This window comes from Arachis hypogaea, chromosome 7 (assembly GCF_003086295.3).
Source record: "Arachis hypogaea cultivar Tifrunner chromosome 7, arahy.Tifrunner.gnm2.J5K5, whole genome shotgun sequence".
NCBI lineage: Eukaryota > Viridiplantae > Streptophyta > Magnoliopsida > Fabales > Fabaceae > Arachis > Arachis hypogaea.
Genome location: NC_092042.1, coordinates 50067658 through 50139746, shown reverse-complemented (window position 1 = coordinate 50139746; position 72089 = coordinate 50067658). Strand labels below are relative to the sequence as shown.

General features: G+C 36.2%; 1 protein-coding gene across 1 annotated transcript; it reads left to right on the top strand.

The window, feature by feature from the left end:
* Positions 1-34203: 34203 nt before the first annotated feature.
* Positions 34204-45415, top strand: LOC112703035 (ABC transporter D family member 2, chloroplastic). The gene is made up of 10 exons (XM_025754334.3): positions 34204-34712; positions 34915-35146; positions 36310-36377; positions 36984-37310; positions 37434-37598; positions 38603-38831; positions 41498-41736; positions 42120-42441; positions 43321-43589; positions 45041-45415. The coding sequence occupies exons 1-10, from the start codon at positions 34461-34463 to the stop codon at positions 45224-45226; spliced, it is 2289 nt and encodes a 762-aa protein (XP_025610119.1). The 5' UTR covers positions 34204-34460; the 3' UTR covers positions 45227-45415.
* The last annotated feature ends 26674 nt before the right edge of the window (positions 45416-72089 follow it).

Here is a 72089-nt window from a genome sequence, read left to right as displayed (position 1 = left end):
AGCTTATGGTTCAATACTATCCTTTCAAGGACTCGCAAGAACCCATGTGAATAGGGATAACGGTCAAGTTACACTCCCAATTCATTAGGATGAAGAACGAAGATACATCTTAGAATAGAATCAAGCATATATTGAAATAGAATAGTGATATTATTAATCCATAAGAATCAGCAGAGCTCCTAACCTTAACCTAGGAGGTTTAGTTGCTCACAGCTTACAGAAAAGTAATGTAAAATGTGTAGAGTGGCCAAGAGCTCTCTAACAAGGGTGAACTTTTGCCTATATATACTAACCTAAAAACTAAGAAGTACAAAAATATGATAGAATAGTCTTGTAGTATGAAAATCCAATTCTGGGACCCACTTGGTGAGTGTTTAGGCTGAGCTTGAGTGAAGTCATGAGTTGATACTCCCTGTGAGGTGTTAGACACCAGCTTTGGACTCCCTTTTGGGCATCCAACGCCAGGAATAGGTTAGGTAGCTGGCATTGGATACCAGTTTTGGACCTTCATTTCCCGAGCAAAGTATGAATTATTATATATTTCTGGAAAGCCCTAGATGTAAGATTTTCATAGCCATTGAGAGCATGCCATTTGGACTTCTATAGCTCCAAAATTGCACCTTCGAGTGCATGGAGGTCAGAATCTGACAGCATCTGCATTCCTTTCTCTGTCTCTGACTCAGTCTTTCTCCAAAGCTCCTTAAATTTAGTCAGAAAATACCTGAAATCATATGAAAACACAAAAACTCAAAGTAGAATCCAAAAATATGAATTTTGCACTAAAACCTATGAAAATATAATAAAACTCAAACAAAACATAATAAAAACTATATGAAAATGATGCCAAAAAGCATATAAAATATCCGCTCATCAGAACGCCAAACATAAACTGTTGCTTGTCCCTAAGCAACCAAAAACAAAGTAGGATTAAAAAAAAAAGAGAAGGATACAATAAATCTCAGAGTTCTTAATGAAGCTTAGTTTCAATTAGATGAGCGGGACTGGTAGCTTTTTGCTTCTGAATAGTTTTGACATCTCACATTCCTTTGAAACTCAGAATAATTGGCATCTTTAGGAACTCAAAATCTGGATGATACTATTAATTCTCCTAGTTTAGTTCTTCTTGATTCTTTAACACAGCTTCTTTTGAGTCTTGGCCATGACCCTAAGCGCTTTGTTTTCCAGTATTACCACCGGATACATAAACGCCACAGACACTTAACTGGGTGAACCCCTTAGGATTATGATTCAGCTTTGCTAGAATCCCCAGCCAGTGGTGTCCAGAGTTCTTAAGCACACTCTTTTACTTTGGATCACGACTTTAACTGCTCTGTCTTAAGCTTTTCACTTGACACCTTCACACCACAAGCATATAGTTAGGGGGAGGAGCTCGTTTGAACTTTTAGGCCAATATTTTGTTTCTTTTAGGCCCTTCTAATAATTGATTCTCAAAGCCTTGGATCCTTGTCTTGCCTTTTGGTTTAAAGAGCTGTTGGCTTTTTGCTCTTGCCTTTTGGTCTAAAGAGCTATTGGCTTTTTCTTTTTTTTCTATTTTTTTCGCTTCTTTTTCTCTTTTTTTGCTGCTTTTTCTTGCTGCAAGAATCAAATTTTTGGATTTTTCATATCACCAATGATACTTCTCCTTTTTCATCATTCTTTCAAGAGCCAACATTCTTAACTTCAACATCAAATATGCACTGTTCATTCATGCATTCAGAAAATAAAACCAATGCCACCACATCAAATAATTGAACTACTCTTAATATATAACTCGAAATTCATGCATCTCACTTTTCTTTTTCAAATAAATTTTTTTAAGCATGGTGAAAGATTCATGGAATAATTCATAGCTTTATGATCATGCACTAGAAACAGACAATAAGATATAACACCTAATGGAAAATAGAAAAAAATTAACTTAGGCAAGGTGATTAAGGGAACGAGAACACCTTAGTGACGACGGCTACTACTCCCTCTAATGAATCCAATAGAGCATTTAAGCTCCTCTATGTCTCTTCTTTGCCTCTGTTGTTCTTCCCTCATAACTCTTTGATATTCTCTTATTTCATGGAGAATAGTGGCTTGACCTTGATGCTCCACCCTCAATTGCTCCATATTTGAACTTAGCTCCCCTATTGAGGTGTTAAGTTGATCCAATAGTTTTGGGGAGGAAAGTACATCCCTTGAGGCATCTCAGGGATCTCTTGTTGAGGTGGCTCTACATGCTCTTGTTGAGGTGTATGTATAAGCTCTCTAACATGCTCCATCCTTCTTTTAGTGATGGGCTTGTCCTCCTCAATGGGGATGTCTCCTTCTATGACAATTTCAACTGAATTGCATAAGTGACATATGAAGTGAAGGAAGTGGAGGCAAGTGCCTTTCCCTTCCTCTTCCTTGAGGTTTCACCAGTCTTTGGTGCCATATTTAGGGATGGTAGCAGTCAAAAAGCAAAGCTTTTGCAACACCAAACTTGAGAACTTTACTCGTCCTCGAGCAAATAAGAACAAAAAGGGAAGAATATAGTAGAAGAAGAAAAAAGAGGGAGAGATAGAGGGTGAGGTAGGTGGGGTAGGTGGAGATTCTGTGGGACCCACTGGTCCTAAAAGGCTAGGGAATTCGAATTCCCTACCCCCTTTTGGGCGTTGAATGCCCATTCCTTGCTCCATGGCTGGCGTTCAACGCCAGCTTCTTGCCCCATTCAGGGCGATGAACACCCATGAGATCCTCTCTGGCGTTCAATGCCAGGTCATTGCCTCCTTTTGGGCATTGAATGCCCACTAGGGACTCCTCCCTTGGCGTTTAACGCCAGCTTGGCTACTCTTCTTGGGCGTTGAACGCCCACTCTTATCTCCTTGCTTGGCATTTAACGCCAGCAAGGTACTTGCTCCAGGGTGTTTGTTTTCTATCTCTGAATGTCTCTGTCTCTGTTCTGACCACTGCACATGATCACAAACTTATAGAAAGAATTATGAAAATAAACTTAAAGAAAAACAGTATTAAATAGTTATGGTTAGGTTGCCTCCTAATAAGCACTTTTTTAACGTCACCAGCTTGACAGTTAGCTGACTTTCTTCCGCTTCTTCTAGTTGGTTAACAGAAATGACTCCAAGGGGGAAAATGAGGAGATTAGTGCCCTCGGATTTGAATTTCTCCTAACAAGCTTTCTTTTAGTGTGATTAGCTTGATTCTCCTTACTTGTTAGTGTAGGGGTTGTATTGTTTTTCCATTCCCTATGCATCTTCTTCTTAGGACCTTCCTTCTTGGTGGGTGGTGACTGCCCAACACCAAACTTAAGTTTGATGTCTGGGGAAACTGTATTAGTTTTCACCAAGGGAGGAGGCTTCAGTATTGTACTCTGCATGGAAGTACCTCCTTTGTCAGTGGGTAGTGGAGGTTGAAGGACCTTGATAATCATGTAATCCTTCTATAACCTCATCACTAATTCGCCTCTCTCAGCATCAGAGAGGTTTCTTCCAGTAGATAGAGACCATTGCTCCCAAACCTCCGCAAAAGGAATATTGATTTGTAGCTTCTTAGAGCCTTCCAAGGATTGTGAGCAGTGCTCGTCCTTGGTCTCCTTTTGGGTCTTCTGAGGATTTGGTACTTTAGGCTTTTTGCTCATAAGAGGGGCGTGCAACCATGTGTTTTCAGCCTCTTCTTGAGCCTTTTCTTCATTTGGTTCCTCAACAGTGTGTACCACCTTAGGCCCGGCCTCCTTGGTATTAATGAGGGCCTTACACTCTTCTCTTGGATTCACTTCTGTGTTTCTAGGAAGAGTGTTAAGGGGTTTCTGAAGTTTCTGAGGAAGGTTCCTCTGAATAACTGCACTACACTCCTTAGTAAGCACCACTGTCTGTACTTCCCTCCAATTTCTCTTGTTATTCAGCATTTCCTTTATGAACTTAGCATATGAAGGCATTTATTCAAGAGCCTCTGTAAAGGAAATTTTGATCTCCAGCATCTTGAAAGATTCTAAGTATTTGGCAAATTGCCTATCCTTTTCTACTCTCTGGAGTCTTTGAGGGTATAGTAACTTGGCCTTGTACTCAAGAACCATGAATGGTGCAGAGTGAGTGTCTATGGTGCCTATAGAAGGGCTAATAACTTGCTTAGGAGAGGTGTTCTCAACACTTACACATGCCTAGCCTCCCTTGGACTGGCGTTCAACACCTAGGTTGCCCTTTTCTGGGCGTTGGACGCCTAGGCTGCCCCCTATTGGGCGTTGGATGCCCTGGATGTCCCCTTCTGGGCATTGGACGCCCTGGCTACCTTGAACTACAACTTGTTCATCTTCTGCCAGCACTTCTCTCTGCCTCTTACTATTCTGAGGCTGGGTGTTCAGGGTACTCCTTAATTGAAGAGCTTGGCGCTCTTCTCTTATCTGTTCAGACAAGTGCTCTTTAGCCTAGTTCAACTGTGCTTCCATATTCTTGCTGGAGGCTCGGGTCTTTTGCACTTCTTCTTGCAAGCTTAGCATTTGTTGTGTGATAAAGTGCAACTGCTGGGTTAATGATTTACTTTATTCTGGAGGGTTAGACTCCGTAGTCACTGTCTTAACCTCTCCTTTTGTTGGAGTCTCATTAGATGAATACAAATGCTGATTGCTGACAACTGTCTCAATGAACTCGTGAGCTTCCTCTATTGTCTTTCTCATGTGGATTGAACCACCAACAGAATGGTCTAAGGACATCTTAGCCATATCTGTGAGTCCGTAATAGAAGATGTCTAACTTTACACATTCTGAAAATAATTCAATAGGGCATTTCCATAGCATCATCCTGTATCTCACCCAAGCATCATAAAGGAATTCATTATCTCCTTACTTGAAGCCTTGAATGTCTAGTCTTAGCTGGGTTAGCTTCTTTGGGGAAAAGTATTGATTCAAAAACTTTTTCACCAGTTTATTCCATGTGTTCAAGCTAAATTTGGGTTGATTATCTAACCACCTCTTGGCCTTTCACAGCAAATGGAAAGAGCAACAACCTGTAGACATCCTGGTCTACTCTGTTAGTGTACACTGTGTCAGCATATTGTAAGAATTTAGCAAGGAATTTTGTGGGCTCCTCTTGAGGAAGTCTTTGAAACTGGCAGTTTTGCTACACTAGAGTAATTAACTGTGGGTTGAGCTCAAAATGAGCTACTCTAATAGAAGGTATACTAATGCTGCTTCCATAGAAGTCAGGAGTGAGGGTTGTATAAGACCCCAAGGTTCTTCTTGGTTGTGCCTCTCCCTCTAAATCCATAGTGCACTCTTCTTATTCCTGCTTACATAAATAAGAGACAGCGAAAAGTGGGAGTCTCTATGTCAGAGTATAGAGATCTCCCAGTGAGATACCAAAAAGAAGAAAAGAGACAAGAATTAGAATAATAAATTTTTTTCGAAAATAAATAATTAAAATAAAACTAATCCAAAAATAAAAAATTAATTAAGAAATTTCAAAATAAGAAATGAAAAAAATTAAGAAAAGATATGACAACTAATTAACTAACAAGACTAAAAATTAAAAAGAGATTTTCAAAAATTGGAGAGAAAAAGTCAAATAAAGATTTTGAAATTTTAAAATTAGAAAGAAAGAATCAAGAGAGAGAAACAAAATATGACAAGATTTAAAAATTTAAAGATTTTAAATTCAAAATTAAAAGAAGATTTAAAATTAAGATAGGAGATTTAAAATTTGAAAAAGTCAAAAGAAAGAAACAAGATAAGATAAGATTTGAAAATTAAGAAGGTAAAATAAATTCAAAATTTTGAATGAAGGTAAAATAAATATTTTTGTACTTTTCGAATTATTAAAGAAAAAGAAAAAGAAAAATAACTAAGAGATACCAAACTTAGAAATTTAAGATCTATTAACACTAATTTTCAAAAATTAAAGGAAAAACAACTAAAAGACACCAAACTTAAAATTTTTAAAATCAAACAAGAAAAATTACCAAGAACAATTCGAATATCAAGAAAGGAAAAGAAAAACAGTTTCAAAAATTTAAAGAAAAAGATGAAAATAGACTGGACACCAAATTTAAATACTGACACAAGACCCCAAACAAAAGACAAAGATTACTAAAGAAAAGAAAAGATTTTGAAAAAATTTTGAAAATTAAAACAAAAGACACAAACAAAAGAGCAAATAAACCATAAAGAATACCTAATCTAAGCAACAAGATAATCCGGTAGTTTGTCAAACTTTAACAATCTCCAGCAATGGCGCCAAAAACTTGGTGCACGAAATTGACTTTTCAAGTTTCGCACAGATAAACCGGCAAGTGCACCGGGTCGTCTAAGTAATACCTCAGGTGAGTGAGGTTCGATCCCACGGAGATTGTTGGTTTGAGCAAGCTATGGCTACCTTGTAGATCTTAGCCAGGCGGATAAAAAAGATGATTGTTGTAGTGAAAAATGCACAAACAGAATAAATAAATAAAACACTACTAGATAGATGTGGAATAAATGGTATGAGAACGATTGAGGCTTCGGAGATGCTTCTTCCATCTGGATCAACTTTTCTCACTGTCTACTCCAACGTCTGAGGATTCATTCCATGGCGGGCTATAAATGACTAATGCCAGGTTAGTGGTCATTAACCTCCTCTGCTTTAGATCAAACGCCGGGTCAGTGGTCATCTAATCTAAACGGGGGCGAAGCTCTAACAATCCATTCCCTTGGTGATCCTACTCAAAACGCCATAGACAAGGTCGGATCTTCCGGATCAGAGAAAGCTGCTTCTTGGTTCTAGCATATACCTCAAAGGCCCTAATCGCCCCGTACCTCAACTGCACTGATGTCTCCAAGTACCCAACAAAGTAGTGGATTAGCCATCTAAGAGATGTATAATCAAGCTTGTGGTTCAATACTATCCCGTCAAGGACTCACAAGAATCCATGTAAATAGGGATGACGGTCAAGTTACAATCCCAATTCATTAGGATGAAGAACGAAGATACATCTTAGAATAGAATCAAGCATATATCGAAATAGAATAGTGATATTATTAATCCGTAAGAATTAGCAGAGCTCCTAACCTTAACATAGGAGGTTTAGTTGCTCATAGCTTACAGAAAAGTAATGTAAAATGTGTAGAGTGGCCAAGAGCTCTCTAACAAGGGTGAACTCTTGTCTATATATACTAACCTAAAAACTAAGAAGTACAAAAATATGATAAAATAGTCTTGTAGTGCGAAAATCCACCTCTGCGGCATTGGACGCCAGCTTTGTACTCCCTTTTGGGCATCCAACGCCAGGAATGAGGTAGGTAGCTGGCGTTGAATGCCAGTTTTGGACCTTCATTTCTCTAGAAAAGTATAAACTATTATCTATTTCTGAAAGTCCTAGATGTTAGCTTTTCATAGTCGTTGAGAACGCGCCATTTGGACTTCTGTAGCTCCAAAAATGCTCCTTCGAGTGCACGGGGGTCAGAATATGGTAGCATCTACAGCCCTTTCCCTGTCTCTAACTCAGATTTTCTCCACAGCTCCTTAATTTCAGCTAGAAAATATCTGAAATCATATGAAAACATACAAACTCAAAGTAGAATCCAAAAATATGAATTTTACACTAAAACCTATGAAAATATAATAAAACTTAAATAAAACATAATGAAAACTATATGAAAATGATGCCAAAAAGTGTATAAAATATCCGCTCATTAGTTGACGTTACTTTTCTTGGTAGAAGTTGACGGTGGCGTAAATCCTCTTCCCCTTGAGTTCAGCTAATTAGAGTTCTAGGAGACACAGACAATTTCTAACGTTTTCTTCTTCAACAGCTCGGTTGAAAAGCTTTTTCGGATCTTCGAGTATTTGGATTTCATACAGAGATATGGTTTGGTAACTTTATAATAATTAAATATGAATTTGATAAGTGAATGTTGATTTGGTTGATTATTGTTTGAATTTGAATGAGTTTATGTTGAACTGTTGATGTTGCTTGGGATTTGATGGTTTGGCTATGAGGAACAGCTCAGCTGTGGTTGTTTTAATGGTTTTGGGACTGTTGTGATGTGGTATTTTGAGAAAATTGATGAGATTTTGTGGTTAAAAAATTAAATTAAAAGTTGAGAAAAACAGTCGGTAACCGAAATATTCGAAAAGAATTAAAATACAAGTAATATTTTGAAAAGGAAGGGTTAAGGGTTTTGGTTTTGATATAAGAGGAAGATTAATATTTAAACTTTATTTTTGAAGGGTAACATTGTATTTGTATGTAAAAATAGAAGTACAATTTGTAAATTATATAATTTGTTAGGTATTTTGGGTGATAAATAAAGTACGGGAGTAAAAATGGGTATTTTATAAATGTTCAGGGTTTAAATATAATTTTATACAACATTAAGATTAAAAAATAGAATATTATAAAATTTTTTGATTTAGAAAATAATTAATAAAAATTTGAAAATAAGATTTTATAAACTAAGTTTTAAGAAAAGATCTATATATATATATATATATATATATATATATATATATATATATATATATATATATATATATATATATATATATACTACTTATTTACCACTTAAATTATCTTATTTATATTATTGTTATCATTTTATTAAGAATGTTTAAATGAGAGAAGAGTATACAGAAGAACTCTTAAAAGCTTTTAGAGAACACAGACCTAATTAAAGTAATTTATAATTCTTTTCCATAAAACATTTAGGGAAAGGCGAGGGAATAATGTGAAGATAAATTTTATTATGAAATGATAGGAAAGAAAAGAAAAAGAAAAAAAAAGAAAAGGATGGAAAAATATTAAAGAACCTCTGCCACAGAACAGCAAAGAGCAAATATTAAAAGAATCAAAGAATCTCTGTCATAGGAGAGCAGAAAGTAGAAATAAAGAATGTATTAACTATAGGGATCTCTGCCACAGGAGAGCAGAAAACAAAGACCAAAAGAATCTAACGAACCTCTACTACAGGAGAGCAGAGCACAAGAAAGAAATGAACGTATCAACTAAAGGGATATCTACCACAGGAGAGCAGATCTCTGCTACAAAAGAGCAGAAGATAAAGATAAAAAGACTTTAAAAAACTGTCTGCCATAAGAGAGCAGGTGCGACCTTGTTTGGGCCTTAGTGCCAAATGTATAGTGGGGACGCCCACACACTGAGAACTGTTTTCCAGATGTAAGTATATTGAAATAAACTTAAAAGTCACACTGTATGCGACCTGGCCGTAAGACTTATATGCACTCTCTGTGCATCTGGAAAGCCATATCAGGGACTTGTACCCGGATAATGTCGGGAGCGGGTAGGCAACTGACATATGAGCTCATGGCCTGCGATAGGAATAAACATGCATCATACTTGTTTGTGCATATTTGTTTGTGAGTGTATTTCTTGTGAATGTGGGTGTGCTAAGTGGCTGTTTGAATTCTGTATTCTATAATTGTTGAATTGGATTGTTTCTTATTGACTATTATTACTAACCAAGTATATATAAAATGAACTAAACTTCTAACCCCAGCCTTACTAAGAACTCCCCAATTCTTACTCCCTATCTCCACCCCTTTCAGCTACAGGTGCGAAGGCTTAGTGTGGAACTACAAAAGCATAGAAGATTCTGTTTACAAGTTGAGTTGTTAAATTTTATTTTCCCTCGTCATTTGTTGTTTTAGTTTTTAGTGGGGTAGGAATTGTATTTGAAGATCTTTGAGTAAGTATATATATATATATATATAATGCTACGTGGATATATATAATTTTGTGATTAAATAATTTAAAGTACTAGCTCTTCGTTTTCTTGGTGAAAGTTTCAGTTTGTATTCGCGAAGGCTCAATATTAAATAAAAATATTATAGAATAAAAAGATTTAGAGGTAAGTAATGCATGAACTTTTAGTACGATCATGAGGTGCTAAAAGTTAGGGTGTTACATTATGGTATCAGAGCAGTTTATTCCTATTAGAGCCTTGTGACTAGACTGACTATGCTTCACTGCATACCATGAGTGTCTATCATGCAGTAGGACCTGTACTAGTGACAAGAATTTGAGTTTCAGATGCATGATTGTCTATTGATTAATACTGTTAGTCGACTGTTGCATCTCTCATAGTATTAGGTATGACCAACTTAATATTGATGATTTGTGTATACTAGAACACTAGTGGATTATCATAGACGAAATAGAAATAATAGGTTATGCGAATCACGGAGTTTGGGAACGTTAGGAGTTATTTCTCAATGGTCCATTCAATTTTGACTTACGATTCTTGACACAAGAGTTGACACAACATTTTCTGTTTTTCCATCTTTATTGAAGTTTTTTGTTTCAGATACCTTTCCTGAACTATGCTTTGATTTTCTTCTGATCATATTTCATCATTCGCATATTTCTTTGCTTGACCATGTTCTTAATTGTCTACTTGAACCTTTTGGAACATCCATCTTTGTCATAGTTTGGTGTCAGTATGACTTTGATTTTTCTCATATTTGAAAATTAAACATGTTAAATCTTTTTGTTTTTCTTTGACAGGTTTGGAAAGAGAGGCTTGAATGAATCTTTTTATCTTATATCAATTTTTTAGGGTAAAAATTTTTGTAAGATTGGTAGAATGTAACGACCAGATTTTTGAAAATATAAATATAAATAAGTTATAATTTATTTCATAAATTGAAATTCTTTATTTTTAAAAGTTATTTTAATACAAGTAATTAAATTAATTTTATAACTATTTGAATTCAATCAAATTCATATTCTTATATATATTCTTGATATGATGAAATATTTTACATAATTAAAACTATAATTTTATTAATTTAAGTAATTGATATTTTTAATTTAAAAATAAGAGTAAAGTATCGTTTTTGTCCCTAACGTTTAGGGTAAGTCCCAAAGTTGTCCCTAACGTTTCAATCATCCTACTTAAGTCTCTAACATTTTAAAATTGACTCAATGTTGTCCTGCCGTTAGGGATTCGTTAACAGAATTGACGGCGGGACAAAATTGAGACGATTTTGAAACGTTAGGGACTTAAATAGGACGAAACCATTAGGGACAAAAACGATAGATAAAAATAAATTTTAATTTAATTTTATCTTTCAATAATATTAATTTTTTACTGTACATATAATATTCAATTATTTTTTAATTACATTTAAGTAAATTACACTTAATCACATTACTTTTATTTTAAATAAATTTATTTTTTTTATAATTTTAAAGAATTTTGATACATTAGAGAGAAAAGGTATAATTATTATTGTATATATATTATTTTTTTCTTTTATACAAGTTTATATACTAATTATTCTACAAACATTTCATGATAACTAAAAATCTTTAAGAGTAAAATTATAAAAAAAATTAATTTATTTTAAAATAAAAGTAATATGATTAAGTGTAATTTACTTAGATGTGATTAAAAAATAATTGAATACTATGTATAGTAAAAAATTGATATTATTAAAGGATAAAATTAAAATTTATTTCTATGTATCATTTTTGTCTCCGACGTTTTCGTCCTATTTAAGTCCCTAACGTTTTAAAATCGTCTCAATTTTGTCCCGCCGTCAATTCTGTTAACGGATCCCTAACGGCAGGACAACATTGAGTCAGTTTTGAAACGTTAGAGACTTAAATAGGACGATTGAAACGTTAGGAACAACTTTGGGACTTATTCCAAACATTTGGGACAAAAACAATACTTTACTCTAAAAATAAAATTTAGTTAATAATATTATTATCGAGTTCGATATTCGTCGATATAAGTAAATATCGGTACTTCTTGGTAAACGTAACTTTGTTAATGCTTCACCGTATATCTTTTATTGTTATGTTGCTAATGTCATTTATATTAGTAACTCATATATATTATTACTTTTATTTTAATATATCCAATTTTTATAATTATCCATATAAAATATTTATAACTTGTAGCAGCTTGATTTCGTGCACCCAACCCCCTACGTGTCACCAAATGATTCAAAACCAACCTTATCATTTAATCAACATCATCAGCATCTTATATCCTGCGTTAATGTTAAGAATGAAAAAATAAAGAGGGAGAGGGAACGTAAGCTCCATGGAATCCGAGAGCTTCCGGCTTTGACTTCTTGAGATCTGTAACTCTAATAAAAAATCTAATCCAATAAAAGTGTTCGTATCCTCCTTCTCTATACGTTGGCGTTATTTTTGTTCGGTAGAAGTTGATGGTGATGTAGTTCCTTTTTTCTTTGAGTTCGGCCGATTGAAGTTCTATGAGGCATAGACGATTTCTGACGTTTTCTTCTTCAGCAGCTCGGTCGAAAAGTTTCTTTGGAGCTTTGAGTATTTTGATTTCGTACGGTGGTAGAATTTGGTAACTTTATAATAATTAAATATGAATTTAATAAGTGAATGTTGATTTGGTTGATTATTATTTGAGTTTAAAAGATTTTGTGTTGAATTATTGATGTTACTTGTGATTTAACGGTTTGGCTATGAGAAAAAGCTCAGCTGTGATGTTTTAATATTTTGGAACTGTTGTGATGTGATATTTTGAGAAAATTGATGATATTTGGTGTTTAAAAGATTAAATTAAAAGCTAAGAAAAAAATTGGTAACCGAAATACTCGAAAACAGATTAAAATACAAGTAATATTTTGAAAAAGAAGGGTTAAGGATTTCAGTTTTGATATAAGAGGAAGATTAATATTTAAACTTTATTTTTAAAAGGTAACATTGTATTTGTATATAAAAATTGAGGTACAATTTGTAAATTATATATTGGATATTTTGGGTAATAAATAAATTATGGGAGTAAAAATGGGTATTTTGTAAAAGTTCAGGGGTCAAATATAATAATTTCATACCATACTAAGGTTAAAAAATAGAATATTACAAAATTTTTTAATTAAAAAAATAACTAATAAAAATTTAAAAATAAAATTTTTTAAACTAAGTTTTAAGAATATATATATATATATATATATATTACTTATTTGTCATTTAATTTGTCTTATTTATATTATTGTTATCATTTTATTAAGAATGCTTAAGTTAGAGAAGAGTAAACAGAAGAACTCTTAAATGTTTTAGAAAATGCAGGCCTAATTAAAGTAATTTATAATTCTTTTTCATAAGACACTTACGGAAAGGCGAGAGAATAATGCGAAGATAAATTTTATTATGAAACGATAGGAAAGAAAAGAAGAAGAAAGAAAAGGAAAGGAAAGAATAATATTAAAGAACCTCTGCCACAGAAGAGCAGAGAGCAAATATTAAAAGAATGTAAAGAACATTTGTCACATGAGAGCAGAGAGCAGGAATGAAGAATGTATTAACTAAAGGGATCTCTGCTACAGGAGAGTAGAGAGTAAAGACTAAAAGAATCTAACGAACCTCTGTCATAGGAGAGCAGAGCACAAGAAAGAAAAGAACGTATTAACTAAAGGGATATCTGCCACAGGAGAGCATATCTCTACCATAAGAGAGTAGAGGACAAAGATAAAAAGACTTTACAAGACTGTCTGCCATAGGAAAGCAGATGCGACCTTGTTTGGGCCTTAATGTCAAATGTTTAGTGGGGACGCCCATACACTGAGAACTGTTTTCCAGATGTAAGCATATTGAGATACACTTAAAAGTCACACTGTATGCGGCCTGACCGTAAGACTTATATGCACACTGTATGCATCAGGAATGCCGTTCCCGGGTAATGTCGGGAGTGGGTAGGCCATCGATACATGAGCTCATGGCCTAAGATAGGAATAGACATGCATTATACTTATCTGTGCATATTTGTTTGTGAGTTTTTTTTTGTGATTGTGGGTGTGCTAAATGGCTGTTTGAATTCTGTGTTCTATAATTGCTGAATTGAATTGTTCTTTGCTTGACTGTTATTGCTGACCAAGTATATATAAAATGAACTAAACTTTTAACCCCGACACTACTAAGAGCTGTCCAGTTCTTACCCCCTATCTCCACCCCTTTCAGCTACAGGTGCGAAGGCTTAGTGCGGAACTACAAGAGCATAGAAGATTCTGTTTACAAGTTGAGTTGTTAGATTTTATTTTCCCCTTGTCATTTGTTGTTTTAGTTTATAGAGGGGTAGGAATTGTTTTTTAGGATCTTTGAGTAAGTCTATATATATAATGCTACGTGGATATATCTAATTTTGCGATTAAATGATTTAAAGTACCAACTCTTGGTTTTCTTGGTGAAATTTCAGTTCGTATTCGAGAAGGCTCAATATTAAATAAAAATAGTATAGAATAAAAAGGTTTAGAGGTAAGTAATGCTTGATCTTTTAATATGATCATTAGGTGCTAAAAGTTAGGGTGTTACACTTGAAGCGCTAAACGCCAATTCTGGCATTTAGCGCCAATGATGCGGATCCAACCTCACCCAAAGGAGCCTCTTTAGTTAGATTTGACTTTTAATTATTGTATTTTATTTTATTTTGGTTATCTTTATTTATATACAAACAAAATTTTTTAGGTCTAGAATTTATTATTTTATTTTATTTTCAAATCAAATTAGATTAGATATAAAAGGGAAAAGATTTATCCCTTCGGATGCTCTTTTTTCTCTGCTACCTCATTCGCACTTTACACACTTTGGAATCCTAGCTTTTCTTTGATTCATGAGCAACTAAACCCTCTTGGTTAAGGTTAAGAGCTCTATTTATTCTATAGATTGATACTATTGCTACTATATTTTAATTAATGTATTGATTTAACTTCAAGGATTACTTTCATTTTTCATCTTTTGAATTTGAGTGTATTAGAAAATAACTCTTATTCTATATGAATTCTTGTTGATTCTTGGAAAGCTATCTCACTTGAATATTAGCTTGAAATTAAACTCCTCTTAAATCGCTAATTGCCTAGACTTAACAAAATACGTGACATATAATCCTCTTATATTTGGATAATTAGGTTTTCTATGGCTAATAAACTAGAATTGAACCTAACCCTCTAATCTATATTAAGTGATCAAGGAATTGGCAATTGATTAGGTTAGAGGAGACTAAATCACTAAGGAATTAGGGTTTAGTCAATTACAGTTTACCAAGAAATGAATCTTTCATGATTAAAATAGTTGGTAAGAAATAAAAATCCGAAAAAATAAACATCTCTGAAACCATAACTGTTCTCTCACATACTTCTTACACCAAATTTACTATTTGTATTCTAAATCTCTGAACCACTATTTAATGCTTTTGGGACCTCAAAACACCATTTTCTGCTTGCCTGATTAAGTGGGTCATTCGACTATTGTTTCTTGGTCCATCAATCCTTGTGGGATCGAACCTCACTGACCTGAAGTATTACTTGGTACAACCCGGTGCACTTATCGGTTAGTTTGTGAATTTGGAATTCCGCATCAACGGCACTCACGGTCTATCTTGCCGGCGGCGACAGCAACCTCTACTAGAGGAGAAGAGTTCAACGATGGGATGATAGCTGGGTTCGTTAGGGTTGGATTTGTCGCAGTGAGAGAGAAAGGGGCGTGGGTGAGTACCAGGTAGATTTGATGCTTTATATATACCATTGAACCGAAAAAAATTCAACCGGTTTTGGCGGTTCATCGGTTAACCTTTAGTTCGGCTGGTTCTTAAGTCGATGTTTTGCAGAACGGTTCTTCATATCAACCAAACCAGACAGGTGACTAGTTCTCAGTTAATCTAGTCGAACCAATCGATCTGGTTCAGTTTTCAAAGCATTGGCTTAGACGATATTACTTCACCAAAGGAGAGAAGGAGCATCTTGCCCAAAAGGATTATGGACCTCACGTTCAAGTCCAAGTCACATTGGATTTCAGTAAGCTTCACAACATTGGCGTCATTTGTAACGCCATGTGCATATATATATATATATATATATATATATATATATATATATATATATATATATATATATGAGGAGTGCTACACATACAAGTCATTTTGGTTTACAAGTCATACAAGTTGGTACAAACCTAACAAAAAGCATGCTCACCCACATGAGTGTGTTAACACGCGCGCTACTCAACGGATTCCATAGCGTGCTTCCGTTCCTCCTTCTCCTCCTTTTTTTGCTTCTTCTTCTCATTCTTCTTCTCCTTCTTCTTTGCATTTCTCTTCCTTCTTCTTCCCGTGTTTCATCCTCATCGTCATTTTTTGTTGTTGTTATTGTTGCTGTATTTTTTCCCTCCTCCTCTTTCTATTGATTTTGCAACATTATGTATTTTTTTCTTCTTTGTTTGATTTTTTCTCCCAAGAAAAATTATAAGAAAATGAAATAAAAAGATGAGGAAGAAGAAGCAGTAGAAGATGAGAAGGAGGAAGAGGAAGAGTTTTGAATGATGCAAAACTTATCTGAATAAAAATACACCCAAAATTCTTAAAAATACACCCAAATATCTTCGTGTTACACCCAAATGTCTTCGTGTTACACTCAAATTTGCTGCAAATATCGAAAAATATTTCCTTTAATGCTGCATTTTTTCTTCTTCTTTTTTTTCTTATTTTTTTCTTTTTTTTAGTTAAATGAATGTAAGTTCATCCTCTTCCAAGTAATTTTGTAGCATTATGTGTTTCTTCTTCTTCTTTGTTTGATTTTTTTGTTTTTATTCTTGTTAAGAGAGTAAAACAAGAAGAAATTTGAGAAGGTAAAAATAAAAAGAAAAAGATGAATAAAAAAGAAGAAGAAGAAGATGGTAATGATGATGAAAAAAATAAGAAGCTGTAGAAGATGAGCAGGAGGAAGAGGAAGAGTTTTGAATTATGCAGAACTTATCAGAATAAAAATACACCCAAATATCTCCATATTACACCTAAATTTGCTGTAAATACAGAAAAATGTTTCCTCTAATGCTACATTTTTTCTTCTGAATTGAACCACATCTTAGCCACTTGATCGGATTCAAAACAATAGTCAATTTCGTTCTGGTTCAATTAACAATCTGAACCTGAATTATTCATTATCTTTAACAACGAGATAACTGATGATGGAGGAGAAAGAAAAAAAGAAAAGAGGATAATAAATTCCAATGAAAAAAGAAAGAGGATGAGGAGGAAGAGCAAGAGGTGGTGTTGATGGCGACGATAAAGAAGAAGAAGAAGAAGAAGAAGAAGAAGAACGTGTAATAACGGTACGAAGCGTGTGAAATACAAACAAATCAGAGGCAATCCAAAACTCCAGCAACCCATATCAAATCCTACAATTCACTCTAAACAAAAAATACGGTGACTATATCTAAGGATTTTATCCTAACTCTTCATTTTTTCGTCCTTTGAAAACCTTTAAATCACCAAGTGGAATAATCCTCAGCTTCTCCTCCACCAGCATGAGGGATCTCTCAAAAAACAAATACAAATAAGACAAATAAAGAAAACAGAAATATGGAAACAGATACAGCAACTTGGTCAAGTAGAAATTAATTACAGTTAAGCAAATAGGAAAGCCTAAACACTTGCAGATATAAACAAAATATACAAGTGCATATGATGCATATCTGCCATATGGCCAATGAGTTTTATCTGTCGATTATACAGCTAAACCCGACATGTCCGGTGGCGAACCCTGGACAGTCCCTGCGTACGCGCATCCCCAAGAGTCTATGCATACATATAATAATTCATTTATCATCTTATTGGAGGAATTCAGGGAGTTAAAGTTCCTGGTCACATCTTGCAACGGAGGGTCAACAGAGTATCGAGTCTTAACTTAGAGCAAGTGGTGGTAAACCACTGCATCTACCCAAGGAAACTCATGTCTCAAATAATATAATGCATATCATTACCCTTATTCATATCTCATTCAACATTTTCCATGCATCATTAATTCAATTATTCACTTCATAACTCTTCTTCAATATCAAACTAACTCTCTTAATGGGTATGCTCTTCTTCTGCAACTTAACACTAGCTATCAGACCTTAAACAGGGGTTATAAAGGTTTGGAAAGTTAGAGGAATGGTTAAAAACTCAAAAATTACAATTTTCAGCAAAATAGGGGTCATGTATATGCGAGTCACCTGCAGCGTACGCGAGAATTTGAAAATTTCAAGAGTTGCATACGCGAACCACCCCATGAGTCTGTGAGTGTGTTAGACAAAAAGGATTCTCGCGTACGCATGATAGCTGCTGCGTATGCATGATGTTAAAATGACAAGGTCGTGTATGCAAAACACTGTCGCGTACGCGAGAGTACTAAACACTGCCATATTCTTGCGTATGCACGACCTTTCCACGTCCGCAGGCATGCAAAATTTGCCAAAAAGCTGATATGTTCAGAAAAATTAGTTTTTCACACCAAATTTTCGACGCGCATAATTATTTTGTTAAAATTTATTTTCAGTTTGTTGTTCAAACGCGATAAACTTCATGGATCTAATTTTTATTCAACATAAGTTAAACAAGATTTGAGGGTCCATAAGTCAAGTTATGGCCCGTCGAAGTTGGTTAAAAATAAGTTTTTACCAAAAGTTCAAATCCTCTAATTTTCCAAAATTCTCAATCCAAAACCTTCCAAACCATAACCAAATCAATAGAGAAAGATGTGCACATAAGTATGATGCATGTCTAGCCCTGATACAGGTTATCGCTCCCGACGTTACCAGGCATTAAGTTTGGATATGGCTTTCCTGTTGGCATACCTGAAGAGTGGATAATTTATACGGTTTTTGACATCATTTTCATATAGTTTTTAGCATGTTTTGTTTAAGTTTTATTATATTTTCATAGGTTTTAGTGCAAAATTCATATTTTTGGATTCTACTTTGATTTTGTGTAATTTTTATACAATTTCAGGTATTTTCTGGCTGAAATTGAGATCCTGGAGCAAAAGTCTTATTCAGAGACAAAGAAAGTGTTGTAGATGCTGTTAGGATCTGACCTTCTTGCACTCAAAAGATTTTTTCTAGAGTTACATAGGTCCAAATGGAGCGTTCTTAATAGCTATGGAAAGATAACATCCAAGGCTTTTCAGAAATGTATAATAGTCTATACTTCACTTCAGAATTGAAGGCCCAAAATTGGCATTCAATGCCAGCCTGTAGCCTTATTCTGGCGTCCAACGCCCACAAGGAGGAGACCAGCGTCCAATGCTCAAAAAGGGGCCCTTAGCCAGCGTTCAACGGCTTTAAGGAGTCCTAGCACATGGGAGACACTAAAGCTCAGCCCAAACACTCACCAAGTGGGCTCCGGAAGTGGATTTTCGCACTAAAAGACTGTTTTATCCTTCTTATGTAATCATTAGTAATTAGTTTAGTATTTAAAGGACTTTTTACACTGGATCTTCGGCTAGACACTATCACTTTACACGTTTCATTGTATTTTCTATCAGTATGAGTCTCTAAACCTCCTAGGTTAAGGGGAGGAGCTCTACTGAGTTTTATAGATTAATAAAAGTATTATTCTTCTATCTTCAATTCGTGTTTGATTCTCTATTCTAAGATGTATCTTCGTTCTTCATCCTTATGAATGCGTTGAACTGGCATAAGGTTATCTCATTCTACATGGGTTCAGAGTGAGTCTTTCATCGGACAATGATGAACCACTAGCTTGATTATACATCTCTTAGACGGCTAATCCATGACTTCGTTGGGGACTTCTCGAGCCACCAGTTCAGCCGAGGTATGGGGAGATTAGTGTCTTTGTGGTAGAGGCTAGTACCAAAGGCGTAGCATTCCATAATCCGGAAGATTCAACCTTGTCTGTGGCGTTTTGTGTAGGATCACTAAGGGGAATGAACTGCAGGAGCTTCACCCTCAATTAGACTGTATGCACACTAACCCTAGTGTTCAACACTAGAGGAGAATTGACGACCTCTCAAGAAAGGCGTTGATCACATACAACCTACCATAGAAGAAATCATTCCAAGTTGGAGTAGATAGTAAGATCGGATTGATCCAGAAGAACAAAGTATCTCCAAGCCTTAACTACCTTGTTATCATTACATTCACCATTACTGAGTAACGTTATTTTTATTTTACTTTTATGCTAAACAAAAAAACTACCTTTCTATCCGCTTGACTAAGATCTACAAGATAACCTTAGCTTGCTTCAAACCAACAATCCTCGTGGGATTGACCCTAACTCACTTAGGTATTACTTGGACGACCCAGTGCACTTGCTGGTTCAGTTCTGCGAAGTGTAATTCCGCGCACCAAGTTTTTGGCGTCGTTGTCGGAGATTGTTCGAGTTTAGACAACTAACGGATTATCTTGTTGCTTAGATTAGGTACTTTTTAATTTTGTTTGAGTCTTTTATTTTCTTCTTTTTTTTTGAAAAAAATAAAATTTTTTTCAAAAACCTTTTCTTTTTTTTATCTTTATCTTTTGTTTGAGTCTTTGTCTTGTTCTTGTTTGAGTCTTTTTTTGAATTTCTTGTGTCTTTTTTCTAAAAATTTTCAAAAATAGTGTCTTTTGTTTGAGTCTTGTATCAATCTTTAAGTTTGGTGTCCTTTGTATGTTCTTTGTTTTCTTTGAATTCTTTGAGTTTTGTTCTTGGTGCTTTTCTTGATCTTCAAACTGTTCTTGTTTTTCTTTTTGTTTTGATCTTAAAATTTTTAAGTTTGGTGTTCCTTTGTGTTTTTCTTTGAAAATTTTTGCATAGTAGTATCTTTAGATCTAAAAATTTTAAGTTTTGTGTAATTTAGTTGTTTTTCTCTTTCTTCATTAAATTCAAAAATAAAAAAAATTAAATATATTTTCTTATCTTTATTTACAATTTTTGAAAATCTTGTTCATTTTGATTAAAAAATTTTAAATTAAGCACTTTCTTGTTAGTCAAGTCAAAATTTAAATTTTTAAATCATATCTTTTCAAATCTTTCCTTTTAAAATTTGATTCTTTCTTATTTTATCTTTCTTTTAAAAATTTAAATTTCAAATCTTTTTAAATTTAAAACATCTTTTTTATTTTGATTTCAAATCTTTTTTATTTAAGACTTATCTTTTCTTAACTTCCTTATCTTATCTTTCTTACCTAACTTATCTTCTCTTTAATTTAAAACCTTTTTGTCTTCTTTAAAATTTTAATTTTAAAATTTTTTTTAAATCTTTTTAATTCTTATCTTATCTTGTTGACTTTTTCAATTAATTTCAAAATCAAATCTTTTCTAATCCCATATCTCATCTTATATTCGAATCTTCTTTAATTAGTTACTTTTTTTTCTCTCTCTTCTTTTTCAAAATCTCCTAACTAATTCTTCTCTCTTCTAATTTTCGAAAACTTCTTGTTTCCTTCTCTCTCTTCTTTTTCGAAATTCAACATTTTATTTTCAAATCTTTTAATTAATTAGCTTTAATTTTTGAATTTAATTAATAAATAAAATTAAAAAAATATTTTCTCTTTTCTTCTAATTTTTGAATTCTTCTTCTCTTTTATTCGAATTCTTCTTCTCTCTTCTCTATCTTCATTCTCCTTCACATCTCATAGGGAGTCCTTTGTTTTTGAACATAGATCTTCCATTTTTCTTCTTCTTGTTTTCCTTTTCTTTTTTATGAGAAGGAACAGGGATAAAGAACCTTTCTTTAAACCTGACCCCGAACCTAAGAGGACTCTAAGGAGGCATTTACAATAAGTTAAAGCACAACACTCCAGAAAAAACCTCACAGAAATTTTTGAACAAGAAGCAGAAAAGATAAATATGGCAGTTGAGCCTAACAATAGAGGAGAACCAAGAAAGGTTCTTGGTGACTACACCATACTAACTTCTAACTTCTGTGGAAGAAGTATCTCCATACCTGCAATCAGAGCAACCAACTTTGAGCTAAAGCCTCAATTAGTCTATCTGATACAACAGAATTGCAAATATCATGGACTTCCTCTGGAAGATCCACATCAATTTCTAGCTGAATTTTTGTAAACCTGTGAGACTGTTAAGACTAATGGAGTGGATCTTGAGGTCTACAGACTTATGCTCTTTCCCTTTGTAGTTAGAGACAGAGATAGGATATGGTTAGACGCTCAACCTAAAGAAAGCCTAGACTCTTGGGAGAAATTGGTCAATGCTTTCTTGGCCAAGTTTTTTTCTCCTCAAAAGATGAGTGAAATTAGAGTGAAAATTTAAACCTTCAGACAAAAAGAAGGTGAATCTCTCTATGAAGCTTGGGAAAGATACAAGGAACTGATCAGGAGGTGTGATGATCAGACTTTTGTGTGATCTAGAATTTTACAATAAACTCTCGTTGCAAGTATAGTTTCTAAACCAACTAAAATCCTTTCATACAAAAATTTGTTTGTCACAAGTAACAAATCCCTAATAAAACTAATAACTGAAGTATTTAAACCTCGGGTCGTCTCTCAAGGAATTGCAGGGAAGTGTTCTTATAATTGGTTATTGGTACACGAAATTGTGATCATCAATGGCGCCATCAACATGGTACGCACAATTGCAATCTCAACTCTTTATCACAACTTCGCACAACTAACCAGCAAGTGTACTGGGTCGTCCAAGTAATAAACCTTACGCGAGTAAGGGTCGATCCCACGGAGATTGTTGGTATAAAGCAAGCTATGGTCACCTTGTAAATCTTAGTCAGGCAGACTCAAATGGTTATGGATGATGAATAAAACATAAAGATAAAGATAGAGATACTTATGTAGTTCATTAGTGAGAATTTTAGATAAGCGTATGGAGATGCTTTGTCCCTTCCGTCTCTCTGCTTTCCTACTGTCTTCATCCAATCCTTCTTACTCCTTTCCATGGCAAGCTGTATGTAGGGTTTCACCGTTGTCAGTGGCTACCTCCCATCCTCTCAGTGAAAATGTTCAACGCACCCTGTCACGGCACGGCTAATCATCTGTCGGTTTTCAATCAGGTTGGAATAGAATCCAGTGATTCTTTTGCGTCTGTCACTAACGCCCAGCCTTTAGGAGTTTGAAGCTCGTCACAGTCATTCAATCATTGAATCCTACTCAGAATACCACAGACAAGGTTTAGACCTTCCGGATTCTCTTGAATGCCGCCATCAGTTCTAGCTTATACCACGAAGATTCCGATTAAGAAATCCAAGAGATATCCACTCAATCTAAGGTAGAACGGAGGTGGTTGTCAGGCACACGTTCATAGGTGAGAATGATGATGAGTGTCACGGATCATCACATTCATCAAGTTGAAAAACAAGTGATATCTTATAACAAGAGCAAGTTGAATTGAGTAGAAGAACAATAGTAATTGCATTAATACTCGAGGTACAGCAGAGCTCCACACCTTAATCTATGGTGTGTAGAAACTCCACCATTGAAAATACATAAATGATAATAGTGATCATTGGCTTCGGCCCCAGAGAGGAAACCAGAAGAACTAAGATGCAAAATACCATAGTAAAAGGTCCTATTTGTAGAGAACTAGTAGCCTAGGGTTTACAAAGATGAGTAAATTACATAAAAATCCACTTCCGGGCCCACTTGGTGTGTGCTTGGGCTGAGCATTAAAGCATTTTCGTGTAGAGACTCTTCTTGGAGTTAAACACCAGCTTTTGTGCCAGTTTGGGCGTTTAACTCCCATTCTTGTGCCAGTTCCAGCGTTTAACGCCGGGCAGTTTTGAGCTGATTTGGAACGCCGGTTTGGGTCATCAAATCTCGGGAAAAGTATGGACTATTATACATTGCTGGAAAGCCCAGGATGTCTACTTTCCAACCCCATTGAGAGCGCGCCAATTAAACTTCTGTAGCTACAGAAAATCCACTTCGAGTGCAGGGAGGTCAGAATCCAACAGCATCTGCAGTCCTTTTCAGCCTCTGAATCAGATTTTTGCTCAGGTCCATCAATTTCAGCCAGAAAATACCTGAAATCACAGAAAAACACACAAACTCATAGTAAAGTCCAGAAAAATGAATTTTAACTAAAAACTAATAAAAATATACTAAAAACTATCTAAAATATACTAAAAACTTACTAAAAACAATGCCAAAAAGCGTATAAATTATCCACTCATCAGTTACGCGCGGCATGGCAAAGGATCAGGCGATGCGTAAGTGTCGGTCACGCGTACGCGTGACCACTGGTTGTGCTAGACGCACGATTCCAATGCCATTCAAGTGCAACTTTCTGCCTGTTTTGTATTTTTTTCGTACATACACATGACGCATACGCGTCATAGACGCTTGCGCGTGGATGTGCTCTCTTTTTTTATGCAGAATGCAGGTGATGATGCAGAATGTATGAATTAACACTGATAAAAATAAACAAAATAAAACTAAGAATGAAAAGGAACGATCATACCATGGTGGGTTGTCTCCTACCTAGCACTTTTAGTTATTGTCCTTAAGTTGGACATTTGGTGAGCTCCTTGTCATGGTGGCTTATGATTGAACTCATCCAGGAATCTTCACCAATGTTTGTAATTCCAATGGCCTCCGGGATCCCAAACTAGGCGCAAAGAGCCTTCAAGCAAGTTAAAGCAAGTGACAAGGCCCCAAAAGTGTTGATTGCTAGACTGAATTCCGGGGTCCCAAATCTTACTTTTGCACCTGTCTTCTTGTTGATCATCATTGTTCCAACCGGGTGGCAAGCAATTTGAATTCTCACTGAAGGATCAAAACAACTTCCTAGACCCATTCAATTGAGCTCTACAACATCCCTTGCACTTCAATTTGGAACATGCAACCATATCGAACCTTGCCTGACAACTCCTACCACTAACCATCTCCCTCTTACGCTTAAAGCCACAAAGAGCTCTATGTTGACCATCCATCTCAAGCAAACCATATTCAAGTGGGAAAGTAAAGGTTAAGGATAAGGATTTTACCCACTTGAATGTTGTATTAGATGGTAATGGCTTTGGGAGAGGTGTTTCCAATGGTCTTGCAAGCTCTACTCTCTTGTGCTCTTCTTTGAATTCTTTCACCTCTTTGCAAGCCTCTTCAACTTCAACCGCTTCCTCTTGGTAGCTTTCTTCCAATTCAATCTCTTTTTCATTGCCTACCAAGGGCATGGGAAGCTATGCTTATTCTTCTTTAATCTCCATCTCTTGATCAACCTCTACAAAGTCTTCAACCATGATATGCCTTGGAGGTTGTACACCCTCCTCAATATCAACATCAAACACCTTGGAAGGAGGCTCTATGACTGGGCTTTCCCCTGGAGGTTCCACATCTCCCAAGTCTTCAACCACTTCCTCTTCTGTGATAAGTTTGGCTTTCTCCACTTGCTCTAATACAAAATCACACTCCTCCTTGATGTCTTTCTTCACTAATTCTTTAACCATTCATTCGCCTTCAAGGGTCTCTACTACCTCCACCTTTTGGGCCTCCTCTAGCTTCTTTTGAAGTATGAATTCGTGAAACCGATCCATTACGTCCCTAAGACGATCCCTTCTCTCTTGTTCCATGTCACTAGCATAATTGGGATCATGTTGCTCTTGGATTGATGGGTATGGGTGCTCTTCCATGGAGGGTGATGATGGGATGGAGAGATCATTATGTGGTTGAAAAGAAAGTGCACTAGAGCTTAAGGGTTGATTGTTGGGGGTATTCAATGATCCAATTTGTGAGGCAAAAGCTTGTAAAGCAGAGGTCAAACTGTTTAAGGTAGAGTTAAGTGTGTTCTCCATGGTCTTTTGTCTTTGGTGAATAACACTAAGAGTGTTGTCTAATGGAGGTTGGGGTGGATAGGAGGGTTCATTTGTTGGGAGAAACGGCTCATAATATGAAGGTGGTTCCTCTTGATAACGGTATAGAGATGGATCAGCTTGATAGGGATATGGAGGTGGTGTATATTGAGGTGGTGGTTTTTGGGAGTAATTGTGTTGGAATGAGGGTAGCTCTAAGTCTGGTTCGTATGGCTCATAAGGCTCTTGATATGGTGGATAAGGATTAGGGTCATATGGTGGTGTTTGGTGGTAAGGGACTTGTGAGTATGGGGGTTCAAAATTATATTGAGGAGGGGTTTCATAGGCATATAGCGGTGGTTGTTGATAATCAAAAGGGTGCTCACCATAGCCATTATCTTGGTATGCCTCTTGGAATGGCTCTTGGACATAGTATGTTGGTGGAGGTTGTTGCCAAGAGGGTTGATCAAATTCCTATGGCTCCTCCCATCTTTGATTGTCCCATCCTTGATGCATATTCTCATTGTAGCTTCCCTCCCCTACAACATAATTGTAACCACTCTCGGAGCCAAAGGAGTAAGAATTCATAATAGCAAATAAAAACAAAAACTAATAAAAATAAGCAACAAAGTTCTAAAACTAACAAAAAACTAACAAATAAGCAAAAAGCAAATATTTACAATAACCAATAATAAGGCACACGTTTGCAATTCCCTGGCAACGACGCCATTTTGATGATCAGACTTTTGTGTGATCTAGAATTTTACAATAAACTCTCGTTGCAAGTATAGTTTCTAAACCAACTAAAATTCTTTCATACAAAAATTTGTTTGTCACAAGTAACAAACCCCTAATAAAACTAATAACCAAAGTATTTAAACCTCGGGTCGTCTCTCAAGAAATTGCAGGGAAGTATTCTTATAATTGGTTACGCAAAGGTATATTTTGGGGTTTTTGAAATAAGAAACAAGAAATGTAAATGGTAATGAAAATCAAATGATAAAGGGGTTTTGGCCAAGGTTTGGTGGTCAAGGATCTCTATCCTTATCACTAACCACAACATGAGAATTGGTAAGGATCAATCCCATTAAGTCATCCTCTAACTAGTAGTAAAAGAAAGTTAAATGAGCTATATCAATCCAAATCCATAAGTCCTAGCTCTCCACCAATTCAATTAGTGAGAACTAGATTTAATGGCTCTCAATCATCAATTACTTGGACATTAGTAACTCAAGAGTTCCTAAGTTACCATCCCAAGCCAAGAACATAAAATCCTACTCTAACATCTTTCCAAGTATTTTATCAAACACTTGGTGGGCACAAAATAAAAGCATATAAAAGTAATAAGAGATAATAAAATCCAAACAACTAATTGAAAAGCATCAATAACATAAATTGAAGAGAGCAATCATAAATATGAAGTACCTCAAATTGCATTAAATAAAAAATCAAATCAAACATGAGAATTCATAAACTAAATGGGAAGATAAATTAATCAACAAGGGAAATAAATAAACTAGAATGCTAAGACAAATAAAAGTAGAAGAGAAACTAAATTAAACTAAGATAGAAATCTGAAATTGAAAAGGAATAAAACTAAGAATCCTAAAACCTAGAGAGAGGAGAGAGCCTTTCTCTCTAGAAAACTACATCTAAAACCTAAAATTATGAAAAGTGAATAATGAGAAGTGTCTCACTGATTCCCCCATTCTGTAGCCTCTAATCAGTATTTTCGGGCTTGAAACTGGGCCAAAACAGCCCAGAAATTGCCCCCAGCGATTTCTGATACGCTGAACTTTTGCATGATCCATGCGTATGCGTGCTTTGCGCGTGCGAGTCGCCTAACAGCAAGGCAACTATGGAACCGCCTCATTTGGATCTGTGTAGCTCAAGTTATGGTCAATTAAGTACGAAGAGATCAGGCTTGACAGCTGAGCAATTTCTTCAATTTCTTGTATTCCTTCCACTTTGCATGCTTCCTTTCCATCCTCTACATCATTCCTACCCTGTAATCTCTGAAAATACTGAACATACATATCACGGCATCGAATGGTAATAAGAGAGGATTAAATTTAGCAAATTTAGGGCCAAAGAAGCATGTTTTCAATCATAGCACAAAATCAAGAAGGAAAATGTAAAATATGCGAATTCAATGAATAAGTGTGAGAATAATGGGTAAAATCTATTGAACTAAACACATGATAAATCGTAAAATAGCGGTTTATCAATGTGTCCTCCTGACATGCTCTCAAAGTGGTCTATCCTAGGAATCTTCTATGATGATCTGTCTGAGATGTCCAAAATATTATTGGACAGTTCTGCTGGTGGATCACTCCACTTGAAGAAAATGCCTGAAGAGGCAAAAGAACTCATTGAGATGGTTGCAGACAACCAATTCATGTACACCTTTGAGAGAAATCCTGTGAACAATGGGGGTGCCTCGGAAGAAAGGAGTTCTTAAAGTAGACTCTCTGAATGCCATATTGGCTCAGAACAAGATCTTGACCCAACAAGTCAATATGATCTCTCAGCATTTGACTGGAATGCAAGCTGCAGCTGGCAACACTCAAGAAGCTTCCTCTGAAGTAAAAGCTTATGATCCTGATCAACCCACCATGTAAAAGGTGAATTACAGGGGAGAACCTTATGGAAACACCTACAAACTCTCATAGAAGAATCATCCTAACTTTTCATGGAAGGATCAACAGAAGCCTTAGCAAGGCTCCAACAATAATCAAGGTGGATGGAACCAAAACAGGTTCAATAACAGACCACCATTCCCATCTTCTTAGGAACATATGGAGACCCCTAAGCAGAGACTTTCTGATTTAGTCACTATAGTCTCCAACCTCTCTAAGATCACTCAGAGTTTCATAACTGAAACAAGGTCCTCCATCAGAACTTTGAAGGTACAAGTTGGTCAACTGAGCAAGAGAATCCTTGAGACTTCTGCTGACACTCTTCCTAGTAACACTGAAGTAAACCCAAGAGAAGAGTGCAAGGCAATCACCACAGAGGCTGAGGCCGAATCTGGAGAGACTGAAATGACATTGAACGCTAGTGAGGAAGACCTCACTGGGCGTTCAACGCCCAAACTGGCAGGGAATCTGGCGTTGAATGCCAGTAAGGAAACATCTGCTGGGCGTTCTATGCCCAACTTGGCAAGGAAACTGGCGTTGAACGCCAGTGAAGGGATTCATGATGGGCGTTCAACGCCCAAAGAACCACAAGAGTTGGCATTGAATGCCAATAAGGGCACACCTATTGAGTGTTCAATACCCGCTAAAGAAGTCCTTATCCAAAAATTAAAGGAATCCAAGGCTCTTGTAGAGACCATAGAGGTTCCTTTGCATGCACTCCTGCATTGCATGAGTTCTGATGAATATTCATCCTCGGATGAAGATGAGGATACTAGAGAAGAGCAAGTTGCTTTGTATCTAGGAGCTCTCATAAAGCTAAATGCCAAGCCGTTTTACACAAAACCTTTGGAGGAAGAACCTCCAGTGCTTACAAAAAAACTCAATGCTTTAGGTCAGTAGAAGCTACCTCAAAAGCTTCTAGATCCCGGACGTTTCCTAATTCCTTGCACCATAGGCACCATGACCTTTGAGAAGGCTCCGTGTGATTTAGGGTCAAGTATAAATCTCATGCCACTCTCTGTAATGGAGAAGTTGGGAATCTTTGAGGTACAAGCTGCAAATATCTCACTAGAGATGGCAGATAAGTCAATGAAGAAAGCATATGGCTTAGTAGATGATGTCTTGGTAAAGGTTGAAGACATTTACATCCTTGCAAGCTTCATAATCTTAGATACTGAGAAAGATGAGGATGAATCCATCATCATTGGAAGACCTTTCTTAGCCACTGTCAATGCTATCATTGATGTAGCTAAGGGAGAACTAATTTTGCAACTAGGGGAGGATCACATGTTGTTCAAGATGCCTCACCCCAACTCTCCCTCTGAAACAAGAGAGATAACTGTGCAATACTTAGTGTTCCAACCATCTCTTTCAATGCAGAGCTGTACTAAGCCCCCAAACATCAATTCTAAGTTTGGTGTTGGGCAGCAATCAACAAGCAATGCAAACAAAGGTACTAAGAAGAAAGTACCTAAAGGTTGGAGGGACAAGAAAGCCCCACTGAAGGCCTCTCACCTAGTATGAGAGTTGTCTTCACCAAAAAGCCAGTCATACCACATACAGTGAGTCGTCTCATGTCTCTAGAGCATGTGGAGCTCATTCATGAGAAGACAGGAAGAAATTTTACTGTAAGGGGAAAAATTCTGAGCCCATATCAATCTCCATAAGGAACTAACCGTCAAGCTAGTGACGTTAAAGAAGCGCTTGTTGGGAGGCAATCCAACCCTATCTAGTTATTTCTATTTTCTTTTAAATTTCTTAAGTTTTGTCTTTCTTTAAGTTGTTTCTTTAGGATCATGATCATATGCAGTAGTCAGAACAAAGACAGAAAGCTTCAGAGATATAGAATAGAACACCCTGGAGCAGAGACCAAGCTGGTGTTCAACGCCAGCTAGCGCTAGCCAAGAGCAGAGGCTGGGCGTTCAACACCCAAGAAAACAGATGACCTGGCATTTAAACACCAGGAAGGAGGTCCTTCTTGGGCGTTCAACGCCATAATTGGGAGGAAATCTGGCGTTGAACGCTAGCCATGGTGTAGTAGCTGGGCATCAACGCCCATATGGAGGGCAGGAAATTCAATTGCCCTAGCCTCTCAAGACTAGTGGGTCCCACAGCATCTTCACCTATGCCACCATCTTCTCTCTTCTTCTCACACTTTTCCATACACTCTTCCCTATAAACCCTCAACCAATCACCCACATTCATTCGAACCCTACCCACACCCTCCCTATAAATACCCTCTCTCATACCACTTATCCCACACACTACTCATACACCATAAAGCCCTCACTTGGCCAAATTGCTTTCCCCATCAATCTCCATCTATTTTCTTCTTCTTCTACTCTATTCTTCTCTTTTGTTTATTTTTGCTCAAGGACGAGCAAAGTTTTAAGTATGGTGTGGGAAAAGCGTTGCTTTTTGCTTTCCATTACCACTTATGGCCCCCAAGGTCGGAGAACTCTCTAGAAAGAGGAAAGGAAAGGACATAGCCACCATCATTGAATCTTGGGAGATGGAGAGATTCATCACTAAAGCCCACCAATACCACTTCTATGAAGTTGTGGTAGAGAAAAAGGTGATCCCCAAGGTCCCTTTTAGACTTAAGAAGAATGAGTATCCGGAGATCCGAAGAAGAGGTTGGGAAGTCCTAACCAATCTCATTCAAGAAGTTGGGATCTTAATGGTGCAAGTTCTATGCTAATGCATGGGTCACGAAAAACCATGACATTAGTGTGAACCCACATCTTAAAAATTGGAGCACCATGGTCTGAGGGAGAATCTTGGGCTTTAGTCTGGAAAGTGTGAGGTTGGCGTTCCACTTGCCCTTGATGTAAGGAGACCCACATCCTTACACTAAAAGAGTCAACTTTGATCAAATGTTGGATCAAGTTCTCTCGGACATCTGTGTGGAAGGAGTACAGTAAAAAATGGATTCCCAAGGCAAGCCTATTCAACTAAGAATGCTTGTCCTCAAGCCCATAGCTAGAGGATGGCTAGAATTCATCCAACGATCTATCATTCCTACTAGCAATCGGTCTGAAGTGACCATAGACCAAGCCATCATGATCCATTGCATCATGCTTGGAAGTGAGGTGGAAGTACATGAGGTAATTCCTCAAGAGTTGTACAAAGTGGTAGACAAGCCTTCCACCAAGGCAAGGCTAGATTTCCCTCATCTTATCTGTCACCTATGCTATTCAGCTGGAATTGTCATAGAAGGTGACACTCTAATTGAGGTGGACAAGCCCATCACTAAAAAGAGGATGGAGCATACTAGAGAGCCGGCACATGACCCACAGCAAGAGCATGTGGAGCCGCCTCAACATGAGACCCTTGAGATGCCTCAAGGGATATATTTTCCTCCTCCAAGTTATTGGGATCAATGACATACTACTCTGGGAGAATTAAGCTCTAAAATGAATCAGCTGAGGATGGAACATCGAGAGTATTCCACCATCCTCAATGAAATTAGAGAAGATCAAAGAGCTATGAGAGAAGAACAATAGAGACAAGGGCGTGACATTGAAGATATCAAGCGCACTATTGTGTTCTCTAAAGGAAGTGGTAGCCGCCGTCACTAAGGTGGTCCCGTTCCATCACTCCTTTTCTTTTATTTTTCTGTTTTCTATTATGTTTTATTGTCTGTTCTCTTGTTCTTGTTGCATGATCATCTATGTCTTAAGGCTATAGAATATTTCATATATCCTTCACCTTGCTTAAAATAAAATTTTATTTAAGAAAAGTATGATGCATGAATCCCAAGTTTTATCCTAAGAATAGTTCAATTATTTTGATGTGGTGGCATTGCTTTTGTTTTTTGAATGTATGATTGAACAATGCATATTTGAAATTGGATTTAAGAACGTTGGCTCTTAAAAGAATGATGAAAAAGGAGAAGTATTATTGGTACTCTAAAAAATTGAAAAATTGATTCTTGAAACAAGAAAAAGCAGCAAAAAAAAGAGGGCATGTTACAATAAAAGAAAAATAAATAAATATATACATGCATGCGAAAAAAAAAGAAAAAAAAAGGACAATAGAAAAAGCCAATAGCTCTTTAAACCAAAAGGCAAGAGCATGGGTCCAAGGCTTTGAGCATCAATAGTTAGGAGGGTTTAAAAGAAACACAGTCTTGACTTAAGCGATTTAAACAAGCTGTCCCTAACCATGTGCTTGTGATGTGAAGGTGTCAAGTGAAAAGCTTGATACTGAGCAGTTAAAGTCGTGATCCAAAGCAAAAAAAGAGTGTGCTTAAGAACTCTGGACACCTCTATCTGGGAATTCTAGCAAAACTGAATCACAATTCGAAAGGGTTCACCCAGTTAGTAATACTGAAAAACAAACTGCTTAGGGCCACAGCCAAGACTCTAAAAGCTGTATTCAAGAATAAAAAAGAACTAAACTAGGAGAGTCAATAATATCATATGGATTCTAAGTTCCTAAGGATGCCAACACTTCTGAGCTTCAATGGATAGTGAGATGCCAAAACTATTCAGAAGCAAAAAACTACTAAGTCCCGCTCATCTAATTGAAACAAAGCTTCACTAAAAACTCTGAGATTTATTGTATCTTACTCTTCTTTTTATCCTACTTTATTTTTAGTTGTTTGGGGATAAGCAACAGTTTAAGTTTGATGTTCTGATAAGCGGATATTTTATACACTTTTTGACATCATTTTAATATGGTTTTTAGCATATTTTATTTAAGTTTTTTTATGTTTTCATAGGTTTTAGTGCAAAATTCACAGTTTTGGATTCTACTATGAGTTTGTGTATTTTTTATGCAATTTCAGGTATTTTTTTGCTGAAATTGAGGAGTTAGAGCAAAAGTCTAATTTAGAGACAGAGAAAGTGCTGCAGATGCTGTCAGGTTTGACCTTCTTATACTCAAAAGAGCTTTTCTGGAGATACATAAGTCCAAATGGAGCGTTTTTAACGGCTATGGAAAGCTAATATCCGAGACTTTCCATCAATATATAATAAAATGTATGTTTATAAATATTTGAATAAAAAATTGTTATATAATAATATATTTTTAATAAAGTTAACTATTATTAATAAGTATTTTTTTAATGAATAATTTAATTATTTTTAATAATATAAAATAATTTAATTATTTTAAGTAATATAAAATAATTTAATTTTTTATATTATGCAATTAAAATTAGTACTGTATAATAATTAATCTTAAATAAAAAATATTTTTGTATGTATTTATATGTTTTATATTTATTTTAAAATAAAAGATTATACTTGTCATTTTTAACATATTTTTTATTAAAATATATTTATGTATATATATACTAATATATTCTATATTTATAAATTCTATCAATATTTTCTCTTATAGCATTCTTTGATTTTTATTTAATAAAATCTAATAATTTATAAAAAGTAGCGCATCTAATATATACAAAATAATTGAATTGATTTTAAACATACTCTCTTATGGTGTTACTCTTCTTTATTCTTCTTCTCTGCAATTTTTATTTTTTTATTTTATGTTTCGGTACTGCAGAATGAGATAAAAGCAAAAATAATCTCATGAATTTAGTATATCACACAATCAGTTTTATTAAGCATTAAAACGACATAGGATAATTATTAATAATAAATATTAAGGCTTGTATAATTTATATTTTTATATTTAATATTTTTGGTTTTAGGATTATATGAAAGAGATTAAAAATTTAAAATATCTATCCGCTTGATTAATCAAGCATCGATGAATTTAAACTTTACGCAAATTTCTTGTGTGCTAAAGCTATTCTTCTTGTAGTTAATATTCCAAATTGACCAAAACGTCCAAAAATTGCGTAAAGTAAAATTTCACTTTTCATCCTCCGTTGCAAGATGATATAATTTTTTTTTGAAAAATTCTAATCTTCTCGCACCATGCAAGATACTTCAATGAAAATTTTAAAAAATAAAAACAAATGTCTTTCGCACCATGCGTGAAGTCTATGACGATAATCGAGCACTTCACCCCCCAAACGCCATTTTCGGACATAAGAATTTTCCATAATGTAATTTTTTGGCCGAAATGGCGTTCTCTTAATAATTTTATTTTATTTATTTTGTGCGTGGCAGCGTGTGGACCGTGCAATCAATCGTATGGTACGGATAATCCTCAAGTAATCTATGCGGTTCCCAATTTCCCCTTTCGCACACATCACAAATACACATATGATTGACGCCAAACAAATATAAGAATATAAAGAAAAAAAGTTGTTCTTTTCAGGAGCCATAGCCACATGAACTGGCATATCACCCACAATGTTCGGAAACTCGTGTTAGTTGGAAGCAAAATACTGATTCTTGCACGCTCCAAGCTTCTTGGGCCAAATTAGGAACGCGGCATGAAAAAAATGATCTTGCAAACCCAACAACAAGCTCACCAACTTTTCATGTTCTCATCCACTTATAACAAGTCCAACCTTACCTTCAATCACCATGTGCAAATTCACTTCTCCTGCACATTTTCACGAGTGCCATTCATGTCCCTTAGCATGGGAATGGGAAAGCCTTACAAGAGGAGGAATAGGAACCGGAGCAAGTGTTTCTCTTCTTCTACAACAACGCCAGCTCCATTGCCACCAGACCCAGATAAGGTTTTCTCCTGTTTCCTTATTTGATCTTTAGACTGTGTTCGTTAAGTGTTTCTTAATAGAAAATACTGTTGAGTGTTTCGCTACTCCAAACAGATCTCATAACTCTATATTTCTATCCTGAAACGGTTACCAAACCGGACCTTTTTCGTGATGATTTGGTTGATGGGCATTGAGTAATGTTGAAAAGTTGGAAATTTTGTAGGAAGTGAAGAAAGTTGCGGAAGAGAGTGATGATGTGGTTGTAGAGGGTGGCAGTCCCGATCTGCAAACCCTTTTCAGAAGGTTCTGGAAAGTGGCAGCTCCATATTGGTCTTCGGATGACAAGGCTCAGGCTAGGTTGCAGCTTGCAGGTGTCTTTGCTCTCACTTTGGCTACAACTGGAATCAGTGTTGGCTTCAATTTCTTGGGGAGGGACTTCTACAATGCACTTGCCAGTGAGTTCTTTTGATGAATGACTCTATATATATTGCAATGTTTTTCTCTGTGGTAAAGCATATTTTTGTCCTTCGTGTTTGCAATTTTTTTAGAAAATACCCTCTAACATTTAATTTGGTTCAATTTTGTCCCTATGTTTTTTATTCATTTAATTTTGTCCCTAACATTTTTTATTTGTGTCAAAGCTATCCTGAAAGTTTTCAATTTTGTCCCTCATTTTAGAAGAAAATCACAAATATTAGGACAAAAAGCATATTTTATCCTTTCTTTAGTGATGCTTCGTAGATCATAGACAGGATCCTTACTTTCCTTATGCTTCTGAGGTTGTGTTGATGAAAGGCCATTGGCCTGGAATCATGTGTTTTGGTGTATTTATTTTGATTGGCGAATAGCCTAAGCAAGGATGTGAATATATTTTATTTATGTGCAAGAATAGCATGTAAGGTAAATTACATTTTGAATATTAAAAAAGTTGTCAAAGTTTTTGTTATCAAGAACCCTATGTTATGGGCAGAGCTAAGACTGCGTTTGTTTACAAAGACAAGACACTGAGACAGGGACACAAAGACACAAAATTATGTTTGACAGAAGAGACATGGACAGGAACAATATGTCCAGAGACACTGAATTAGTGTATTTTGTGTCCATCCTGACAGGAAGGACACTGAAACACTAACAAGGAACACAACTTATTTTTTATTTTTTCTTTCATTGTTCTTGTTAATTTTTCATAATTATAATTTTTTATTATTATATTTTTTAGCTCAAATCTTTTGAACGAAAAAAAATGAGATTAAATTGGAATTTTATAATTTGTTTAGTTTATCACCAAACAGAATATAAGAACACAACATTTTGTGTCTCATGTCTTGTTCTCAGTGTTTTGTCTTGTCCTATTCTCATAAACAAAACCCAGCTTAAGGGACTTGGTCTTCCCTAAGTGCTTGTCATGTCTTCGATGGAGTCATGACGATTCTTGTGTATATGTGGACACAGCTGCTTTGGCATATTGGGTTATCTTCTCTTTGTTATCTATTTAGGGAAGGTACATTACAGTATGGTTGATGTGATGATGTTGTATGTTGTTTTTAGTATTATTATTATTTACTCTAGTATGAAATGGGAACAAGTAACTAACCCTGTTTAAGTTTGTTAATTCAAGACAAGGATCAAGAACAATTCACCAAGCAACTGCTTTACTACTTGGGTGGCTTTGCTGGAGGAATCCCGGTGAGCACATTGCTGCATTTTCTTAGGTATAGCTCTGCTAGACTTTGCTTTTGTTTCTTCAATGATGAGTTTTCTTACATGATGCAGCATCTAACTTGTAAACATCTAAATTGCCTACATGTTACTTCAGTGGTCATACCATTTCATTTTTTTCGGCCTTTAAATTTCATACCAGGGGAGTTGGACATAGTCATTTTCCCTATTTATCCTTTTTTTACTTTGTTGAATTGCTCATCATTCCTTTTCATCTACAACTGTTTTTGATCTCAAAGCGAGTTAGTTGGTAGATTTAATATCTCATTATAACAAGACTTTGTCCCAAGAAAGAGACAAGAAAATACTACATGGGAACTGCATGACCATTATTTGATAACAATTTTCGTAAGGTTTTCAAGTTAACTGATTTGTTGTTTTTGAAGCAAACAACGATAGTTATAAGTGGAATTGTCAAACAAGTACACTCAAGTTCCACCTCTCTAATTTTCCTGAATATTATTATCATGACTGGAAATAATCTGTCTGGATGCCTTTCGATAAAGTTTTTGGTTTCTCATACCTTGTTCTAGTGTTCTACATATCTTTCTAACCTTGTTCATTCTGTTGCAGTTTTTTGTGTTGAGAGATTATGCAAGAGAAACTCTTTCCTTGAGATGGAGGTCTTGGATGACAAGCTATTACATGGATCGCTATCTTAAGGACCGGACTTTCTATAAAATTCAGTCTCAGTCAATCATTGATAATCCAGACCAGCGAATTGTTGACGATCTAAGTTCGTTCACTGGGACTGCTCTTTCTTTCTCCTTGACACTCTTCAATGCTGCTGTTGACTTGATCTCATTCAGTAATATCTTATATGGAATCTATCCTCCCCTCTTCGTTGTACTTCTTGTATACTCTGTTGGTGGGACAGCTATTAGTGTTTTCCTTGGGAGGGTAATAGTTTTCCATTTTCATTGTGATTCTTTAAGTTGAAATGCAAAACTACCGTTCCGACCCCACTCTCATAAACTTTAACATACATCCCGTTTTATTAACTGGAGATTGTCAAAATGGCAGGAATTGGTGACTTTAAACTTCTTGCAAGAGAAAAAAGAAGCAGACTTCCGTTATGGGCTTGTGAGGGTTCGGGAAAATGCCGAATCGATTGCTTTCTATGGTGGTGAAGATAGCGAAGTGCAACTTCTTCTGCAGCGTTTCAAAAGTGCTTTTGAAAATCTGACTGTGAGATGCTTCTTCTTTAATTTACATATCTTTTTTCCTTTGATTTTATTCATGTAAGATGTTGTCGGTAACTATATTCAAGTCCATGCCTTTGCTTCTTCAGTTGTTAATGCATATATTTCTTCCTCTTAGTCCATATTTTGCCACCTATATAGTAAGCAGCATTTTTTTCCTGTAAAGACCATGCTGTTCATTTATTTTTTAACTTTTTCTTGATTAAAATTGACTCAATTAATGTGAATAAACTCAAGTATTGACAGTAAACCAAATATTGTCTTTGAGAGCTAAGCGCTAAGCATGACTATTGTTTGCAAGGCCAATATTGTATAACATTAGTGGAAAAAAAAAAGGTGTGATAAAATTATGGTTCAGAGCAAAGGGGTTTCAACTTTCAATTCAAAGACCTCGTTTACAGAAATCTTGCATGAAATGATAAATATCATTAGCAGTTTCAAAGGAATATCTAGTGCCGTGGTGTCTATAACTTAAAAAAATGCTATTGCCTTTTAAGGAACTTAGAATTGCCAAATAAGGAGTTCCTTTCGTAGACTTAACATATACAAAACATCGAAAAGTTGAGTGGGTTAAACTTCAAAATCAGATTGCACAATCTTATGAGACTCAATGCAAGCTTGCTTTTCATATTAACAGCTAGGCCAAACATTATGATTCTTCTACATCAAAACTCTTCTAATATGATCAGTAGATTTTTCATTGAACTGGATGACTGGAAAACTATAGAAGGCTGTACATACACTGGTGGGTCTTGAGTTGTAAACTAAGCTCAATGTCTCATTTAATGTGTGATCACTTAATTATAGCTTCCCAGCACTGTCTATTTGCCATAGCCATGTGTACTGACTTGTTTTTTGGTTTGGAGAAAAACTATTAAATGTATCCTTATTCCAACACTAATTCTTTTCTTGCATTTATCCAATAAAAATAATGCTGTAACTTAAAATAGGTTGATGAATATTGTAACTTATCATTTTGTTACATTACAGAGATTGTTGATTTCTTCTAGAAATCTGGACTTCTTCACCAGTGGCTACCGCTATCTCATTCAAATTCTTCCTGCCGCTGTTGTTGCTCCAATGTATTTCTCTGGAAAGATTGAGTTTGGTGTCATCAATCAATCAGTCTCTGCTTTTAATCATATCCTTGGTGACTTCTCCCTCATTGTGTACCAGTTTCAAGCTATAAGTGCTTTTTCTGCAGTTATTAATCGGCTAGGTATAACATTGTTTTTCTCTTTTCTCTTTCGTATTACATTTTGTTATTTGTAGATCTCATGAATGATATTTGCATAAGTGAACAAGTTCTTCCTCTCTGGAAACGAGAGCTATTTTAAGATAGGTTGTAGTTTCATTTTCACATACACATAAAAGAACCAGAAATTTAAGATGTTACGATGATATGATATGTTTACTTGCAAGGAAACTATGACTTTGCTCTACATATACTTTAGAACTTGTATATCCCCTTTGAAGGTGTTTGATGAATTTCATAAGAATGGAAAGATTGGTGTTGACATTATTTCTGTTTTCATCACTGATTCCTAAGAAAGATAGGTCAGTCAGAGTCAAAGGTCCTTTCATCCACTTGAGTGAAGTTCTGGGGCACATGACACCATTTTGGAAAATCGAAGTGCTTTTGCAGCAAGAAAGCTGATCTTAGATGCAGCTTTGATTGCTAATGAGTTGGTGTCTGATATGAAAAAGCGAGCTTAAGAGTGTTTGGTCTACAAAAGACTTTTGAAAAAGCTTACGATAAGGTCAACTGGGTTTTTTGGATAAGGTGGAAGGAAAAAGGATTTGGCTCTAAATGGAGGAAATGGATTTCAGGTTGCCTTGTTACAAGTACTTTCTTAGTCATGGTTAATGGCGAGCCAAGTTCATGATTCAAGGATGAGAGGGGTTTGAGGGAAGGTCACCCTCTCTATTTCCCTTCCTCCCTTCATATTCAATTTAGTGGCTGATGTTGTTAGTCGGTTGGTTGTTAGAGAAGAGTGGAGGGGGCTTGTTAAGGGGTTAACAGTAGGATCAGAAGTGATTGTGGTTTCTCGTTTGCGATTGCGGATGATACAATTTTTTTCTTGGAAAATGATAAGGAGAGCTTCTCTAATGCTCTCGATCTTTTATGTTTTCCAGCTAGCCTCCGGTTTGAAGATTGTTATGGGTAAATTGGCTTTATGGGGATTAATATTGACCCAACTGATTTCTATGGTTGGATGTGAAATTCTGGAATAGCCTTTTGTTTATATGGGTGTTCTCTTAGGTGGGAACCCTACTTCAACCTCTTTTTGGGTCCTGTTGTCATGAAGATTTCTAAGCATCTTCAAGTTGGAAAGGAGCATATTTCTCACTAGGAGGAAGGATCAGTCTTATTCAGTCTTGCTTATCAAGTGTCCCTCTTTATTTCCTATCTTTTTATTTTCCTATACCAAAGGGAGTGGCTAAAACCATTGAGAATATAGTGAGGGATTTCCTTTGGTCTAGTGCTATGGATTCAATACGAGATCATTTGGTGTGTTGGAGATTTGTTGTCTACCAAAAAATGAGTATTGGGTCTTGGTAATCTGGTATAGAAAAGTATCAAAAATGCTATTTGTATACTAAAATCAACCACTGTATTTATGTACAAATACATGTGTTGTTTAATTCATTTTCAATGTGTATTCCAACATGTATTTTATACTAGTGGCTGATTTTAGTGTACCTGCATGGTTAAAAATACATTAGTGTGGCAACAAAATGGCTATGGAATTTTCCATTAGAACCACATTCTTTTTGGCATAAGGTTATTAGAAGCAAGTATGGCTTGAATAGAAATGAACTGGATGCAAATCTTGCTTCACATGCTACTCATTATAGTTCTTGGAAATTTATTTATGGTGGTTATGCTCCTTTCATACCTTTACTTTCTTTGAAAGTAAAGATGGATCTCGCTGTCTCTTTTAGGAAGATAATTGGCTAGGTGATGCTCCTTTACTTGGCTTTTCTTTGTCTGTATCGCTTATCTGTTTTACATAATATTACTGTTGGAGACTTCTATTCAATATAGGGATCTCATCTTCCTATTCTTGTACCTACTTTTTTAGAAATCTTAATGATAGAGAGTCTATTGAGTTAGGAAATCTTTTAGGTCTGCTTGAAAATGCCCTTTCTACCCCTGACAAAAGCTTATGGTCTCTTGATTCATCCGTCTCTGTTGGTGTCTTCCACTATGGCACCTTTATGCTCGACAGAATTAACACTGTTGACAATTTATAAGTTAGACGACCACATTAGGCTATATGCCCAAATGTGTGCTTGATGTGCTGGGGACATTCAGAAACAGTCTCAATTTTGTTTATCACTTGTCTCATGGCTGATTCTTTGTGGATTTCATTGTTCAGCATGTTTTGAGCATCTTGAGTGTGCCTTGCATCACTGGATCGATTTCTTTTGACAAGATTTGCAGGTTTTGGGAAAGATGCTAAATTTTTTGGGCAATGGGCAATATATTCCACTATTTGGACCATTTGGTTAGAACACAATCTACGAACTTTTAATGATAGATTTGCAGGAAAAACTATTCTTTGGGATAGAATCAGGCGTTTAGCATCTATATGGCGTAAAGCACATGGTTTTTCCAACTTTTCCTCTCAGACATGATGAGAAGTTTGAAAGCTGCAGTTCATTGACGTTTGATGCCTTGTTTGTATTCCTTTTGGTTTGGAGGAACTCTTTTCCTCCTCCCCACTGTATTGTTCCCTCAATACAATAATGAAGTTTTCTTTCGTTATAAAGAAAATGATAAATTCTGCATAGTTTTATATTATAGTGTTAGCTTCTCAAAATCATCTGCATAGATAATCTATTAAACACTAAAGAGTTCTTTCTCTATGGAATATGCAGGTGAGTTTGATGATATTTTGGACAGAAGCAGCTCAAAATCTCTGTCTGATACTTTGGAAGACATACATATTACATATAAAGATTTCAGAAGTTCGTCTGCATTGGAATCTAATGGATCGACACCATCAGAAAGTTATGAAACATTGCTGGAGATAAACAATTTGACTCTTAAAACTCCAAGTGAATCTACACTTATAAGAGACTTATCAGTGACAATCAAAGAAAAGGATAATTTATTGGTAAGTAATCGACATCCCAACTTAAAAACATCCATATCAGTCTTCATTCCTTGTACTTGATGTCATTGAGCGACACTTCCATCCCAAATGCTATACTCCCCATTGTGTAATATCCCTTTGAGCATGAAGTGTGGACAATGTCCATCTTCTCTTATGCTGAAATTAAATGTCATATTTAGAAGAATTAGGGAGGCAAGAATTGAAATCTAGACCAACACTAAAGGATTTGATTCCATATCATGAACTCACTCTCTCAAAAGCTTAACTTTTTGGTTAGGACTTTGCATAAAAATAAAATTTAGATTTGTATTCTGAATAAGTTCAACCTCGTTAGTCTGTATGGTTGTACAAAAAATCATTTCTAAATCTAACCGATATAACAGGTGATGGGACCAAGTGGAAGTGGTAAGACCTCCTTGTTAAGAGCTCTGGCTGGTCTATGGAGAACTGGAACCGGAAAGATTGTGTACTATGTAAAAGGTGGAGAAGAGTCTGAGCGAATGATTTCTTCCGATGCAAATACTCCTTCAATAAATGTTGCTAATGATACATTTGAAGATCATGGAAAATTTGCAAGCAAAAAATCTAGAATTTTTTTCCTTCCTCAAAGACCATATATGGTTTTGGGCACTCTTCGTCAACAATTGCTTTATCCAATATGGACTGATGACACAGTTTCTACATCAGGAGATACTGAACAAAAAAGTATGTCATTTCTAGTTTCTTGTTCCCACATGCCTAAACTTGTTTTTCTCTAATTATGATGCAAACTCCATATACATTTATATTTTAAAAATGTCTTTTACACACCGTCTTAAACTTATTTGCTCAATCGTGCACTGACATATGATTTGATGTTGAAATGAACTCCTCTTAATTTATGAATGCCAGACACGCTGTTGTAATTATTTTGTAATGATCACAGGAGAACTATATTTAATCCAAAATAAAGTTTTAGTTTAATCTATTTATACAAAGGAGGGAACATAAAAACATGTGATTGTTATCCCAGAGATATTATTAGGTAAGTTCTTTTTATAGGGACTTCTAGACAATAAAAACTTCTGATCCATTTCTGTTAAAGTCTACCTAGTACCTACACAATAAGATTATCTGATGGTGAAACAAGCCTATACAACCATTTGAATCTTAGAAATGTCTCGATTAAGCTTTAGACTAACATTGATCCGTTTTCTTAACAAGGATCAATCCAGGTCCAAATGATTGAAGTAGATAAATAGATGTTCTTATTTATTCCTAACCATTTTGAGCAGAACCTAGACTTTGTAGGCAAGTGAACGAATTCTTAAATGTTCAATTTTGAGAATTGACTTTGAGGTTGCTAGGTGCTCATTGACAACTTATTATTTTTTTTTTTCTTTTGGCTACTGATTTTCTAATTTAGTAATGAAAGAGGAAACGAGCATAATTAATCATATAACTCTGCCTAATAGTAATAAATACTATTATATTATCTGAATATACAGGGTCCTACTTGATTTAGATCACTGGAATATTATTCGTATGTTGGCAGGAACGCGTGCAAGCTTTACTGATCGAGTTTATTTTGACATTTTTCTGCAGATGTGCTTCCTTTCTTGACTAAGTTCCCAAACTCGGACATCATAAAAGATAAGCCTATGAAGCCAACAACGAATGAGCTAATAAAGGTCTTAGAGGATGTCCGCCTTGGCTATTTATTGGCTCGATTCAGTTTAGATTCCACATATGAATGGTCTAGTGTTCTTTCTTTGGGAGAGCAGCAACGCCTTGCATTCGCTCGTCTTTTGCTTTCGAGGCCTCAGTTGGTCTTGTTAGATGAATCAACAAGTGCACTTGATGAAGCCAATGAGGTATTCTTGAATTCTAAGTTCTGATGACATATAATTATATCTGAATTGGATGTATGACACATCATGTGGATAGCTATGGTATTCATTGAATTGACCATTCTGTTCTGTTCAAATTTTAGGCACTTTCATCTAAACATTATAGACATACTTATAAAAGATTGATTATCTAAACTTTAGGACAAAAATTATTGTCTAACAGTATACTCATACTTATTGTTATTTGTGAATAAGATTTTTATTTCTTAATTTCTAACCCCACCACCCAGAACCAAAAAACCTTTTGAAATATATGAATACAGGGTGCACGTGCACCATAGCAGGGAGGTGGTGGCCACCCCAAAATTTTAGATCACATATAATTTTTTTTCCCCTTAAGTCGGCCCCTTTTCAAAGTTTTTCACACTAAGTATTAACATTTCTGGAAACTTTCATGGTAAGCATATGTCTGGTTGGCGGTATAAAGTTTTGGGGATTAGCTTTCAGGGTATGTTCAATTGATTCGTTTGATGTGTTTGACAACTTTTATGGATGATCTGTATTTGGCTGTAAGAATATCTTTTGCTGGAGGGTGGAACAAAACATTTCATACATGAATTTCTTGTGTAAATTTATACATTGAGCTCATTGGAAAAAATTTCACCAAGTTGATAGTCCAATTGACTTTTGGATTCAGGTACGTTTCAAAGTATTGGTTGAAATAATCAAATAAGCAGCGAACCGCTGTTACTTTACATATTTAAATATAACTGTTGACCATGCTAATATAAGTTACTACATGTTTTGTGTCTAGAAAAGCATACTAGATATTCTGCAATGCTACATTTAGAACTTCTAGTGAAAACGATGCGAGTCAAACCAAACATGCTAGTGCTTCCACTATCTTGCAAGAGTGTGTTTCTGTTTTCTTGTTTTATTTTGTGAGGTTTCCTTGTTATACAATAGATGTTTAGGAAGGAAATAGTGAAAACATAAGAAAATAAGGGTCTCATTTTCTATTTTCATTTTCAGTATCTTATGTTTTCAGAATTTTTGTGAAGAAAAAAGAAAAATATTAAAAACATAAAACACTAAAATGTAAAAAAAAAATAGAAAAATGAATACTAAACGCATCCTATTGTTTCTGTGTTTGTATTTTTTATTTTATTATTATTTTCTCTACAAGTTTCCAAAGATAAGAAGGCAGGTAAGTGAATGCTATGGTGCTTATGACATTGTGCCTAACTTATTAAAAAAGACAAATAGATAATATTAATAAATTTTAAATATTTTACTTTTACTTTATATATTTTATTTTTTACTTATAAAAGCAAATTAGACAATTTAAGTACCATAATAAAAGGTACCATAGAATTCACCAAGCAGGAAATGGAGAACAGAATACAGGAAACTCAGTCAAGACCTAAAGATTTTCATTGATGTAATGATTTGATGTCACTGAATTTTTGTTGCAGGCTCATTTGTACCAGCTGATTGGAGCAGCAGACATAACATACATCAGCATTGGCCACCGGTCCACGTTGCGCTATTACCACAGCAAGATCCTAAGCATATCCACGGCGGATTCCGACGATGAACAGTTGAATTGGAGTATTGGACCCACAAGACATGAATCCTCTCTAGAATTTACAAATCAATGATTTTAGGGAGCTTCAGAATTGGTTGCAAATTTTGCAATGCTTTGATACGAGTGCTCCGAATTTGTTGAAATATAAGTTTGATGTACCTGGATGTCAATATGTAGGATTTTCCGTGCAACTAGCTGCTACAACATTTAACTTTAATATACACGTGAATGAATATTAGGAAACTTGGCCGTTTTCATTTCATTGTTTTTAAGTGCTGTTTCTAGCTCATTTTGGTAATGGTACTTGTTTCTAACATTCTTTAAGATTTATTATTATTATTATTATTATTATTATTATTATTATTATTATTCATGAAAGGGAACAACCTAATTAGACTGGGCTAGAAAGGCAAGGGGAGGAAGGGAATCAAACTCAGATTTCTTTCTGGTTGGAGAGTTTACAAGGAGATGAAATAATATTTTATTAATCTTATTTAAAGGTTACAGTATAAATAATGAATAGAATATTTGTAAAATAATTTAGAGGTTAAAAAATTCTTATTACGTAATTAATTTGATTGCCAATAAATGCATAAGTGGGTGAATGACATGATTTATGCTGTCCACACTTTACTGGGCTGAAATGGAATTTTTTAATTTTTCTTTTAAAAAAATACGAGGGTATCCACATTTTATTGAAAGCGAACAAAGATTTTTTACACCATTTCACAGGCGAAATAGGTTTGAACGTTTTTTCTTTTTTTAATTTCTTTTTTTGGAAAAACAATTTTACGTTAGGCAAATTGGTCAAAATTTAGAAAAGTGATCTCCAAGGGAACAGGAAAATTAATTTAAATCCTGTATTAATTTTGAAACAAAGAAGAACCTTTGAAGACAGATAATTTGCAATTTGATAGATGAAGTATCGCCTGAAATTGGAAAGAGTGAACACGTGGGGCAGAGAGGAGGATGAAGAATGGTCGATACTTTTTGGCTTTTTAAAATTTATGTATTATCCTTTATGATGAATGAGTTGATATGATGAAAATAAAAATTCTTGATGCCCTGCAATAGCTTAATAATCTTTGTAAATATGTAGATAAAAATACATAGTGGTTCACCTTTATGTTAATTGATCCTGTAACTTCACTTATTATATGAATGTCACGTCTATTATTATATTATAAGAATGTTGTGGATAGATTGCTGTTTGACAAGTGGAATTTTTTGTGTTTAACAAGTGCATAGCTTTACTGACTAACACGTAAAAACTAAACAATATTAAGCTATGTGAATAAAATAATGGACTAGCGCAATAAAATTATATTTTCAACTTTTTCAAAATTTAAACTTGTCAATAAAATGCTACTCAGGACACGTCCTAAACCATTACGTTAAACTTGAAACTATTTGAGAGTATTATTTATTCAAAAATAATGAGTGTATTTCTATTTCAAACCTGCATAAACATAACAGAAATATATGATATGTTAATGGATGTAAATCCAACAAAACTTCAAAAAATTTCAAGGTTTATGCTGTGCACTTATGGAAAGTTTCAAACAAGTACAATGACAAAGAAATCAATGGCATTGAGATGGTTCTTCAGGATATCAAAATAAGTGTGTTGGATATATAGTATAACTGATTATTTTCTGGTTTCTAATAGTGTTCCTAATGACATGCTGTTTTCAAATTTTCTAGGGCGGTAGGATCCGTGCTTCAATCCCAAAACCATTGGTCAAGAAGCGGAGAGATAATATTGTGGAGTTTAGCATGTACGTGATGTTTAACTTTATAGTGGTGGATAAAAAAGAGAAATCAGGACAATTACAAATAGATGGACCATCAATTTTCACAAAATACCACTGTTCTTTCAATACCTCATCCCAATTTTTCTCTAGAGGCATTTTCTTTTAAGCCTATTGTGGAGCTGCTTAGAGCTGACAAGATCGATAATTCAATACTCATAAGTAATGCAAAATTTAAAAAATGTTACCAGTTATAGATTTATCCAACAAATGAGAAAATTAATTTAGTTTCGATCTTTCATTGTTGTGTAGATATCATTGGTGAAGTGGTTGGAAAAGAGAATCCAAGAGAGTTTATTACTAGCGAAGGTAGAGAGACAAAGCGTTTGACTATTTTAATCGAAGGCATTGAGTAAGAGTTCTCAACAGTAGTTTAATTTGTTCACTTTGGTTATGACTGCACTTGTTAACAAAATTTTTATTGTTCTAACATTGTGATGTAAAAACAATAGCATTGGGTGTATGTTGTTTGGAGACATGGTAGACCAAATTCTACCATATCTCGAGGAAGAAAGGATGGAGCCTTTGATAGTTATAGCTCAATGCTTTAAACTGAGCAAGTGGAATGGTATGCGTTTACACCAAATGGATTGTTGTTTTGCTTACTATTAATGGCATTAACAATCTAAGAACATGTGACTCACAATAATCTATATTCTCGTATAGAAAAAATATTAGTGTATAGTCACTTTGAGTAGTCCAAATTACGTATTAATCCTGATTTGGAAGAGGTTAGAGATTTTTGTAACATGTTAGTTAACATTCACAATGAGTGATTATGCGAGAAGAATTTTTTCTTTTTGTGTATGGGTTGTGATGTCGGTATTTAATAATTTTGTAGGAGACTTTCTGGAAAACTGGCAAACTCGGCCAGAATTAGTCAAGTTTCATCTCATGACCTGCGTTTTGGTGCCGACGAGCTAAAAAAGGGAAATGTTGTTGTTAAAACTATAGAAGAAGACATCAGCTCAACACAGGCGAGGATAATTAGTACAAGAATCTACTTAGTCTATTTTCATTACTAGATATTAAAATTTCCATGCTATTATTTTCAAGAAGGGCCTATATGGATTGTCGGTACAATAGTTTCAATTAACTCTAGCAAGGATGATTGGTATTACAAATTATGACAAAAATGCCCAAAGAAAGTAGAAACTCCTATTAGAAATAGATATGAGTGTGGTAGATGTGATCACACCCACGGAGCTGCATCATTTAGGTGTGTGTGACATATATGTTAAATTTATAAAATATATATTTTCTGTTTCAGGCATTGATATTCTTTTGGGTTCCTACTTGCGTCATTAATGTTTAGACGTGTTTGAATCAGGTACAAAATTGAGGTGATGGCATGTGACGCAACGGGTAGCATAACATTGTTAATGTGGGATAGGAAAACGGTACAGCTATGTGGGAAGCAAGTTGACTAGATCAAGAACGAGGTATTATGTAAGATATGCAGTCGTTATTTATTTTTCTTTAACAAGTATAGTGATTGATGTCTATAAACACCCTAGGCCTTTGATGGAGATGGATAGCCCCCCGCTTTGAAAACCATGATGGATAGGAAGTTATTTTTCAAGGTTAACGTTAAATTATCGAACATTAGACAGTATGACCAGATTTATTCCATCATGAAAATATGTGACGATGAGGAGATTGTAGAAATGAATCACCCCAAGAAAGTGCTTAATCTCGCCTCGGATGCTATAACTGTATGTGCTATAGTTATTTCTTCTTGACAATGGAAATATTAACTATGCTAGCATGTATATTAAATGTATGATTAAGTTTTTTGGATGTCTCTTTATAAGACAATGGGTGCAATGACTCGATCAATGTGTTAGCGATTTTGGCCAATATGCAAAACGATATTGATTCTATTTTTTCTGTGGTGAACTTATATAATATAATTGCTAACAAGTATTTTTTTTGTTCAGTATTTTTTATATAAATAAAGGTTAAATTATAATTTTGTTGTTATCAAGATGGTATGGAGGACAGTGTGACCAGTCTCAAAGAGAAAATTCTAGCTAAAAGAGCTACCATGGGAATGAAACCGTCTTTGCCTATAAATGTTAACAATGAAGATGAATTGGGATTTTCCACCAACAAGTTCAGTCGCAAGGGTTGAAAGAGGCATAAGATACAAATTAGTGGGAGTGATAATTAGGCATAATGCATGATTAATAGCATAGTTGGATTTCCGTATGTTGTTTGGTATGTGTAGTATTTTGGTTCTTATATTTTGATACAATTATGGAATCAGATTGACAATATTTAGAGGTTTTTGTATTTGTTTTTGTTTTTGTATTAGTTCAGTCATAAGTATGCTAACGTATGGTACTTGGTTATTTTAAAGTATGGTGACTGATTTTGGTATGAAATTATTAGGCTAATATATTTTAGGGTAAATTTTATATGTGACTCTCATGTGATCATTGTAGCAGTACATTATTTATAATTCCAATGCAGTATTTATATTAATTCTCATTAGCAATATATTTGTAGATTTTTGAATCAAGTCTAAATATACTGTAAGTTATATATAGTTGATATATAAAAATTGATATGAACTAAATTGCACCAATTATGAAAATTTTGATAGTATAGTTGAGAATGAAAATTTGTTATAAGATTTTCAATATTTTAATTTAACAAATTGACTTTAACTAATCTAACACCAAAGGACGTAAAGTGATGATGGCTTATAAGCAGGATATAACTTTATTATTGTTATGCTATTAGTTTATCTAAAGAATTTTTTTTTGTTAGAGTGTAACTGGATATAGCATTATTTTTGTATTGTGGACATGCTAATTAACATTGAATGTAAATCAAATAATAAACGATTACCTGTAACTGATGTATTAGCCATCATAAGCTTTCACAACGACAATTTTGGTAATGCTATTTTATTTGTTGTAGTTATTGAGACACTGGAATGGACATTTAAACCAGAACAAGGTGCTGAATTGGCATGTTGAATCTATCGAGATGCATCCAAGTAAAAAATATGTGTTACTTAGCCAAACTTTATCAAAACCTATTCAAAGAAAATTAAGAAAGACTCATTATATCATTTGTTCAATAAATAAACAATTAATTCTGATATATAATTTACAAAAATTAATTCATTATAAATTCTGTGGTATATAGTCCCTTATAGCTACAAACAAGCAAGAGAATTTTTCGGTATCCACTAAGTTGAATCAAGAAGTGGAGCTCCAACCAAGTAAAAAATCGAAAAACATCAAAGTTTAAATTATTAATAAATTTAAAATATATTGCATCCATAGATGGTCGAATAACAATATAGGAATTTATTTATTGGAATAAATATATTGGTCCAAAAAGAGATACTAACCACTTTTTAAAAATTATAGAAAGAATAGTACATCATGCTAGATGTTGCCATGAAACCGTATAACAAGAATGACAGTTCTAATATTTGTACTTTTATGCGATTCAAGAAGTTAGATATCTTCAACTATTTTGACTTATGAGAGTATAACTTTTAGTGACTTTATGAAAACTTATTTAGAGGAAAAAAGGAAGACTCATTACATGATTCATTCATACAGTATATACCATATAATAGTATTACACATCATGACATGCCATTGGTGCGCGAAATTGGCTCTGCAATATTCGCACATATAGACCGGCAAGTGCACCGGTTCGTCCAAGTAATACTTCAAGTGAGTGAGGGTCGAATTCCACGGAGATTGTTGGTTTGAGCAAGCAATGGCTATCTTGTAGATCTTAGTCAGGCGATTAGAAAAGATGATTGTTGTGAAAAATGCATAAAAAAGAATAAATAAAACATTACTAGATAGATGTGAATTCAATGGTATGAGAATGGTTGAGGCTTCAGTGATGCTTCTTCCTTCTGGATCAACTTTTCTCACCATCTAGTCCAACTTCTGTTGATTCTTCCATGGCAGGTTGTAAGTGATTAATGCCAGGTCAGTGGTCATTAATCTCCTTTGCTTCAGATCAAACGCCAGGTCAGTGGTCATCCAATCTAAACGGGGGTAAAACTCCTGCATTCCATTCCCTTGGTGATCCTACTCAAAACGCCACAGACAAGGTCGGATCTTCCGGATCAGAGAATGCTGCCTCATGATTCTAGCCTATACCACAAAGGCCATAATCACTCTGTACCTCGGCTGAACTGATGTCTCCAAGTCTCCAACGAAGTCATGGATTAGCCGTCTAAGAGATGTATAATAAAGCTTGTGGTTCAGTACTATCCCATCAAGGACTCGCAAGAATCCATGTAGAAAAGGGATGATGGTCAAGTTACACTCCCAATTCATTAGGATGAAGAACAAATATACATCTTAGAATGAAATCAAGCATAGATTGAAATAGAATAGTGATATTATTAATCCATAAGACTCAGCAGAGCTCCTAACCTTAACCTATGAGGTTCAGTTGCTCATACTGTACAGAATGTAATGTTCCAAAGTAAAAGTAGAGGAAGAAGATCCTAAATAAGGGTGATCTTCTCCTATATATAATAACCTAATAACTAAGAAGTACAAAAATATGAGAGAATAGACTAGAGGTGCGAAATCCACTTGTGGGCCCACTTGAGTTGAGTTCTTGGGCTGAGTTTGGCATCCACTTTGAAGAATGGGTGTTAAACACCCCATAGGGAGGTGATCCACACTGCCTTGTATGCTTGGTGCGCATTGAACGCCAGCTCTACTCTCCCTTTTGGGCGTTGGACGCCAGCTGCTCCCCTTTGGGCGTCCAACGCTAGGAATGAGGTTGGTGACTGGCGTTGAATGCCAGTTTTGGACCTACATTTCCAAAGCAAAGTATAGACTATTATATATTGCTAGAAAGCTCTAGACGTTAGTTTTCCAACGCCATTGAGAATGCATTTTTAGATCCAGAAATTCTTGTGCGAGTGCACGAAAGTCAGATTCTGACAGCATCTGCAGTCCTTTCTCTATCTCTAAATTGGACTTTGCTAAAACTCCTTAATTTCAGCCAGACAATATCTGAAATCACATGAAAACACACAAACTCAAAGTAGAATCCAAAAATGTGAATTTTGCACTAAAACCTATGAAAATATAATAAAACTTAAACAAAACATAACAAAAACTAAATGAAAATGATGCCAAAAAGCATATAAAATATTCGCTCATCAGAACACCAAACTTAAACTGTTGCTTGTCCCCAAGCAACCAAAACAAAGTTAGATTAAAAAAAAGAGAAGGATACAATAAATCTCTAAGTTTTGATGAAGCTCAGTTTCAATTAGATGAACGGGACTAGTAGCTTTTTGCTTCTGAATAGTTTTGGCATCTCACTCTCCTTTGAAGCTCAGAAGTGTTGGCATCTTTAGGAACTTAGAATCCAGATGATATTATTGACTCTCCTAGTTTAGTTCTTTTTTATTCTTGACACAGCTTCTTCTGAGTCTTGGCCGTGACCCTAAGCGCTTTATTTTCCAGTATTACCACTGGATACATAAACACCACAGACACTTAACTGGGTGAACCCTTTTGGATTGTGATTCAGCTTTGCTAAAATCCCCAGATAGTGGTGTCTAGAGTTCTTAAGAACACTCTTTTTGTTTTTAATCATGACTTTAACTGCTCAGTCTCAAGCTTTTCACTTGACACCTTCACACCACAAGCATATAGTTAGGGAAGCAACTCTTTTGAACTGTTTAGACCAAGACTTTGTTTCTTGTAGGCCCTCCTAACCATTGATACTCAAAGCCTTGGATCCTTGCTCTTGCCTTTTGGATTAAAGAGCTTATTGGCTTTTTGCTTTTATTTTTGCTTTTTTTTTGCATGTTATCTTATTTTTTTATTGCTTTTTGTTGCTTTTTCTTGCTTCAAGAATCAATTTTTGGATTTTTCAGATTACTAATAATACTTTTCCTTTTTCATCATTCTTTCAAGAGCTAATATTCTTAAATCCAACATCAAATATGTACTGTTCATTCATACATTCAGAAAGTAATGCAATGCCACCACATCAAATAATTGAACTATTCTTATTATATAACTCGAAATTCATGCACCTCACTTTTCTTTTTCAAATAAATTTTCTTTTAAGCATGGTGAGAGATATATGGAATATTTCATAGCTTTAAGACATAAATAAAGATGATCATGCACTAAAAATAGAAAACAGACAATGAAATACAATGGAAGACAGAAAAATAAAAATAACATAAGAAAGGGGATTAAGGGAACGGGATCACCTTAGTGACGGCGGCTACTACGCCTTCTAGTGGATCCAATGGAGTGCTTGATTTCTTCTATGTCATGATCCTGCCTCTGTTGTTCTTCCCTCATAACTCTTTGATATTCTCTTATCTCATGGAGGATGGTGGAGTGCTCTTGGTACTCCACCCTCAGCGGATCCATGTTAGAGCTCAATTCTCCTAGAGAGTTATGCCATTGTTCCCAGTAGCTTTGGGGAAAAAATACATCCCTTGTGGTATCTCAGGGATTCCTTGTTGAGGTAGCTCCACATGCTCTTACTGTGGTTCATGTTCCTGATGAGGGAAAAACGATTCCACACAAACTCACCGGCAAGTGTACCGGGTCGCATCAAATAGTAATAACTCACAAGAGTGAGGTCGATCCCACAGGGATTGATGGATTGAGAAATTTTAGTTAGGTGATGAATATAGTTAAGCGAATATTTGGTGATTTGAGTGATTTTGATTAACAAAAGCTAAATTGCAAGTAAGTAAAGGTGCAGAAGGTAAATTGGACAGAAAAGTAAAGTGTAGAAGAGATAAATTGTAGAAACTTAAAGTGCAAGAAAGTAAAATAGCTGAAACTTAAAGTGCAAGTAATGTAAATGACTGAAACTTAGATTGCAAGAAATGTAAATGGCTAAAGCTTAGAGTGCAAGAAATTTAAATTACTGAATCTAAATTGCTGAGAAACTTAAATTGCTTAAAGAGTAAAGGGATTTGGGTGCTGAGATTCAGAATTGAACAAGAAAATGCAAATTAAAGTAAATCAGAGAGACATGAGATGAAGAGATTTAGCTCAGTAGCCAAGCAGAAATGAAAAATTGCTTAAAGGAACAAACAACAAGAAAACTTAGCTCAATTATGAAATTCTAAAAGAGAAACTAAAGATCGAAGAAGAGCACTGAGATCAGAAAGCAGATCTAGACCTCAATTACTCCCTTGACCAAACAGAAAAGAAATTGTAGAAGAAATAAAAAATGAAAACAGCAAAGGAAATTCAGATCCAATTTCTAAATTCTCAGAACTATGTAGAAGACAAGCAAAGATGAATTTCAGATCAAGAAATGAAATGGAGTTCTTCAATCTCAATCCAAAAACCCAGAACAGAAAGTAGAAGTTGCAGAAGAGAGAAAAAAATGAAAACAGAAAGCAAAACTAGATCTAATCCCAATTCCCCAAATTCAAAAACAAATGAAAATTAAAAGTGAAATACTAAAATGAGCTAAAGGTCCTTTACAAATCAAATTAACTCCTATTTATACACTTTCTATTTTGGTCTTCAGAGCCTGGAATGTGCTTTTAAATTCTATGAAGAATTGGGTCCAAAATGGCTTGGTTCAAGTGGCATGGATCAGGGTGCATTTGATTAGCTCCCAGGGTAGCGCTCCGTTGGGTTTTGTGAGCGTTGCATTCATTTTCCTTTGGCCAAGCATGCTTGGTATGCGAAATCGTGATTCACACTTTTCACAACTCCGCATAGCTGACTAGCAAGTGCACTAGGTCGTCCAAGTAATACCTTACATGAGTAAGGGTCGATCCCACAGAGATTGTCGGCTTGAAGCAAGCTGTGGTCATCTTGTAAATCTTAGTCAGGCGGATTCAAAGGGTTATGAGGTGTTGATAATTAAAAGATAAATAAAACATAAAATAAGATAGAGATACTTATGTAATTCATTGGTGGGAATTTCAGATAAGCGTTTGGAGATGCTTTGTTGCTTCTGAACCTCTGCTTTCCTATTGTCTTCATCCAATCATGCGCACTCCCTTCCATGGCAAGCTGTATGATCCTCTCAGGGAAAATGGTCCTACTACAGTCTCTGTACGGCTAATCAACTGTCGAATTCTTCGTCTCGGATGAAAAATACCAGGCACAGCTACTGCAGGGCTAATCATCTATTGGTTCTCACTAGCATCGGAATAAGATCCATTGATTCTTTTGCACACTACCATTGCGCCCAACATTCACGAGTTTGAAGCTCCTCACAGTCATCCCTTCCCAGATCCTACTCGGAATACCACAGACAAGGTTTAGACTCCGGATCTCAGGAATGCTGTCTATTGTTCTAGCCTATACCACGAAGATCCTAATCTCAGATTCAGATGCTCTGTTGTCAGGAGAGACGATGTGAATCGTTGATTAGAGACCCAAGAGAGTATACTTCGGCTGGCGTCCAATGACTACGTTGAACATCATGTAGACCGCTTGTGGTTGTCAGGCATGCGGATCTTGGCTAAGCGAGTACTGAAGATAGTGGGTGATTGTCACGGGTCACCCCTTCATTATGACTTAACTGAATTAAGTACAAGAGTATATCTTGGAGGAGAAGTAGGCGTGAATTGATTAGAAAAACAATAATACTTGCATTAATACTCGAGAAACAGCAGAGCTCCTCACCTTAATCTATGAGGTGTAGAAACTCCATCATTAAAAATACATAAGAACAAAATGGTCTAGGCATTGCCGAATGGCCAGCCTCCAAAAAGGGTTCGAAGAACTTCCAAAAGGTCCAAGACTTCCAATACAATAGTAAAAAGTGCTATTTATACTAAACTAGTAAACTAGGTTTTTACAGAAAATGAGTAGATAGTGCAGAAATCCACTTCCAGGACCCACTTGATGTGTATTTGGGCTGAGCCTTGAAGCTTTCACGTGCATAGGCTATCCTTGGAGTTAAACGCCGCTTTGGTGCCAGTTTTGGCGTTTTACTCCAGAAAAGGGTCTCTGGTGGGCGTTTGGACGCCAGTTTGGGCCATCAAATCTCAAGCAAAGTATAGACTATTATACATTGCTGGAAAGCCCAAGATGTCTAACTTCCAACGCAATTAAGAGCGTGCTAATTGGGCTTCTATAGCGCTATAAAATCCACTTCGAGTGCAGGGAGGTCAGAATCCAACAGCATCTGCAGTCCTTTCTCAGCCTCTGAATCAGATTTTTGCTCAGGTCCTTCAATTTCAGCCAGAAAATACCTGAAATCATAGAAAAACACAAAAACTCATAGTAAAGTCCAGAAATGTGATTTTTTCATAAAAAATAATAAAAATATACTAAAAAGTAACAAAAATATACCAAAAACTACGTAAAAACAATGGCAAAAAGCGTATAAATTATCCGCTCATCACAACACCAAACTTAAATTGTTGCTTGTCCCCAAGCAACCAAAAATAAAATAGGATAAAAAGAATATAATATACAATAAATTCCAAAACATCAATGAAGCTTAGTTCCAATTAGATGAGCGGGACTAGTAGCTTTTTGCTTTTGAACAGTTTTGGCATTTCACTTTATCCCTTGATGTTCAGAATGATTGGCATCCATAGGAACTCAGAATTCAAATAGTTTTATTGATTCTCCTAGTTCAGTATGTTGATTCTTGAACACAGCTACTTATGAGTCTTGGCCGTGACACTAAGCATCTTGTTTTCCAGTATTACCACTGGATACATAAATGCCACAGATATATAACTCGGTGAACCTTTTCAGATTGTGACTCAGCTTTGCTAGCGTCCCCAGTTAGAGGTGTCCAGAGTTCTTAAGCACACTCTTTTGCTTTGGATCACGACTTTAACTACTCAGTCCCAAGATTTTTACTTGGACCTTCATGACACAAGCACATGGTTAGGGACAGCTTAATTTAGCCGCTTAGTCCAGGATTTTATTCCTTTGGGCCCTCCTATCCATTAATGCTCAAAGTCTTGGATCCTTTTTACCCTTGCCTTTTGGTTTAAAGGGCTATTGGCTTTTTCTACTTGCTTTTTTCTTTTTCTTTCTTTTTCTTTATTTTTTTCGCTATTTTTTCGCAAGCTTTGTATTTTTCACTGCTTTTTCTTGCTTCAAGAATCAATTTTATGATTTTTTAGATTATCAATAACATTTCTCTTTTTCATCATTCTTTCAAGAGCCAACATTTTTAACATTCATAAACTTCACTATAAAAAAATATGCACTGTTCAAGCATTCATTCAGAAAATAAAAAGTGTTGCCACCACATCAAAATAATTAGACTAATTTCAACATAGAGTTCGAAATTCATGTACTTCTTGTTCTTTTGCAATTAGAAACATTTTTCATTTAAGAAAGGTGAAGGATTTATGGGACATTCATAACTTCAAGGCATAGACATAGACACTAATGATCATGTAATAAAGACACAAACATAGACAAAACATAAAGCATATGGAACGAAAAATAGAAAAACAAATAACAAGGAAATTAAAGAACGGGTCCACCTTAGTGATGGCGGCTAGTTCTTCCTCTTGAAGATCCTATGGAGTGCTTGAGCTCCTCAATATCTCTTCCTTGCCTTTATTGCTCTTTCCTCATGGCTCTTTGGTCCTCTCTAATTTCATGGAGGATAATGGAATGCTCTTGGTGCTCCATCCTTAGTTGCTCCATGTTGGAACTCAAATCCCCTAAAGAGGTGTTGAGTTGTTCCCAATAGTTTTGTGGAGGAAAATGCATCCCTTGAGGCATCTTAGGGATTTCTTGATGAGGGACTTTCTCATGCTCTTGTTGAGGTCCATGAGTGGGGTCTCTTGTTTGCTCCATCCTCTTTTTAGTGATGAACTTGTCCTCTTTAATGAGGATGTCTTCCTCTATGACAATTCCTGCTAAATTGCATAGGTGACAGATGAGATGAGGGAAGGCTAACCTTGCCAAAGTGGAGGGCTTGTCAGCCATTTTGTATAGTTCTAGAGGTATGATCTCATGAACTTCCACTTCCTCTCCAATCATGATGCTATGGATCATGATAGCCCGATCCACAGTTACCTCGGATCGGTTGCTAGTAGGAATGATAGAGCGTTGGATGAACTCCAACCATCCTCTAGCCACAGGCTTAAGGTCCGGCCTTCTTAGTTGAACCAGCTTGCCTTTGGAATCTCTTTTCCATTGAGCTCCTTCCACACAGATGTCCTTTAGGACTTGGTCCAACCTTTGATCAAAGTTGACTCTTCTAGTGAAAGGATGAGAATCTCCTTTCATGATTGGCAAGTTGAACGCCAATCTCACATTTTTCGGACTGAAATCTAAGTATTTTCCCCAGACCATTGTGAGCCAATACTTCAGGTCCGAGTTCATACTTTGGTCATGGTTCTTAGTGATCCATGCATTAGCATAGAACTCTTGAACCATTAAGATTCCAACTTGTTGAATGGGATTGGTGAGAGCTTCCCATCCTCTTCTCCTAATCTCATGTAGGATCTCCAGATATTCGCTCCTTTTGAGCTTGAAGGGGACCTCGGGGATCACCTTTTTCTTGGCTATAACTTCATTGAAGTGGTCTTGATGGGCTTTTGAGATGAATCTTTCCATCTCCCATGACTCAGAGGTAGAAGCAATTGCCTTCCCTTTTCTCTTCCTTGAGGTTTCTCCGGCCTTAGGTGCCATTAATGGTTATGGAAAATTAAAAAGTAAGGCTTTTTTCCACACCAAACTTAAAAGGTTTGCTCGTCCTCGAGCAAAAGAAGAAAGAAGAGAGTAAAAGAAGAAAAGAGGTGGGGGATGGAGGCGTGAGAGGGTTTCAGCCTAGGGGGAAAGAAGTGTTTGTGATGTGTGAAAGTAGAGGAGTAAGTGGGGGGTATATATAGGGTAAGAGAAGGGGTGGGTTCGTGTGAAGTTGGGTGGGTTTGAGAGGTAAATGGTTTGAATTTGAATGGTGAGGTAGGTGGGGTTTTTTGATGGGTTTTTGGGAATTAGTGGATGGATGTGAGTGGTAAAGAGAATATGGAGAAGAGGGTAAGATTTGATTGGTGAGTGGTGTTTTGGGTAGAGTGTTATAGAGAGGTGTGAAGAAGAGAGAGAGTAAGATAGGGTAGATAGGGATCCTGTAGGGTCCATAGATCCTGAGGTGTCAAGGATTTTTCATCCCTGCACCTCCTTGGCGTTAAACTCCCTCTGTGTGCCATTCCTGGCATTTAAACGCCAGGCTGCTACCCTTTTCTGGCGTTAAATGCCAGTCTGCTTGCCAGTTCTGGCGTTTAACGCACCGAATGGTGCCAGACTGGACGTTTAAACGCCCATTTTTCTACCCTTACTGGTGTTTAAACACCCGTTTGCCTGTCAGTTCTGGCGTTTAATGCCCAGAATAGTACCAGGCTGGGCGTTAAACGCCTATTTTAGTATCCTTACTGGCGTTTAAACGCCAGTAAACTCGTCCTCCAGGGTGTGCTATTTTTGATGCTATTTTTGATTTTGCTTTAATTTTTTCAGTTTTTTTTTGTGACTCCACATGATCATCAATCTAAAGAAAACATAAACTAACATAGATAAATAAAATTGGGTTGCCTCCCAATAAGCACTTCTTTTAATGTCAATAGCTTGATAGTGAGCTCTTTTCAGAGCTTCACAATTGTTCAGAGCATGATTGTGGCCTCCCAACACCAAACTTAGAGTTTGAGTGTGGGGGCTCTGCTTGACTCTGTATGGAGAGAATTGGATGAAGCCTTTCATGCTTATTCTCCATGTTTACAGAGGAAGATCCTTGAGCCTTAAACAAAAGGTAGTCCTTATTCAACTGAAGGAATAACTCTCCTTTGTCCACATCAATTATAGCCTTTGATGTGGCTAGGAAGGGTTTTCCAAGGATGATGGATTCATCCTCATCCTTCCCAGTGTCTAGGATTATGAAGTTAGTAGGGATGTAAAGGCCTTCAACCTTCACTAAGACATCCTCTACAAGTCTATAAGCCTTTTTTATCGATCTGTCTGCCATCTCCAATGAGATTCTTGCAGCTTGTACCTCAAAGATTCCTAGTTTCTCCATTACAGAGAGTGGCATGAGGTTGATGCCTGACCCTAGATAACACAGAGCCTTCTCAAAGGTCATGGTGCCAATGGTGTAAGGTATTAAGAACCTTCTGGGATCCAGTTTCTTTTGAGGTTTCTTCAGCTGAACCAAGGCGTTTAGTTCATTAATGAGAAATGGAGGTTCATCCTCCCAAGTCTCATTACCAAATAACTTAGCATTTAGCTTCATGATTACTCCTAAATACTGAGCAACTTGCTCTTCAGCAATGACTTCATCTTCTTCAGAAGAAGAATATTCATCAGAGCTCATCATGAACGGTAATAGGAAATTTAGTGGAATCTCTATGGTCTCTGCATAAGCCTCAGATTCCTTTGGTTCCTCATGAGGGAACTTGATGAGCGGATAATTTATACGCTTTTTGGCATTGTTTTTATAATATTTTTAGTATGATTTAGTTAGTTTTTAGTATATAATTATTAGTTTTTATGAAAAAATCACATTTCTGGACTTTACTATGAGTTTGTGTGTTTTTCTATGATTTCAGGTATTTTCTGGCTGAAATTGAGGGACCTGAGCAAAAATCTGATTCAGAGGCTGAAAAAGGACTACATATGCTGTTGGATTCTGACCTCCATGCACTCGAAATGGATTTTCTGGTGCTAAAGAAGGCCAATTGGCACGCTCTGAATTGAGTTAGAAAGTAGACATCTTGGGATTTTCAGCAATGTGTAATAGTCCATACTTTGCCCGAGATTTGATGGCCCAAAGTGGCATGAAAATGCCGGTCAGAGACCTTTTTTGGCGTTAAACGCCAGAACTGGCATAAAAGCTGGAGTTAAATGCCCAAACTGGCACCAGAGCTGGCGTTTAACTCCAAGAAAAGTTGTACACGTTAAAGCTTCAATGCTCAGCCCAAGCACACACCAAGTGGACCCCGGAAGTAGATTTTTACATCATTTACTTATTTCTGTAAACCATATTACTAGTTCATTATAAATAGGACCTTTTACTATTGTATTTTCATCTTTTGATCATATTTGATCTTGGGATCAGGTCTTTGAACCCTTTTTTGATTGTTTTATGCTATTTGGGAGGCATGGCCATTCGGCAATGTCTAGACCTTGTTCTTATGTATTTTCAACGGTGGCGTTTCTACACATCATAGATTAAGTGTGGAGCTCTGTTGTTCCTCATGAATTAATGCAATTACTACTCTTTTCTATTCAATTCGAGCTTATTCTTGTTCCAAAATATCCATTCGCACTTCAACATGATGAATGTGATGATCAAGTGACACTCATTGATGGTGTTTTTGTGGAAAAATGAATTTCCAACACACAAATCCAACCGACAAGTGTACCGGGTCGCATCAAGTAATAATAACTCACATGAGTGAGGTCGATCCCACAGAGATTGATGGATCAAGCAACTTTAGTGGGTGATTAGTTTAGTCAAGCTAACATTGGTGAGTGAGAATTGTTGCAGCAGAATGTAAATAGCAGTGAACTTAAATTGCAGAATGTAAATAGGCAGGAAGCTTAAAGAGCAAGCAATGTAAATTGCAGAAACTTAAATGACAAGAAATGTAAATTGCAGTAAATATAAAGGGGAATGGGAACAAGGAGATTAAAGCAAGCAGCAAACAAAACTTGGTACAATTGCATAAGAATTAAATTGCATGAAAAGTAAAAGGACTTGAGTGCTAGGAATTAAAATTCAACAAGAGAATGTAAGGAGCAATCAAGCAGAAGAGTAACTAGCAATAAATCTTAAAAAGAAAGCAGAATTGCTTGAAGTGTAAAGAGGAGAAGGAGCAGGGAAATTAAATGAAAGCAGTAGATCAAAGCTTGGAATAATAGCAGGGAATTTAAAGTTGCATGAAGAGTAAATTGGAAGCAATAGAAACAGAAACGTAAAAATGAAAAGTAGACATCCAGGGCTTTCCAGCAATATATAATAGCCCATACTTTGCGCGAAGATAGACGACGTAACTTGGCGTTGAACGCCAAGTTCATGCTGCTGTCTGGAGTTAAACGCCAGAAAAACGTCATGATCTGGAGTTGAACGCCCAAAACACGTCATAACCTGGAGTTTAACGCCAAGAAAGGCCTCTATTCGTGGATAGCTTTAGTCTCAGCCCCAGCACACACCAAGTGGGCCCCAGAAGTGGATTTCTGCACCAATTATCCTTGTTTACTCATTTTCTGTAAACCTAGGTTACTAGTTTACTATTTAAACAACTTTTAGAGACTTATCTTGGACCTCATGACATTTTCAGATCTGAATTACATACTTTTTGACGGCATGAGTCTCTAAACTCCATTGTTGGGGGTGAGGAGCTCTGCAGCGTCTCGATGATTTAATACAATTCCTTTGTTTTCCATTCAAACACGCTTGTTCTTATCTAAGATGTTTATTCGCGCTTAATTGTGAAGAAGGCGATGATCCGTGACACTCATCACCTTCCTCTATCCATGAACGTGTGCCTGACAACCACCTCCGTTCTACATCAGATTGAATGAATGTCTCTTAGATTCCTTAATCAGAATCTTCGTGGTATAAGCCGGATCGATGGCGGCATTCATGAGAATCCGGAACGTCTAAACCTTGTCTGTGGTATTCCGAGTAGGATTCCGGGATTGAATGACTGTGACGTGCTTCAAACTCCTGAGGGCTGGGCGTTAGTGACAGACGCAAAAGAATCAATGGATTCTATTCCAACCTGATTGAGAACCGACAGATGATTAGCCGTGCTGTGACAGAGCATAGGAACGTTTTCACTGAGAGGATGGGAAGTAACCACTGACAACGGTGACACCCTACATAGAGCTTGCCATGGAAGGAGCCTTGCGTGTGTTGAAGGATTTCAAGGAAGAGTTGAAGTTCAAAGGACAAAGCATCTCCAAAACTCCAACATATTCCCCATTACTGCACAACAAGTAACGCTGTTATTCTCTTTTATTTTTATAATCAAACCTAGTAATTTCATTAAATCCTTATTGGCCTCCTGACTAAGATTAATAAAGTAAACATTGATTGCTTCAACCCAATAATCTCCGTGGGATCGACCCTTACTCACGTAAGGTATTACTTGGACGACCCAGTGCACTTGCTGGTTAGTTGTGCGAATCACAAATTCGTGCACCAAGTTTTTGGCGCCGTTGCCGGGGATTATTGAGTTTGGACAATTGAAGGCATATTTTATTTCTTAGATTAGGAATAATTTGTTTTTATAGAGTCATTAAATTCTGATAGGATAATTTCTTTTTAAAAATTTCTTTTCAAAAAAATTTTTTTTTTCTTAATTAATTGTTAATTTTTCGTGAATTTAGTGTCTTATTTTAAGTTTGGTGTTAATTGCATATTTGATATTTTTCTTTAAATTTTCGAACTTGTGTTCTTTGTTCTTCATTGATCTTCAAGTTGTTCTTGGTTATTTTTCTTGTTTGATCTTGAGTTTTTCTTGTTTTGTGTCTTTTCTTGTTTTTCTTGTGCTTTTTCAAAACATTAACTTTCAAAAATTATACTTTTATCCACAAAAATAATACATCTTTAAAATACATTACATTTTTAACTCAGTTGGTTATAGCGTTGGCTTATGTTCTTAGCAATTGGGCACCAGCTCTTTTGAAAATCTTTTTCAAAAATAATTTTTCTTGATTTAATCTTGTGCCAAACTTTAAGTTTGGTGTTTTCTTGTTGATCTTTTCATAAATTTTGAAAATTTATTTTGATTTTCTAAAAATTTTAAGTTTGGTGTTCTTTCTTTTGTTCTTGGTGTTCTTGTGAATCTTCAAGGTGTTCTTGAGTTTTTCTTGTGTCTTGATCTTAAAATTTTTAAGTTTGGTGTTCCTTTGTGTTTTCCCTCCAAAAATTTTCGAAAATAAGGAACACTAGATCTAAAAATTTTAAGTCTTGTGTCTTTTGTGTGTTTTTCTCTTTCATCATAAAATTCAAAATTCAAAAAAAATTTATATTTTCTAACAAATTTTGAACCACTTTTTCGAAATTTTTATATAAATTTCAGATTTTAATTTCAAAATTTTTCGAAAAATTCTCAAAAAAAATATATATATATATATATTTTTAACTTCTTTTTATATATTTTGTTTTTATTTATTCCACTACTATAAAATAAATAATAGCAACATACATATCATCTCTTTTATTCCATTATGGAATTAAATGGGAATGATCAGTCCAGGAGGACTCTGGGGTCATATGCTAACCCCACTACTGCTTCATATGGGAGTAGTATCTGTATACCCTCCGTTGGAGTTAGTAGCTTTGAGCTGAATCCTCAACTCATTATCATGGTGCAGCAAAACTGCCAGTATTCTGGTCTTCCACAGGAAGAACCTACAGAGTTTCTGGCACAATTCCTACAAATTGCTAACACAGTACATGATAAAGAAGTGGATCAGGATGTCTACAGATTATTACTGTTTCCATTTGCTGTAAAAGATCAAGCTAAGAGGTGGTTAAATAACCAGCCTAAGAACAGCATAAAAACATGGAAACAGCTGTCAGAAAAATTCCTGAATCACTATTTCCCTCCAAAACGGATGACACAGCTAAGGCTAAGCATCCAAGGCTTCAAACAAGGAGATAATGAATCCCTTTATGATGCCTGGGAGAGATACAGAGAGATGCTAAGAAAATGCCCCTCTGAAATGTTTTCAGAATGGGTGCAATTAGACATCTTCTACTATGGGCTTACAGAAAAAGCTCAGATTTCTCTAGACCACTCAGCTGGTGGATCTATACATATGAGAAAAACAATTGAAGAAGCTCAAGAGCTTATTGATACAGTTGCTAGAAATCAGCATCTGTATCTAAGCAGTGAATCTTCCATGAAAGAAGAAGCTAAAACAGTAACTGCTGAACTCAGTCCGGTGGATCAGGCTAATGAAATTAATCAGCAATTAGACTTTCTAACTCAGCAGCTAGCCGAATTCAAGGAAATATTACAGGAAACAAGAATGGCTAACAGGAATATGGAAGTGCAATTAAAGCAGACAGAAAAGCAACTGTCAAAACAAATAGCAGAAGAATGCCAAGCAGTTCAATTAAGAAGTGGAAAAACATTAAATACCTCACTTCAAAGCAGCAGGAAGCCAAGAAATGAACAGATATCTACTCAAAATCCCTCTGAGGACAATCAGAGCCCAGAGAGGAATGATGCTGGCGCTGAACGCCCAGACCATGCTCATTCCTGGCGTTCAACGCCAGAAACAAGCATGAATCCGGCGTTGAACGCCCAAAGGGAACATGGTTCTGGCGTTCAAACGCCAGTAACCAACAAGGAAGTGGCGTCTAACGCCACTCCAGCTTCCACCCCTGGCATTCAAATGCCAGTGAGTGATCAGTCACATACAAGTGCTGATAACAACCCTTCTAAAAAGGCTTCCCAACCCACTTCTGTAGGTAATAAACCTGCAGCAACTAAGGTTGAGGAATACAAAGCCAAAATGCCTTATCCTCAAAAACTCCGCCAAGCGGAACAGGATAAGCAATTTGCCCGCTTTGCAGACTATCTCAGGACTCTTGAAATAAAGATTCCGTTTGCAGAAGCACTTGAGCAAATACCCTCTTATGCTAAGTTCATGAAAGAGATCTTAAGTCATAAGAAGGATTGGAGGGAGACTGAAAAAGTTTACCTCACTGAAGAATGCAGTGCAGTCATTCTGAAAAGCTTACCTGAGAAGCTTAAAGATCCTGGGAGCTTTATGATACCATGCACATTAGAAGGTACTTGTACCAAGCAAGCTTTATGTGATCTTGGGGCAAGTATCAACCTAATACCTGCATCTACTATCAGAAAGCTTGGTTTGACTGAAGAAATCAAACCAACCAGGATATGTCTTCAACTTGCTGATGGCTCCATTAAATACCCATCAGGCGTGATTGAAGACATGATTGTCAAGGTTGGGCCATTTGCCTTTCCTACTGACTTTGTGGTGCTGGAAATGGAGGAGCACAAGAGTGCAACTCTCATTCTAGGAAGACCTTTCCTAGCAACTGGCCGAACCCTCATTGACGTCCAAAAAGGGGAAGTAACCTTGAGAGTCAATGAGGAGGAGTTCAAATTGAATGTTGTCAAAGCCATGCAACATCCAGACACCCCAAATGACTGCATGAGTGTTGATATTATTGACTCTCTGGTAAGAGAGGTCAATATGGCTGAGAGTCTTGAATCAGAGCTAGATGACATCTTTAAAGATGTTCAGCCTGATTTGGAGGAATCAGAGAAGATAATAGAACCTCTGAAAATCCCTCCAGAAGAGGAGAAACCTCCAAAACCCGAACTCAAGCCATTACCACCATCCCTGAAATATGCATTTCTGGGAGAAGGTGATACCTTTCCTGTAATTATAAGCTCTACCTTAGAGCCACAGGAAGAGGAAGCACTAATTCAAGTGCTAAGGATGCACAAGACAGCTCTTGGGTGGTCCATTAGTGATCTTAAGGGCATTAGCCCAGCCAGATGCATGCACAAAATCTTGCTGGAGGATGACGCCAAGCCAATGGTTCAACCACAAAGGCGGCTGAATCCAGCTATGAAAGAAGTGGTGCAGAAAGAGGTCACTAAATTACTAGAGGCTGGGATTATTTAACCTATTTCTGACAGCCCCTGGGTGAGCCCTGTCCAAGTTGTCCCTAAGAAAGGAGGCATGACAGTGGTTCATAATGAAAAAAATGAACTGGTTCCTACAAGGACAGTTACAGGGTGGCGTATGTGCATTGATTATAGAAGGCTCAATACAGCCACCAGAAAGGATCATTTTCCTTTACCATTCATAGACCAGATGCTAGAAAGACTAGCAGGTCATGAATACTACTGCTTCCTGGATGGATATTCAGGTTATAATCAAATTGCAGTAGATCCCCAGGATCAAGAGAAAACGGCATTCACATGTCCATCTGGAGTATTTGCTTACAGAAGGATGCCATTTGGCCTGTGCAATGCACCTGCAACCTTTCAGAGGTGCATGCTCTCAATTTTCTCTGATATGGTGGAAAAATTCCTGGAAGTCTTCATGGATGACTTTTCAGTATTTGGAGACTCATTCAGCTCCTGCCTTAACCATTTAGCACTTGTTCTGAAAAGATGCCAAGAGACTAACCTGGTTTTAAACTGGGAAAAATTTCACTTTATGGTGACTGAAGGAATTGTCCTTGGGCATAAAATTTCGAACAAGGGAATAGAGGTGGACCAAGCTAAGGTAGAAGTAATTGAAAAATTGCCACCACCTGCTAATGTTAAGGCAATCAGAAGCTTTTTGGGGCATGCAGGATTCTATAGGAGGTTTATAAGGGATTTTTCAAAAATCGCCAAACCTCTGAGCAACCTGCTAGCTGCTGACACGCCATTTATCTTTGATAAAGAGTGTCTGCAGGCATTTGAGACTCTGAAGGCTAAATTGGTTACAGCACCAATCATCTCTGCACCAGACTGGACATTACCATTTGAATTGATGTGTGATGCCAGTGACCATGCCATTGGTGCAGTGTTGGGACAAAGGCATGACAAGCTTCTGCACGTCATTTATTATGCTAGCCGTGTTCTAAATGATGCACAGAAGAATTACACAACCACAGAAAAAGAGCTACTTGCAGTGGTTTACGCCATTGACAAATTCAGATCCTATTTAGTAGGATCAAAGGTGATTGTGTACACTGATCATGCTGCTCTTAAATATCTACTCACAAAGCAGGATTCAAAACCCAGACTCATCAGATGGGTGTTGCTTCTGCAAGAGTTTGATATAGAAATAAGAGACAGAAAAGGGACAGAGAATCAAGTAGCAGATCATTTGTCCCGAATAGAACCAGTAAAAGGGGCGTCCCTCCCTCTCACTGAAATCTCTGAAACTTTTCCGGAAGAGCAACTCTTTGCCATCCAGGAAGTGCCATGGTTTGCAGACATTGCAAACTACAAAGCAGTGAGATTCATACCCAAAGAATACAGTAGGGTGCAATCAAAGAAATTAATCACAGATGCAAAGTACTATCTTTGGGATGAACCATATCTCTTCAAGAGATGTGCAGACGGAGTAATCCGTAGATGTATGCCTAAAGAAGAAGCACAAAAGATCCTTTGGCATTGCCATGGATCACAGTATGGAGGACATTTTGGAAGTGAACGAACAGCCACAAGAGTCCTCCAAAGTGGCTTCTACTGGCCTACTCTCTATAAAGATTCCCGAGCGTTTGTGCTTAATTGTGATAGTTGCCAAAGATCAGGCAACCTACCTCACAGTTATGCCATGCCTCAACAAGGAATCTTGGAAATTGAGTTGTTTGATGTATGGGGCATTGACTTCATGGGACCTTTCCCACCATCATACTCAAACACTTATATTCTGGTGGCAGTGGATTATGTATCCAAATGGGTGGAGGCTATTGCAACACCCACTAATGACACTAAAACAGTGTTAAAATTCCTCCAGAAACATATTTTCAGCAGATTTGGTATCCCTAGAGTGTTAATCAGTGATGGGGGCACTCATTTCTGTAATAAACAGCTTTACTCTGCTCTGGTACGTTATGGAGTCAGCCACAGGGTAGCTACTCCATATCATCCACAAACTAATGGGCAAGCTGAAGTCTCAAATAGAGAACTTAAAAGAATCCTGGAACGAACTGTAATTAACCGTAGAAAGGATTGGGCAAGAAGCTTGGATGATGCTCTGTGGGCATACAGAACAGCATTCAAGACCCCATAGGGACCTCTCCATACCAGCTTGTGTATGGAAAGGCATGTCACTTGCCAGTGGAACTGGAACACAAGGCCTACTGGGCAACCAGATTCCTAAACCTTGATGCCAAGTTAGCTGGAGAAAAACGATTGCTCCAGTTAAATGAGCTAGAGGAATTTAGACTCAATGCTTTCGAGAATGCAAAAATTTACAAGGAGAAAGCAAAAAGATGGCATGATAAGAAATTGTCATCCAGAGTCTTTGAGCCAGGGCAGAAAGTTCTGCTATTCAATTCTAGGCTCAAATTATTCCCTGGGAAATTAAAATCCCGGTGGAGAGGTCCATATGTAATTACAAGTGTATCACCATATGGATACGTAGAGCTTCAGGATAATGAATCTAACAAAAGGTTCATTGTTAATGGACAGAGAGTTAAACATTATCTTGAAGGCAACTTCGAGCAAGAATGCTCAAAACTGAGACTTGATTAGAGCTCAGTGGTAGTCCAGCTAAAGACAATAAAGAAGCGCTTGCTGGGAGGCAACCCAGCCATTTACAAAATTTATTTACTAATTAAATAAATTTTCTTTTTTTACAGGTGTGAGTCCAAGTATCTTCAAAGGTGAAATAGCAAATGGTTGAAGTCACAGAGTTACAGGGAAATTTGGAAGCTCACTGGCGTGAGAAAGCCAGTAAGAAACACTTTGGGCGTTGAACGCCCAAAAGAAGCACCCACTGGGCGTTTAACGCCAGTAAGGGTAGCCATCTGGGCGTTAAACGCCAGAAAGGAGCATCTTCTGGGCGTTAAACGCCAGAAAGAAGCACCTTCTGGGCGTTTAACGCCAGTCTGCTAGCATCCTGGGCGTTCAGAAAAACGCCCAGTGACAAAGGACTTCCTGGCGTTCAACGCCAGAAAGAAGCATCAGCTGGGCGTTGAACACCCAGGAGAAGCAGCATTTGGGCGTTAAACGCCCAAAACATGCATCGTTTGGGCGTTTAACGCCAGGATGGTGGGGAGGAGGTAAAATTCGTTTTTCTTTATAATTTTTCTAAATTTTTATGTTTCAATTCATGATTTCTTGCATAAACATGTTTCAAAATGTCATCCTTCAATTCCAAAATTTTTAATCCTAATTTCTAAAAACACTAATTTCTAAAATCCCTTTTTCAAAAATATCAAATATATCTTAATTCATAAACCCAAATCTTTTTCCAATCCAAATCTTTTTCAAATCTTTTTCAACTCATCATATCTTTTGGATTTCAAAATTGCCTCTCCCTCTATTCCTCTCCTGTCATTTCTTTTGCTTGAGGACAAGCAAACCTCTAAGTTTGGTGTGAGTTGCCATGATCACTGAGCTAAAACTCATCAAGATCATGGCACCTAAGGGAACAAGAAGAGCAAGGATGTGAACTTAAGGGAGCTGAAGCGTCAGAAATTAATTCTTGAAGGCACCCTACAGACTAGAGGAACATCCACTTCCCAAAATACAGGTTGTTAAGTTCTAATTCTAGCTTTAACTCTGTGATAGTATTATTATAGGATTTTACCTTAGAAGTTATATAGGAGTAGTAGTAATTAGCATATCTATTTTGGTTTTATTTCCAATTAAGTTATAATTTATTTTTCCCATCATCATCAAACATGAATAAAATAGTAGATTTGTAGAATAAAGAGGCAATTTAATTTTTTCGAGTTCTTAATAAGGAAAATTCTAATTATTTATATGTGGTGGCAATACTTTTTGTCTTCTGAATGAATGCTTGAACAGTGCATATTTTTGATCTTGTTGTTTATGAATGTTAAAATTGTTGGCTCTTGAAAGAATGATGAACAAAGAGAAATGTTATTGATGATCTGAAAAATCATGAAATTGATTCTTGAAGCAAGAAAAAGCAGTGAAAAAGCAAAAGCTTGTGAAAAAAAAAGTGGCGAAAAAAAATAGAAAGAAAAAGAAAAAGCAAGCAGAAAAAGCCAATAGCCCTTAAAAAGGCAAGGGTAAAAAGGATCCAAGGCTTTGAGCATCAATGGATAGGAGGGCCCAAGGAAATAAAATCCAGGCCTAAGCGGCTAAATCAAGCTGTCCCTAACCATGTGCTTGTGTCATGAAGGTCCAAGTGAAAAGCTTGAGACTGAGTGGTTAAAGTCGTGATCCAAAGCAGAAAGAGTGTGCTTAAGAGCTCTGGACACCTCTAACTGGGGACTCTAGCAAAGCTGAGTCACAATCTGAAAAGGTTCACCCAGTTATGTGTCTGTGGCATTTGTGTATCCGGTGGTAATACTGGAAAACAAAGTGCTTAAGGCCACGGCCAAGACTCATAAAAGTAGCTGTGTTCAAGAATCAACATACTTAACTAGGAAAATCAATAATACTATCTGACTTCTGAGTTCCTATGGATGCCAATCATTCTGAATTTCAAAGGATAAAGTGAGATGCCAAAACTGTTTGGAAGCAAAAAGCTACTAGCCCCGCTCATCTAATTAGAATCTGAGCTTCACTTAAAACTCTGAGATATTATTGCTTCTTGATTTCTTTTTATCCTCTTTTATTCATCTAGTTGCTTGAGGACAAGCAACAGTTTAAGTTTGGTGTTGTGATGAGCGGATATTTTATACGCTTTTTGGGGGTAATTTCATGTAGATTTTAGTATGTTTTAATTAGTTTTTAGTGGAATGTTATTAGTTTTTAGGCAAAAATCATATTTCTGGACTTTACTATGAGTTTGTGTGTTTTTCTGTGATTTCAGGTATTTTCTGGCTGAAATTGAGGGAGCTGAGCAAAAATCTGAGTTAGGCTGAAAAAGGATTGCTGATGCTGTTGGATCCTGACCTCCCTGCACTCGAAATGGATTTTCTGGAGCTACAGGAGTCCAATTGGTGCGCTCTCAACGGCGTTGGAAAGTAGACATCCAGGGCTTTCCGGCAATATATAATAGTTCATACTTTGCGCGAAAATAGACGACGTAACTTGGCGTTGAACGCCAAGTTCATGCTGCTGTCTGGAGTTAAACGCCAGAAAAACGTCATGATCCGGAGTTGAACGCCCAAAACACGTCATAACCTGGAGTTTAACGCCAAGAAAGGCCTCTACTCGTGGATAGCTTTAGTCTCAGCCCCAGCACACACCAAGTGGGCCCCAGAAGTGGATTTCTGCACCAATTATCCTTGTTTACTCATTTTCTGTAAACCTAGGTTACTAGTTTACTATTTAAACAACTTTTAGAGACTTATCTTGGACCTCATGACATTTTCAGATCTGAATTACATACTTTTTGACGGCATGAGTCTCTAAACTCCATTGTTGGGGGTGAGGAGCGCTGCAGCGTCTCGATGATTTAATACAATTCCTTTGTTTTCCATTCAAACACGCTTGTTCTTATCTAAGATGTTTATTCGCGCTTAATTGTGAAGAAGGTGATGATCCGTGACACTCAT

Excerpts from the sequence above, each read along its gene's own strand:
- LOC112703035 (XM_025754334.3), top strand. The coding sequence starts at position 34,461 with ATGAAAAAAATGATCTTGCAAACCCAACAACAAGCTCACCAACTTTTC. Across the intron at positions 35,147-36,309 it reads CTTCTACAATGCACTTGCCA|ACAAGGATCAAGAACAATTC; the intron begins GTGAGTTCTTTT and ends TGTTAATTCAAG. Across the intron at positions 37,311-37,433 it reads TTAGTGTTTTCCTTGGGAGG|GAATTGGTGACTTTAAACTT; the intron begins GTAATAGTTTTC and ends TCAAAATGGCAG.